A 72,089-nucleotide genomic window follows, 5' to 3' on the forward strand; every position below is an offset into this window, starting at 1 on the left:
AAAATGTTTGATGCAGGATTTTTCTGTCCCACCATATACAAAGACACACATGCTTCGATCCAAGCATGCGATGCTTGTCAAAGAGCCGGAAACATCTCAGCCAATAATGAGATGTCTTGAAAGGCATTCAAATTTGTGAAGTCTTTGATGTATGGGGAATAGATTTCATGGGTCCATTTCCTAACTCATTTGGAAATAAATACATTCTTGTAGCAGTCGACTATGTGTCTAAATGGGTAGAAGCACAAGCACTTCCCACTAACAATTCTCGAGTAGTTGTACGATTTCTGAAAAAGTTATTTTCACGATTCGGTACTCCAAAAGCCCTAATCAGTGATAGAGGTACTCACTTCTGTAATGCTTTAATGGACTAAGTCTTAGCCCGATATAGAGTTCACCACCGAATGGCAACACCATACCACCCTCAGACCAGTGGGCAAGTAGAGGTCTCGAATCGAGGAATTAAAAGGATCTTAGAAAGAACCAAAGGGATGAATCGCAAAAATTGGGCAGAAAAAGTTAGATGACGCTTTGTGGGCCCTTAGGACATCCTACAAAACCCTCATACGAACAACACCCTTCAAACTCGTTTGTATGAACTCAAACCGTTAGATTTAGTCATGAAACGACGAGCCGACATCGTTAAACCGTTCAAGTCACGATATCCAGGTGGAATCGGGTATAAACCGAACCTAAGATGAGCTTAGGGGTCGCCCTAGCTCAGATCTGGATCGAACGGGACGAAAAACGGTGAAAAACGGGTCAAATCTCGTTTTTCCGGTAAAGCCGCGGTTTTCCGGCGACGGCGCCGGAAAGGCGGCAGGTACGAGGAAGGTTATGTCAGAGAATGTTTCTGAAATTCTCTGACCTAACCCTAATTCGTTAACGGAGAGTTAACGAACTAGGGGTAATTCGTCTGATGATTCGTTAAAGGAATCCTAACGAACTAGGCTTGGTTCGTGTTCAAATTCGTTAAGGATAAGATAACAAACTAACTCCCAGTTCGCTATGACCATTCGTTAACAGAGATAACGAATTAGAAGGTCCAATTCATTAGATGGACTGATTCGTTATATGGACTGATTCGTCAAAGGACCAGTTTAATAAAATGACAGAATGGTCCCTGGACTAAGAAAAGAATGATTTAATTACAAAGTAGCCCTTGAACCTTATTAATTTATAGAAGATACATTAAAGGATTGAGAGGTTAACAATAAAATATTATCATGAAATCCTAATGGAAATTATGTTAAGACAGTTAACGAAAATAAAATTTTTCCAAGCTGACCTGACAGCTTAACCCCAGCCAGGTGCTCTGCCCCTATGACCCCGCTAGGGGCTGCCACCCCTAGAACTCCGCTTCCAGGGGCGCTGCCCACGGACCCCCGTTCGTTGGAGGTTATAAATAAACTAGAGACATGCTATGGGTAGCAATCGATAATTGTTATCCAGTTAGTCGTGCACAACTTAAGAAAGGAATAACCATAAACTGCGTGCGTAACCGCATTCATGTGAGTTTCTAGCCCCATTCCTAAGTGATAAGTGTATGCCTTATGTGATTTATGTGAAAGGTATGATTGATCGCTTATCAGTACGTGAACGATCTTCAGATATTGCGTGTATTGTCAAGTTATGATTATGGATATAATGTTGTGTATAATGGGTGAGTGATATATACTTATGTTATGATGAATGTAAGAGATAGCCTAGTAAAGAAGATAGGGGCTGAGCGCTAATCATACTCAAGGCAGAAAAAGGACCGGTCCCTTTATAATCTCAAGGCAAAAAAGGGACTGAGCCCTAATAATACTCAAGGCAGAATAAGGGACCGGACCCAAATAATATCCGAGGCATAAAAAGGGACCGGACCCTAATAATATCTGAGGCAAAATAGAATAATGTAAAGTAGAAATTTGAATAAAGTATGAAGGTAAGTATATATATATATATACTATGAATGAAATATGAGAATATGAAGTATGTAAGAAAGTATGTAGTAATGGTTGTATGGTATGTTGTACGATTAACTAGAACTCACTCAGCGTAGCTGACTTGTAGTATGCACGCAGGTGAGTGGAATGAAGCAGCTCGCTTGAGGGGAACACGTGTCAACGAATAAGAGACTGGCATCTGAAGACTCAAGACGTTTATTAAATTACGTTTTAAATTTTGAAAGACAATATGTTGTTAAGACAATGTTATGGAGTAATACGTAATGTTTATGAAAGTTTTTATGTTCCGCGTAATGTTTTAATAACTCTGATATTTAGAACTATGTTTATGAGTAAATCCAACGTCCAAAGTAGGGCACCAGTAACGGGGCCTTACAACCACGGTACCGCCACTACAGTCAGAAAAATGTTTGATGCAGGATTTTTCTGTCCCACCATATACAAAGACACATATGCTTCGATCCAAGCATGCGATGCTTGTCAAAGAGCCGGAAACATCTCAGCCAATAATGAGATGTCTTAGAAAGGCATTCAAATTTGTGAAGTCTTTGATGTATGGGGAATAGATTTCATGGGCCCATTTCCTAACTCATTTGAAAATAAATACATTCTTGTAGCAGTCGACTATGTGTCTAAATGGGTAGAAGCACAAGCTCTTCCCACTAACAATGCTCGAGTAGTTGTACGATTTCTGAAAAAGTTATTTTCACGATTCGGTACTCCAAAAGCCCTAATCAGTGACAGAGGTACTCACTTCTGTAGTGCTTTAATGGACTAAGTCTTAGCGCGATATAGAGTTCACCACCGAATGGCAACACCATACCACCCTCAGACCAGTGGGCAAGTAGAGGTCTCGAATCGAGGAATTAAAAGGATCTTAGAAAGAACCAAAGGGATGAATCGCAAAAATTGGGCAGAAAAAGTTAGATGACGCTTTGTGGGCCCTTAGGACAGCCTACAAAACCCTCATAGGAACAACACCCTTCAAACTCGTTTATGAGAAAGCATGTTATCTACCCGTAGAATTAAAACACAAAGCCTACTGGGCTCTCAAAGTAGTGAACTTAGATCTAATGTTCGCCGGTATAAACCGGGAAGATCAATTCACGAACTCGAAGAACTAAGAATATTGGCATATGAAAATTCCTGGTCTTACAAAGAAAATACTAAACGTCTGCACGACGCCCATTTAAAAGGAAACAAAAAGTTTCAAGTCGGCGATCGAGTAATGTTATACAACACACGTTTAAGTCTTTTCCCAAGAAAATTGAAATCACGATGGACGGGCCCATACATAGTAGAATCAGTCTTTGACTATGGGACAGTCGAGATTTCAAACTTTAGCGGCCAAAAAGTCAAGGTCAATGGATATCGATTAAAACCATATATCGATGGACCATTTGAAGAAGTCTTGGAGGTAGTAATCCTCCAACTCCCTAAATAGAATATAAGGAAACAAGGTCTGGCCAAGACCTCTACAAACTAGGCCTTGTAAATATTTGGTTTAAAAAATCCAAAACACAGGGGCGTGCTTAGGAAAGCATGGTGCCGTGCCACAATATGCGGGCTGGAATCTTCGCTGCAAAACTCTCTGTCAGACTGGTTCGTAGCAGAATTGTCAGAGTAAAAACACGGGCCATGCTTCCAAAGGCATGGGGCGGTGCTTAGGTATCTGGTTGGCTATAAAAGGCACCTCTTTCCAATGCATTCCTTGCACCAACCAAAACCAAAACACTCCTCTCTGAAAATTCAACATGCTTACTGAAATGAGTGAAGCAATTCCCGTTCCTCGACAACTGAGAAACGATGCACTCCATGTTTCCAAAATCGAGTTTCTCTTGAAACTTCAAGAACTCGTCAAGGAACTCACCGAAATGAATCTCCTTGCTGAGATGCGCCTCGTTCAACTCACCGAATCAGTGGAAAACATGAAAATAGAGCTTCGAAACGTCAATGAACAACTCCAGTTTCAAGTTCTCGGTTTCACGTACTTTCCACCACCAGGGCCATTCAGTGGAGCAGAACCTTTCGGAGAAATCTAGGAAACTTAATTTTCTGTTTTCATGTGTAAACAAGTGCATTACGCGCATTGTGCTAGGAATTTCGGGCTTAATCCGAATATTTTCATGTTTTTAGGAAAACCGGGCTTATCCCATATTTGTATTAGGACCTTTAATTTTAATGAAAAGTAATTTTTAGGATGACCAAACTCTTAAAATAACATGCTAAAATCATTCTAAAAATTTTGGCTCTCGCGTTTGGCTGAAAAATAAAAGAAAATCTCAGTAACAAAAAGCACGAGCCGTACTTCAAGAAACGCGAGGTCTTGGTCACCCTAGAATCTTCAGCATGATACGCGCTGACTCCGTACAATTCTCTGACTCAGAAACATTTATTCCCCTAGCAGCACAGTGCCGTGCTTATAAAAGCACGGGGCCGTGTTCGTCTTTCCAACCTCTATATAATGCATGCAAAAACTCACTATTCCATTCATACCAAACACAAAATTACTGAAATGGAAAGCAAGAAAGTTGAATGGAGACCAGTGAGGAAAGGCAAGCAACATGATTCTTCCTCAAACCTTGAGGAGGAGGTCATGAGGCTACAATGCATCATACGAGACCAAGTCGAAAGCAACATCCAAACTAAAGCTCGCGTAATCTAGCTAATCAACAAAGTCTAACTACTTCGGTTTGAAAACTTTCATGTTGTGGATGGCCACCATAAGAACGTGGCTTCCAAGCTCAAATTTCTCAAATGGGAGATCACAAAGCTCGACAAAAAGCTTTCCGAACTCTTGTAAGTTAAGCGAGCCCCACCACACATTTAAGACCTGTTCGTGAATGGTGGGTGTTAAAATCTCGACTTTGTTTTATCTTGAAGTTGCTCCTACTAGTGTTATGTCTTAAGGTCTAGGATTGTTGTTGTACTTTTCATTTTACTATGTTTAATTATGTTTTATGTGTTAATGAAATTTAAGACTTTTAATTATTATCTTAATCCTAACCTATAAAGAAAATCAGTTAAAAACGAACCAGTTCGTCAAATAAATAGTAAAACAAGAAGAAGTTGTCTGCATTATGCAGCACGGTACCGTGCTTCCAAAAGCATGGCGCCGTGTCTTTTGTTCCAGTGCAGTTACGAGTTTTTAACTAATAAACTAAATTTCTTCCAAACAACCAACCCTAAAACCAACTTCGTCCTTCAACGAAAACCGTCGACCACTACCGTATTCAACTAATTTTTACAGCAACTCTTCGATTTCAAGCCAAAGGTATGTTAATTTATCAAATGCATTGTTCAAATTCATCTTTCTAAGCCTAATTGACCCTAAAATATCACCAATTGATTAAATCGGTTCTAAACTCGAAAATTAGATGGGTTACTCGGTTAGGGTTAGGACAATGAGTTGTTTGATAGTTTCATTGTTGGAAGAAACCATTCGGGTTTGGATCTTGGGTTGAATATCTAACACACTAATAAACCCAAATGGTATAACCGTTTAGAAATGAGGGTGGTTCGAATTTGGATAAAGTCGAAATTAGGATTAAAACACTACCGTGCTATAAACAACACGACTCGTGGTCACCTTTTGGTCAGCCAGAAGTCAAATCCATAGGAACTGATGAAGCTGAGCACCACGGTACCGTGCTTTTAAAAGCACGCCACCGTGCTTTGCTCTCTGTTCCAGCACATTACAAATTTTTATTGATTTTTCGACTAATTTGGATACTAATTACAGATGGCCGAGTATGAGGATGATGTTCACGCTTTCCTAGTTTTTCCCGGGCGTGATGCAAGAAATAGACGGGCCAACGCAAGATTAAGCTACCTTAACCATCGATTTCCGAAAGTAAACGTTTACGCCTGCAGAAACACACTGAGGGAAGTTAACCAATGGAAACGATACAAAGTCCTTGTTCAAGGTCCATGGAGATGAGTTTTTGATCAGACAAGGGAGGCGGTAACTGAACTAACAAAGGAATTCTTGGATTCTTTCTCCTTAAAGACCAAGAAATTGGACATGTGGGATGAGGACGCCATTGAATTCAGGTGTGGGGGTGAATGGCACACAGCTTCTTTCTCCCAACTTGGTATAGATCTGGGAATTTACACAGCTGAAGAAACAGACGATGAAATCTGGTTCAGAGCAGGAACAACATTTGCAGATGAAGATGGTGATGATGATGAGGCAGAAGCTGGAAGCACACGGTTAAAGGCATGGGAACAATTGAGCTACGGGACACAAGATTATAATGCAAGCGTTTCGAAAAGCAAGGCACTATGTGATCCATTGATGAGATACATTCACCGCCTCCTCAGTCACACTGTCACAGCTAGAGGTCAAAGTGAAGGGGTTGTTAATCTAAAGGATCTTTGGACACTTTATTGCATGAAGAACAACATCCCGTGCAACATCATGTATTTCTTCTGCAAGTTGTTCACAACAAATGCAAACGCTAGAGGAAATACACCGATCTTTGGCAGCCCCTTGATCTACAACCTCTATGGAGCCTATGGTGTAGACAGAGAAGGTACCCGAAGCCCAGATTCGATTGCTCTCACTATTGATTATTGTATTAGCATGCAGATGGTTCAACGAATAGGTCAAAACCTGGATGTGTGGAGATTCTGTGACAAGTATAACCAGGTTTGGGACCCAGAAGACCCGTGACTTGTGTGAATATATATATAAAAATTTAAGTAATAGTTCCACACAAATAGGGTTTTAAAATAGGTTTTAACCTACAACTGAATCATACACGAAAGGAAAGCGTACCTATCGTTTGTAATAAAGTGTCGGTAAGAACCGTGTATCAATCCATGGACACGGCAACTTTCTAGTACTAAATCTTTGTAAATGACCAACCGAACAAATAAATCTTGATTTAAATATTTAACTAATTAAACTAGCATACAATGAAAACAAAGCAAGTAAAAATACAAGAAAAACAATCAATCCAATAAACTACCTAGACAAGATTCCACTCTACTAACATGACAAAATAGCAATGATATGGCAAAACATCATGAATCTAAACATAAATAATAGATTTCAATAAAGCAACCTAATACTAGCAAATAATTATCATGATGGGTTTTCAATCAAGAGATAACCATAGACTAACTTGTTTGTAAAAACAACAAAGTCTCATAATCAAAGGAAAGCTAGCATGAACAACATTCTAACCACCTAAGATTACACTAAAGTAGCCAAATTCATGAAATTAATATAAACTTATGAAACTTTAACTAGCAAGTCATCACCAAGTCAAGAATCATAACAACCCTCATCAATTTTCCAATATTAAGTATAGGGTTTCATAGTCATCAATAATTATATAACCAAGTTAATTTTTACTAGTCATTCCTAACTTAGTAATGTAAACAAAGATTTCATGAACATCCAAGGTTTACAAAAAAACATCTAGAACATAGTCTTCCAACATGAATGCCTAAACATTTGCAAAACTAACAAGGTTATGTAACATAACAAGCATGAACACCATCAATATCAACTTATAAATTCAACCATAATCTTGAAAGAAAACCACTTTACCAAAATCATGCATATAATATATCACATTAATAAGAGTTTCAACATTGTCTAGATAGCAAAGGTAATTAGCCCATAAAGCTTAATACAACAACAATCAAACTAGAAATAAGCTTACAAAACATGTTCAAGAACAAAGGAATGAAAACTAAGATCAAGCAAGGATTGAAGGATGGAATGATGAATCTTGTGTTGGTGGAAGCCTCCAAGTATCCCTAAAAATTGCTGCACTTGGTTGGGAGAGAATCCCCCAAGACTCCACACACCAAAATGAAGTGAAAATAAGTGTTTATAAGCTTCTGGTCAAAGTGCATGGTCAAGCACAAAAAGTGCATGGTCGTGCACTATTTTGGGTAAGTTAAACTTTAACTTTAGGATGCAAAGATTTGCAGGTTCCATAAACTTTCACTAGCTAGGGCACTTTCAAAGTTGATATGTCTTGTTTTAGGTATCGGATAGTGCACGGGCTCGTGCCCTCGGAAGTGCATGGTGGTGCACAAAAGGTGCATGATGATGCAGTTTCACTTTTGGCACGATAGCAGATGTGCACAGGTTCCAATAAAGGTGCACCATCATGCACATAAAGTGGATGATGGTGCAGTTTCACAACATGGTCACGCACTTTCCAAGCATGGTCATACACTTTCCAAGCATGTTCATGCACTTTGGCACGGTATCAGATGTGCACGGGTTCCGATAAAGGTGCACCATCATACCCATAAAGTGCATGATGGTGCAGTTGCTCAGCATGGCCATACACTTCCTTAGCGTGGTCATGCACCTGCTTATGCATGCTCATGCGCTTTCTTAGCATGGTCATGCCCTTTTGGCAGATTCTTGATTTTTGTCCGAAAAAGCACCATCTTTTCATCGTTTCGTTGTCGGGCGGGCGCCCGGACCTGCAAATTCATAAATAACTCAAATAAGTACTAAATACAACGAATTTGCATAGAGTTTTACCAAAACGAGAGGATAATTTAATGCTAAAAGGTGTAGACTTTGTGTTACATCAAACATCCCCACACTTGAAATTTGCTTGCCCTCAAGCAAATGAAACAAACTCCACAAAAACAAGAATAGCCCGCAAGCAATAATCATTCAAAGTTTTTAAAAGATTTACAAGCAAGCACTATTGATATTTCCAAACACGCGTATTAAAAATGAAGATATAGTCTAAAGAACATTACATTTGTTGTCATCACATTCCCACCTTGCAAACCTCCCAATGTTCACACATACACTCGGCTATATTTAGTGATCATACATGTAATATTGTATGTTAAGAACACTCGATGCCAAGACGATGACCAAACAAAGGATAGTCTTGTTTAAGGCTCAAATCTAACCAACACATACATAGCATAAAACACGAGTACTTGAGGGTTGTAATTTGGCTTAGGGTTAGGGTGAGGATTTTTTTGGGAAAAGTGGCTAAAACGCTAGAAAATCCGGAACTAAGCTAACTATAAATAAAAACTAACTAAACCAAGTGGTCTAAACGAACCGAGAGCTAACGAACCAAAAATTTCTCTTTGAAATCAAACTTCATCAATATAGGATGAACTAAATTTCTTATTCTTTTCTTGCAACATTTTTTTTTTCTTTCTTTTTTTTTTGTTTTTTTCAAGACTATACAAATGAATACAAACTAATAAAACACTTTGGGAGATAACATTGTGCTTCTAATATTCCCAAGTGATAAAATACATGAAAATGAAATGAAAACAATCTAACTTAGCCAAACCGGATTTCTAACCAAAAAATGGGTGAAAATAAAAGGCTTTATGGTTAAGTGGGCGATAAAAAATAGGGCGAAAAAGAAAACCACGTGAAAAGGCTAAACATGGGCTACTAGGGGAATAATGTGGGTAAGGAAATATAAGTGAAAAATGGCTCGTCATCGACCAAAGAGTTATCTCCACTTGTGAAAACATTAATTCTCAGCTTACGGTTACCAAATGCCATGTCAACAGTACCATTTCTACAATTAATGTTGGCATTTGCGGTAGCCAAAAATGGTCTACCAAGGATAACCGTAGGCTATTTAGTCCTCTCACCCAAAACATAATCGAGCACTAAAAAGTCAACTGGAAAGTAAAAGTCTTCCACCTTGACAATAACGTCAGTCAATATTCATCGGGGCAGTTTCGGTGTCTGGTTAGCCAAGACAACCGTGGTGGCAGCCGCACCATAAACTTCCCGGGAGAATACTGATGCTAGCTCCAAGATCTAGAAGCGCCCTAGTCATTTTAAAATCACCCACTTGAATGGGTATAATGGGCGTTCCCGGATCTTGTAGCTTGGGTGGAAGAGCACCCGAAAGAATTGCACTCACATTGTCGGTAAAATCAATCTGTTTAGGAATCTTATGACTCCTTTTCTGTGTGCACAATTCTTTTAAATACTTAGCATAGGAGGGAATTTGTTTTATGGCATCTAAAAGAAGGATGTTAATTTTGACTTGTTTAAACGTTTCCCACATTTCTTCTTGTTGCGGGCCTCGTTTTGATGTCATCTTCGCCTTTGATGGCGCCAACAAAGCATCGAGATATGGAACAGTTTTCACCTTTTCCTTATCCTTAGAGTTGTTAGTGTCATCCTTCGGAACCGATTTATTATTTTTAGTTTCACTTTTGTTAGGTTTATTTAATTCAATCGGTTCTGGCTCGTCATCACTGACGAAATTTTCATCAATCTCTTCCACCACCCCATCAACCAAAGGTGGTGGACCCCCAACCTTATTATCATACTTCTTACCATTACGTAAAATACTTACCTGATTGACGTGCTTTTTCGAACTTGAACTGTGATGATTCGAGTTGACTGTGGTGTCGCTCGGAAGTTGGCCCGCATTCTTTTGTAATTTCGCCATGTCTGAAGCGATCTGACCAATTTGCTTCATCATTGCCTCCGATGATTTATCCCGTAACTCAAACCGTTGCTTCGTCTCGGCCTTTTGAGCAGTCATGGCTTTCAGTGACGCATCCAACTTCGAATGTACTGACTCGTCCGAATTACCCGAGGACTGTTTCTGTTGATCCTGATTACCCGAAAAATTTTCACCCCGGTTACCGTCTCTGTTATACCCCCGATTCTAATTACTCGAGCCCTGCTGATAACCGCTCTGGCGGTAATTACCCTGCGATCTGTTCTGACTCGATCCCTGAAAGTTCGGGTTCAACTGAGAATACGCGTTCCCGAAACAAAAATCCGGGTGGTTCCTCAGGCCCGGGTGATATGTGTTCGAATTGAACCCTTGGTCTTTGGAATTCCCGTAAGCATAACTGACTTCCTCAGTATCATCCTCCTCGTCATCATAAAACTCGGGGCAATTTTCTGCTTTGTGCCCGAGTTCACCACAATCTTCACAAATCGGGAATTTTACTCCAACTTTCCCGACTTCTTTCTTCTTACCCTTTCTGTACCCAGCCCGTTCACGTTCTAACTCAGCAATTCTTTCAGACTCACTCGTGACTGACTTAACTGATCTGGATGAATTACCACGTCTTCGTCTTTCAGCTGCTGCTTCTGCCTTGGAATCTTCACACATGAACTCTAAAAATTCCCAATCATCTTCCTCAGGCTGATTCAACAACTGACCATTACACGAGGCCCTAAGATGCTTTCGGTTGTCGTATGACAAACCATCAACGAAACACTTTACCAGTTCCTACAGTTCGATTTGGTGATGTGGGCATTTTCTGATCATATCCTTATACCTGGTTCAAGCTTCATGGAATAACTCACCTGGTAACTATGAAAAGTGACGAATGTCTGAACGGACCTCGGTAGTCTTCGACTGTGAATAAAACTCGTTTAGGAAGACTTGTTGCATCTCGGCCCAGTTTCTGATACTATGTGTTGGTAACGAGTTAAACCACAGTTTCGCTTTGTCTTTTAACGAGAACTTGAATAACCGCAACTGGACTTCATCCTGATCGAACGTACCATCACCAATAGACCCGCAAATAGCCGAAACATCGATTAAGTGTGAATACGGGTCTTCCGAAGCCATCCCGTTGAAATGAGGAACGATGTTGATGTAAGATGGCCGAGACTTAAAAGTTTGTTGTCCCTGCACTCGTACATGTGGAACCAACGGGGATGCTCCGTCTGAGATAGCCGGTCTGAACCGACTGTTAACACCATGAGCCGGGGCTATGTAATTTCTCCTTTGCCCCCCCGGGGTTTCCTATACCGCCCCGGTTAACCGGAATACAACGAACTCTTTCAGGCCGTTCCGCCCGATTTACCCTTTCTCGATCCCTTCTGTTTCTGTCAACTGGTTTCGTCTTCGATTTACCGGCTCTTCCACTTCCTCTTCATACTAATATCACCCTCAATCTCTGGTTCATCAACCTCATTCTCGGGCTCAACCGCCCGATTCCTCCTAACCCATCGATCTACCTCATCATCAGCTGCCCGAAAACCTTCGTTTCCATTATTATCTTCACCTTCATCCTCATCTTCAGTCGGAACACTTGATCGAACATCATCAATATTTATCCGAACTCGGCGGTTGGGGTTATTGTTTGGAGCGGATGGTCCGGATTAGTCAAAGTTGAGGTTTAAGTTTCGGTTAAGGTTTCGGTTTTGATTTCGGGTTCTGGAAGCACGAGCTGAGTTTTTTTGGTTATTCTGGTTATTGAAGTTTGGTGGGTCGGGTATGTTGTCTGGGTGAAACATGTTGGTTTGTGGAAGTGGATCTTGGTTTTGGTTATTGTTCTGGTTCTGGTTTTCGTTTTAATTCTGGTTCTGATTCTGGTTTTGTTCTTCCATCTCTGAGTTTCTGTTTTGTACCCGGTTCTGCCGAGCTAACCTCTCAATTTCGGGCTCGTAAACTAACGAAGACTGTCGGCCCGAAGGGCGGGTGTGCATAAACCTGTAATCTGCACAACTAACACAACCCGCGTAAAATGAAAAAATACAAATTAAATAAAGTAAAATAAAATTTAAACTAAAAACTGAAAATTAAATTAAACACGAAAATCAAATAACACGAAAAACAAAAGGCGCACTAACTCCCCTGCAACGGCGCCATTTTGATGACCGGCGTTCGAGTCAATCAAAAACCAAATTATTCTAAATAGTTAGAGCAAGTAGGGTATCGTATCACAAGGAGTATGTGATCAATGCAATTCGTGTATAGATTTACTATTATGAAGTAACTGGTTTTTAGTGCTGATCACACAAGCAATAGTTTGAATTAAGAGAACTAAGCAACGAACAAGTAAACGAATATTAAGCAGTTAACAAAGCAAACCACACCCGGGAATTCAAGTAAGCAACCAAACAGTATCTCATGCAACCTAACAGATTTATTATTAACGATTAACTGAAAACTGATCAACCAGACAAAACCTTAGACGTCAACAATTACTTTACACACGGAACTGGTTATCAAACAGTCCTTTCCAGTGTGACTCAGTATAGGGTAATTTTACATTTTATCGTATACAATCTAACCAAACAGTTATATGACTAATTATCTAGCAACTGGTAACATATCGTTCAGACCAACGTAAACCTAAACCGACCGAACACACAGAAATACTAAACATCAATAATCATACACTAGTATTCAAAGTCACATGAGAAAAACTGCAAAGATTACAAACTATACATCCCGGGTGCGATTCTAGGAGATTAGCCGAGCCGTGACATCATCAAATCTTTAATACGGATGATATGGATCATGTGGAAGGTCTTGGCACAAGCTATAATGGTGGAAATCGCCCCTTGGAGCTGCTGGAATCGCCTACGGTTCGTCAAAACGGAGTTAGGGTTTCATATTGATGAAAAAGAAGTTATAAACTCAAAATCCCGTCTGCACACCCGTCGCGGTACGCGACGGGTCTTCTTATGGGTCGATCGCGTACCACGATTGACTAGAGTCAACATATATTTTATCACCCTTCGCGGTACGCGATGGGACTCTGGTACATTAGACTTCATTCTTTTCCTTGTTTTGCGTGCTGGACATCCCAGGTCTTCATTCCGTGTCACAACAGGTCCATACTGAGTACTTTAACGCCAATGACCTGAAATCCAATAAAACACGTATGAAGTATCGATAATTCTAGAATAAACAGTTAAAACTAAATAATAAACGAACTAAAACATATACAAATTAAACGACCATCAACATACGTAGCATAAAACACGAGTACTTGAGGGTTGTAATTTGGCTTAGGGTTAGGGTGAGGATTTTTTTTGGGAAAGTGGCTACAAGGCTAGAAAATCCGGAACTAAGCTAGCTATAAATAAAAACTAACTAAACCAAGTGGTCTAAATGAACCGAGAGCTAACGAACCAAAAATTGCTCTTTGAAATCAAACCTCATCAATATAGGATGAACTAAATTTCTTATTCTTTTCTTGCAACATTTTTTTTTCTTTCTTTTTTTTTTTTTTTTCAAGACTATACAAATGAATACAAACTAATAAAACACTTTGGGAGATAACATTGTGCTTTTAATATTCCCAAGTGATAAAATACATGGAAATGAAATGAAAACAAACTAACTTAGCTGAACCGGATTTCTAACCAAAAATGGGTAAAAATAAAAGGCTTTATGGCTAAGTGGGCAAAAAAGAAAACCACGGGAAAAGGCTAAACATGGGCTACTAGGGGAATAATGTGGGTAAGGAAATATAAGTGAAAAATGGCTAGACATGAATTTATCGTAAATTCCTCAAATGTTTTATACTGTATGTGTATATGGTTTGAAATGCATGCCAAAAACAAGTTCTACTTTGCAATAATCACCCGGCTCACTCAATTGCCCGCAAAAACATGAGCAAAAACAATTGACGAGGCTAACTCACGGAAACGGGCGGAATAGGTAAATTTTGCAAAGTAAGAATGTGAATCTTTTTGTTTGTCATGTTTAAAGGTATGTCATTTTAAAGATTTCCGGCTTGAATGTCTTAAGGATTTGTGCTTCAAGACAATGCAATTAAAGTTTGAATTAAAAATTGCTTATTGGTTATTATTTGTTACAAAATTTTATTTAGGAGTTTTTCAAAAAAATTTAATTTTAGACAAACAAACTTCAAATTCCCTCCCCACACTTGAATTGTACAATGCCCTCGTTGTACAACAAAAAAACTATAAAAGTAAGCGCAAAAGAGAGAACAGAATAACTCCCATGAAATCCAAAAATCTGCCAAAACAAAGACCCGGCAACGCGTGAAAGCATCCAAAACCAAAACATGCCACTGACATACTAACAAACACATTATAAACCCATCATATATAACAAAAGCTTCCAACAAACATCATACCAAAACCAACATAATCCAAACCATCAATATATAGTTTGCAATAAAACAAAGCACTTAAAAAACACACAAATGGGTTGCACCAACGAGGGAAAACGGTGCAACCCTACATACTACCATAACCAAAACACATGAAAATCCTAAACATGCTACATTTCGCAACAATCGATAGCTAGACTCACAACCCCTTATTAACGGGTGGCTCTTTGATATTGAAAATTGTTATACGACCCGTTTAGTTTGATGAGTTTACCAAGGGTTTGTAAGAAATTGATTGTAAACATAAGAAGTGTTTTAGAAAAAATAAATAAACGGGTCATGCCACCAGCACTTAAATTTACCAGTACCAAACCTGATACAATTTATGTAGTGAAGAAGGCAATCATCTCGGCATTTCTTTATACTTTTGATGTGTTCATATGACCATTGACACGCCTTGAACTGTGGTTGGTCAGACTTTCTCCATGCCCTCTCTCATGGTGTTTTTGATCTGGGTGGCGATCCACCATCATGTTCATCCAATGGTCGGACATTCTTTATTGCAAGGTAGTGAATCGGATGTCACCATAGTCATTGGTTTGTTGGTGAACCCACTCACTTGCAAATTTTCTTCTTGGTGCGGTTCTTTCTTGACTTCCACGATTGGTTTTCCAAATAATAATGCTTCTAATTCATTAAGATCATCGATTGGGTCAAAATCTTCTTCATTCACTTCCATGAGCGGTATACCTGACAATTCATCCCCAAACTCGTCTTCCCACGATGGAATAATACGAACCGGATGTGAGACTTTTGTGGTACTTTGTGGGCTTGAGAATTGCACTTTGTCCATTATGGTCTCCGGTTCTTGAGGTTGCTCCAACACAACAATGGATGAGGGTTGTGGTGCTTTACTTTCATCCTCATCATCCCAATATATATTGTCATTCGTGTAGCAAGGAAAACTCTCCCGTCGATGGTTTGCACAAAGTTCATTGATAACAATACTTTGGGCCTCTAATCTACGGAGTTGTCCCTTGGTTTCACGTGTATCGAGTATCGGTAGCGGTATCCCAATATCTTGCATGCCTTTTTCGAGCATCGCGTCCCAACATTTCATTCTTTGTGCAAAATCTCTAGAAATCCCGTGCTAAGATCGAGTTGGGAAGGTGGTATGTTGGGACCCTCAAATGGTTGTGAATAAGGGTAAGGTTCTTCATTAAAATCGTTGGAACACCTAGGTGAATAATAACAATCATGTGTGTGATGGGGTTCCGCACATATCTCGCACCAAACCTCCATGTGATAATTCCCATTATCATTATGGTATCCTTCACAATAATCTCCATAGTAGTGCTTCTCCATAGGTATCACTGCAAGGAACAATCAAACAAAACGGATCACGGGCACCAAATATACATGAAGAAAAATAAAGTAAAAAAATGAATAAAGTAAAAGATATAAAAATAAAAAATAACACATATACACAAAGTGGCTACGAAAATAAAAAAGGTAACTAAACAAGTAAAAGACACTAAAATTTGAATTAAAAATAAGATGAATAAAAAAGAAATAAAGTAAAATAAATTAGATCGAAAATATAAACAAGGCTTAATCGAATACTTGGATCGTTCTCAAAAAGTCACCGTATCCCTGGCAACGGCGCCAAAAACTTGACGTGTGTGAATATATATATATATAAATTTAAGTAAAAGTTCCACACAAATCGGGTTTTAAAATAGGTTTTCACCTACAACTAAATCACACACGAAAGGCAAGTGTACCTATCGTTTGTAATAAAGTGTCGGTAAGAAACGAGTATCAATCCATGGACACGGCAACTTTCTAATACTAAATATTTGTAAATGACCAACCGAACAAATAAATCTTGATTTAAATATTTAACAAATTAAACTAGCATACAATGAAAACAAAGCAAGTAAAAATACAAGAAAAACAATCAATCCAATAAACTACCTAGACAAGAATCCACTCTACTAACATGACAAAATAGCAATGATATGGCAAAACATCATGAATCTAAACATAAATACTAGATTTCAATAAAGCAACCTAATACTAGCAAATAATCATCATGATGGATTTTCAATCAAGAAATAACCATAGACTAACTTGTTTGTCAAAACAACAAAGTCTCATAATCAAAGGAAAGCTAGCATGAACAATATTCTAACCACCTAAGGTTACACTAAAGTAGCCAAATTCATGAAATTAATTTACACTTATGAAACTTTAACTAGCAAGTCATCACCAAATCAAGAATCATAACAACACTCATCAATTTTCCTATATTAAGTGTAGGGTTTCATACTCATCAATATTTATATAACCAAGTTAATTTTTACTAGTCATTCATAACTTAGTAATGTAAACAAAGATTTCATGAACATTCAAGGTTTACAAACAAACATCTAGAACATAGTCTTCCAACATGAATGCTTAAACATTTGCAAAACTAACAAGGTTATGTAACATAACAAGCATGAACACCATCAATATCAACTTATAAATTCTACCATATTCTTGAAAGAAAATCACTTTACCAAAATCATGCATAGATAATATATCACATTAATAAGAGTTTCAACGTTGTCTAGATAGCAAAAGTAATTAGCCCATAAGGCTTAATACAACTACAATCAAACTAGAAATAAGCTTACAAAACATGTTTAAGAACAAAGGAATGCAAACGAAGATCAAGCAAGGATTGAAGGATGGAATGATGAATCTTGTGTTGGTGGAAGCCTCCAGGATGTGCCCGAGAGGAGAGGATCACCGCCAAGACAGTACGGCCGCCGCACCTACCATCAGAGAGGAGGCCCATCTTCATCAAGAGCCGGCCCCAGTTCGTCACATGATAGCCGATACTCATTCGAGGGCCTGTACGGCCTAATTGATCAGTCTCAGAAACAACCACCACCTCGTTTGACAGAATCACAGAAGAGATGGCTGCCTCAGATGCACAACGAGCAACCGAATATGCAGAGACGAGGTGAGAGATAGATCGTTTGGGCTATCGAATGGACAAGCAATGGGGACCATTTGACCCGGACATGGGTAACTGATGAGCCGCGACACTGGTAGGTTGGGTACGGGCATGGGCATGGGCTGGTAGTAGTTTCATGACACTTTTATTATTATTATTATGTCTGTTTGAACAATTTACATTCCGTCGTTTACTTGTTTGTTTGTCTGTTTGTTTGGACACCTTTTATGGCCGTGGGTGCCAAGAAATTATTAATAAGTACTTATTTAGCCCGTTCAGGCAAGGGATGGATGATTCCATTCCCAAATTTTCAGAAAATTTTGCTTAGTTGTTTGCAGTTTTATATTCTACAGGTTCAAAACAGGAAAACGGACGATAAGCAGGGGACGCTCTGTCGAAATTTCGTTAGCCCGTAGGGAAGTACCTCTCCATTTTAACCCACCATACTTAATTAGAATTTTTATCTTTCAATGAATCTTTGCACATTGAGGACAATGTGAGATTCAAGTGTGGGGAGGGGAAATTACTTGACCAATTGCTTGTTCAAATAATTATAAAAATTCTCTAATCAACGAAATTTTTTGCAGCAAACAAAGATTATTTTTATAACAACGAAAAAGTCAAACTTAGTCTCAGCATGAATATACCGAACTAATGAGGGTGGGGGCTATTAGGCTCAGAGCCGAATGATCCACTATCTATAGAAGATCCCGGACCTTGTTATTTATAGATGAAATTTGGGCTCCCATCGCGGTACGCGATGGGTCCCTGAGCAGGCCTATCGCGTACCGCGATATAGGCCTGATGACGCAGAGGGTAGGTCTGCCACGTGTTGACACGTGACAGGCGCCGCTCCACGTGGCAACAGTGTTGCCACGTGGTGACACTTGGCAGCACATGGTGCCACCGTGTGCCACGTGGCACACGTGTCACACTTTGTCAGACTTCCCATCGCGGTACTCGTTGGGAGTCTCTTCTGATCCATCGCGTACCGCGATGGGTCAGAAAAACATATTTTACAACTTTGACCCTGGATTTTTTCATTTGGCAATTTTAGTCCCTAGACTTTGGAAAGTTGATACTTTGAACTCAAAATTTTCACGTTGTTACATCTTCCCCACCTTGAAACAAATCTCGTCCTCGAGATTGCTTTGCTCGAACAAGTGTGGGTATTTTCTTTTCATTTCCGATTCGAGTTCCCAAGTATATTCGGGCCCTCTACGCGAGTCCCATTTAACTTTCACAATTTTCAAAGTTCTTCTTTTTAACTTCTTTGTTTTCGAATCTTCAATTTGTATTGGTCTTTCAACAAATTTTAAGTTTTCGTTTATTTCAACATCTTTTAATGGCATAGCCAAAGATTCATCGGTTAAACACTTATATTCGAAACATGGAATACATCATGTATTCCTTGCATTTCCTCGGGCAATCGCAAACGGTATGCAACATTGCCTATTCGTTCGAGTACCTCAAAAGGTTCAACGAATCGAGGACTTAACTTTCCTTTCTTACCGAAGCGAACAACGCCTTTCCAAGGCAAAACTTTTAATAACACTTTATCACCAACATTAAATTCTAACGGCTTACGACGGATGTCGGCGTAACTCTTTTGACGATCACGTGTCGTCTTAAGTCAATCTCGGATTTGTAGAATCTTGTCGGTGGTTTCTTGGACTATTTCGGGTCTAGATAATTGGTTGTGTCCGGTTTCAGGCCAGTACACGGGCGTGCTACACTTTCGACAATATAACGCCTCGAATGGTGCGGCTTGAATACTTGTGTGATAGCTATTATTGTAAGAGAATTCCATTAGGGGTAAGTGGTCGTCCCAACTTCCACCTAAGTCGATCACACAAGCGCGGAGCATATCTTCCAACGTTTGAATTGTTCTTTCACTTTGCCCATCGGTTTGCGGATGATAAGCAGTGCTCAGGTTTAACTTCGTACCAAGAGCTTGTTGGAAGCTTTTCCAAAAGTGAGACGTAAAACGACTGTCTCGATCAGAAATGATAGATAGCGATACTCCATGCAAAGCAACGATGTTTTTATACATAAATACGCGCTAATCTATCCATTGAGTATGACTCATTAATGGGTATGAAGTGTGCGGATTTCGGCAAACGGTCCACAATTACCCATATTGCATTGTGTTGTCGAGTTGTCTTTGGGAGTTTGGTTATGAAATCCATGGTTATTAACTCCCACTTCCATACGGGAAGTTCGGGTTGCTGAAGTAATCCCGAAAGCTTTTGGTGTTCAGCCTTGACTTTTAAACAAGTTAAGCATTTCGCAACATGCGAAGCGACATCCCTTTTCATTCCATTCCACCAATAGTTCGCCTTTAGATTGTGGTACATCTTATCACTTCCGGGATACATCATGTATTTCGACTTATGAGCTTCGTTCAAAATTTTCTCACGCAACTCTCCTACGATTGGTACCCAAATCCTATTACCGAGTCTAAGGATACCATCGTCACCTTTGACTAACGAGTCAATGGTGCCATTACGTTTTTCATCGGAGATTTGGTTTTCATTGATCGCTTGAGTATGAGCGGATTTGATTTGTTCAAAGAGATCAATTTGGAGTTCTAGTCGCAATGCTCGAACTCTTTTGGGTTTCTCATGTTCCTTGCAACTCAAGGCATCGGCCACGACGTTGGCTTTTCCTTCATGGTAAACAATCTCACAATCGTAGTCGTTGAGCGTTTCCATCCATCGCCGTTGGCGCATGTTGAGCTCCTTTTGATCAAATATGTGTTTCAAGCTCTTATGATCAGTGTACACAGTAAATCTTACTCCATAGAGATAGTGCTTCCATATCTTAAGTGCAAAGATTATGGCGCCTAACTCTAGATCGTGAGTCGTATAGTTCTTCTCGTGTACTTTAAGTTGACGAGAGGTGTAGGCGATTACCTTCTTGCGTTGCATTAGTACGCATCCCAAACCCGAGTGAGACGCGTCACTAAATACCACAAAATCCTCAGTACCTTCTTGCAAAGCCAAGATAGGTGCTTGGGTAAGTTTTTGTTTGAGTATATCGAACGCCTCTTGTTGCTTCGTTCCCCATTCATACTTGATGTTCTTACGAGTTAAGGAAGTTAGAGGAACGGCGATACGAGAAAATTTTTCGATGAACCTACGGTAGTAGCCGGCCAAACCTAAGAAACTTCGGATTTTGGTTGGAGACTTTGGGACCTCCCACTTAGAGATAGCTTCAATCTTAGCGGGGTTCACTTGAATACCGTTAAAATTAATGACGTGACCAAGAAATTGCACCTCGTGCAACCAGAACTCGCATTTCGAGAACTTGGCGTACAACTTCTTGGTTCTAAGAATCTCAAGAAAAGTTCGGAGATGAATTTCATGATCGTCCTTAGACTTAGAATAAATGAGTATGTCGTCGATGAATACGATAACAAATTTATCCAAGTAAGGCTTGCAAATACGGTTCATCATATCCATGAATGCAGTTGGGGCATTAGTGAGTCCAAACGGCATGACCGTGAACTCATAATGTCCATACCTTGTTCGAAACGCGGTCTTAGGAATATCCTCGGATTGAACTTTGAGTTGGTGATAGCCGGAACGAAGATCGATTTTTGAAAAGAAGCTAGCACCTTAAAGTTGGTCAAAAAGGTCATCAATACGAGGGAGTGGATATCGGTTCTTGATTGTGACTTTGTTCAATGCACGATAATCGATACACATTCGCATGGAACCATCCTTCTTCTTGACGAATAGAATTGGCGCTCCCTAAGGCGACGAACTCGATCGAATGAAACCTTTTTCCAATAACTCATCAAGTTGTTTCTTTAACTCCTTCATCTCGGTTGGCGCTAAGAGATACGGAGCTTTGGTAATCAGAGCAATACCGGAAATAAGATCAATCCTAAACTCTACTTCACGATCGGGAGGGATTCCAGGAAGTTCATCAGGAAAGACGTCAGAAAAGTTAGAAACAATAGGGACGTCTTTGATTTCTTTTGGCTTTGATTCTTCAGTGACGTAGGCCATGAATGCGAGGCATCCTTGATTCAAACATTTGTTAGCCCTAATCATAGAAATTATGCTAACTTGGCCAGCGTCTTTGTCCCCTTCAATTCGAATCGTTCGTTTATCAGGGGCTTGAAGTTCAACAGTTTTGCTATTGAAAATGATATGAGCATGGTTAAAGGATAACCAATCCATACCAAGTACAATATCAAAACCAGCCAGGCTCATGGGTAATAAACAAATAGGCAGAATATAACCAACTAGAAGTATTTTTCCGTTTTCAAGGGCTTCGGAGATCTTAATGATTTCGCCACTAGCAGTCTCGACGCTTAGAGTTTTATCTAATTTTGTTAATGGTTCGTTTAATAGACTACAGAAACTATAATCTATAAAACTTAGATTGGCAGCCGATACAAACAAAACTCTAGCATAGGTGTCGTTGACTAGAAACGTACCGGTTATGGTTTCCGGCATGTCAGCAGCCTTCTTTGTGTCGAGTATGAAAACTCGAGCGTTTCCTTTCTTGTTCTGGCCACTTCCACTCGGGTGGCCACCAGCAGCGGGTTTGTTCTTTGGGCACTCAAACTTAAACGGCTCATTTCCTTGCAATTAAAGCAAGTCATCTTCTTTTTCCAACAGTTAGCAGCATTATGTCCCGTACGATTACAGGATTCACAGACTTTAGGAGACTGGGCGAAATTGCATCGGCCCTTGTGGTACCTCCTACACGTCTTGCATGGCGTAGATTTGTTTCGGTTTACGCCCTTGCTTCTGAAGTTGGAACTTCCTCCTGTCTTTCCTTGAGCAGCTGTTGGTGTCACCTTCTTGTCCTCTTCAATGTTGCGGACCATGTCGCCCATCAAGTAACCAGCCAACTCCATGCAGAGTCAGCGGTTTGAGGTAAGTGCGACCTCACCATGTCGCGGATTTCCCGCAGCAATCCCCATATGTATCTTGTGACTTTGCTGGACTCAGGGTTAACCAGATAGGGAACAAGGCGACAGTACTCAAGAAACTTGGTATTGTACTCTCGGAGGTTTGTCCCTACGACTTTATGATTGAGGAATTTTGTTTGGATCTGATCGGTCTCGTGCATAGGACAAAACTTTCCCATCACCATGGCCTTAAACTCATCCCATGACAGGCCATACATCACGTCTCTTCCCTTACTCATCAGTAACGCATTCCACCACTCATGCGCTTCCCCATTGAACATTAGGGTGGAATATTGAATCTTCTCCTCCTCAGAGCACTTGCTTGTTATAACGATGGTTTCCATTTCCTCGATCCATCTCAAGGTTGTGATGGCCCCTTTGTCATCATGGAACTCTTTCGGTCCATAGTATTTGAAATCCTTGAACGTACACCCACTAACTTTTAATTTCTTAAATTATCGTCTAATTCCACCGTCGGCGTTAGACTCGTGAACACTACCCTCCTCATGAGAGGGTTTCAGACGGGATTTCACGGATTTCGAAGGATGAACAGAAGGATTTACAGTTCGGGAATGTTTGGATTATCTAGATTGAGATCTAAACTCGGATTCTTCCCTAACGGGTTGCGTAATCATCTTTTGGATTTTATTCATGTATTTTCAGGAATTTCTTCCTCTCACTCGTTCTCTTTTTCGGGGCCTTTCCCCTTATCTTTTATCTCTTTCTCTCTACGAGCATTATTGTTGTTACTTTGTTCAGACATATTTCTCTTTTTCTTTTTCAAGTAAGTCTGAAAATTTAACAACATTTCTTTTATCAAACACACATTTTTTATTTATTATACATTTATATATATCCCAAGGATATATATATTTCATATTACACATACTTATATATATCTTTCCAATGATATATATATATATATAACTTGTCCTATCATTACATGAGAACGTTTCAAATGTTCTTTATTTATACACATAACATACAGGACACATAACCTCACATCATATTCCACCATCTTCAGTTCTTCAAGAACTTCTTCACAACCTTTGTTAGTTTGTTGCACTTACGAAGGAGTGTTTCTCCAACTTTCTTCTTTTTCTTCTCTTCCTCATCTACCTTCTTCCTCCAATCATCGGTTTCGTGCAGTGCACGATCCAGATGTTCTTCATACGTTTGTGGGACTACATTGGGGTATCCATACTGCGGAGGTGGGTCGCGGTAACCCAGAGTCACCATCTCATAGTGATTCCTCGGCTCTGGATACGGAACATAGTCCATGTCAGATGAAAGGTAGAGGTAGGTCTTGGCAGCTTCGTTCTGCTCTCGGATCTCGTCGGCTTGCTCTTGAATTGATGGAATTTCTCCTTGGAATGGTGGGAAGCTTGACGAAGCTTGATTCCTAAGTTTCTCAAGGTATTGGAGATACGGATCCACAGAACCATAGCTTGTGTTTTGGGAAGTGAGTGATCCTTCCATTGGGCTTGCCATTTTGTTGGGATTATCAGGATGCTCTTCTTCTGGTTCTTCTTCAGACTCTTCCTCGGGTTCTTCTTCTTCTTCGGGATCTTCCTCCTCTTATGGTTCCTCTTCCTCTTCCAGTTCCTCTTCTTTTGGTTCATCTTCCTCCATTGGTTGTGTGGTTTCATCATTTATTGGTGGCATCTGGAAAGTCTCAGAAGGTATCATTATTCTCATCTTGGGTCTACGGGACGGTCCCACCGTTGTTTGGTTGAGAATTAACTTCTTTGAAGGTGGAGCTTCCTGCATGCCATTCTTGTTGTTCAGAGAGATATTTCATCCATTCGGATAATGGTTGAGAATTTGGTAGGTATCCGGTTGGAAAATATTGTGGTATCTCTGAGGGTTGGTAAGTGGGGATCTCTGTTGGATGGTACGTCGGTATTTCGGAGGGATTATACCTCAGTATTGTTGATGGATGGTAGCTTGAGTGTCTTGGTGGCTCAATTCCTTGTTTCGGTGGACAATCAGGAACATCTATTGGGTAGTGCCTGCTTCCGGGGTAGTACACAGGTTTGGTCAAGTCGTGTTCCACATCTTGATTGAAGTAAGCTTCATAATACCCATCACTCATGTTGTCTTCGGGGTAAGGTTCGGCAATTCCAGCCTCCTTTGCCTTGAGCACAAAGTCTTCGATGTGAGCTTTAAAGGACATCTAATATTATGGGTGGTTTAGAATGTAGAGAGGGAAAGAAAGGTTACTAGCCTATCTTATCCTTATAATAAATAAACAATTATTTCCTATACTTGGATCGAAGCTTGGGTATTGTTTTATGATACCCAATTCGCTAAGATCGATGGCTCTGATACCAACCTGTCACACCCCCGTCTTAGGCCTAGAATCGTGACCCAATAGTTGGTACCAATATTGTAAATAAATCAGAGTTGCGTTAGTTTGCGGAAGACTTATAAAACTTCAAGGATCAAAACATAACTTTTATATATACATTCAAAGACGGGATTATAAAACACCCGTGTAGAGTTGTTAACAAAAGATTACTTGTTTATGTTTACAAACCACCATTTATGTTTATACAAAATAAAATCCGAGCCATCAGATATATAAGCACTTCGTCACTCTAAGTGCTAAACTTTTTCACCTACAAAATGTAAGAAAATACGTAAGCAACGAATGCTGGTGAACACGCTGATGCAAAATAACTTCTTTTACTTTATTAACCCTCGAGACTACGCCTGCCTCGGCCCAACGTGGCTTAGGAATAACAAAGTCAAATAACACATTATAAACTAGAGCCTCTACTCTAGGTCACCTCAGCAAACACCGCAGCGTTCGACTTAGTTAAGTACTCGTAAATATACACATAAGGTCGTACTCACTGCAGAAGAGCGTCCTACGACCAAGGGTGGTGCGATCATGCCCATACATCGCATAGTACCACCTATGTAAGGATCCAGACATACGTATACCACAGCCTGAGGGCTAGGTTCATACCCATAGTTATAAAGGTTTTAGGAACACATAGTTCCTTGTAAACAATTTCATATAACAAGTTTGACTCGTTTGAAAACAAGTTTAAAAGTTTGGGGCGTATTCACCTTATCTCTTTAGGATCGGCTTCACTCACTGTCCAAGGGTCTTTCCCTTCTTTATCTCGCACCTATAGTACGAGTATAAATATTTGTTAGTCGGATAAACGATCCGGCTTAAGACCTTTAGTCTTATCTCAATCCTCGATGAACCTTTAGTTCATTTTCTTTTACTTAAAAACCTTTAGTTTAAAAGTAAATTATAAACCTTTAGTTTATAATAAAAACCCGACGTTTCTTTTTCTCTAAGAAGCGTAATCTTTTTCTTTTATTATTTAAGAATACTCTTTATTCATTAAATAATATTTTCATAACAAAGAATATATACATATATACTTACACACATATATATGTAATCACAATATTCAATATTCATTCTTTTATTCATTTCTTTGTTATGTTTTCTTTTCTTTTATCGAGGTATCGAGTATAACCTCGACTTAAGGCTTAAGCCTTGAATATAATATTGATTATATTGTATTCATTGATACGCCTAACCTTAGTGGCGTATCGAAACTCTAGGGACTTGAGCAGCACTCCAACGCCGCTTGATCTCTTTGGTCGTCAAACGATAACGCCAAACTTCAACACATGATGGCACGCTTATCGAGACTCATCGCCATTTCAACAAACACCGTCTTGGTATGTGGGTGGAGGGTGGCACGAACTTCGAGGAAACGTTGATGCACAAACAAAGGATCAGGACACGTTTTACGAGGGATTATGGCATGCTTATCGAGGTGGATCCTATATACGATTGTCGGGATTTAGAGAGATGTTATAGAGAGAGAAGTAGGCTGAGTTTTGGTGTGACAAATGAAGATCCCGGACCTTGCTATTTATAGACGAAATTAGGGCTCCCATCGCGGTACGCGATGGGTCCCTGAGCAGGCCTATCGCGTACCGCGATATAGGCCTGATGACGCAGAGGGTAGGTCTTCCATGTGTCGACACGTGGCAGGCGCCGCTCCACGTGGCAACAAGTGGCGACACGTGATGGCAGCGTTGCCACATGGTGACACGTGGCAGAACATGGTGCCACCGTGTGCCACGTGGCACACGTGTCACACTATGTCAGACTTCCCATCGCGGTACGCGATGGGAGTCTCTTCTGATCCATCGCGTACCGCGATGGGTCAGAAAAACAGATTTTACAACTTTGACTCTGGAGTTTGGCATTTGGCAATTTTAGTCCCTAGACTTTGGAAAGTTGATACTTTGAACTCGAAATTTTCACGTTGTTACATAAAATTAATAAATTATTAGAATTGAAATGGTTTTTAAATCCAAAAATCGAATAAAGATTTGTTATAATGTATGATTTGGAAAGATAAGATATGTTTAGATAAAAGTGACAAAAACATCTTCTTTGATGAACTTAGTTATGATTGATTTGAAATATTTTGATTAGGTTACAAAGTAGGGTTTTAATAGAATAAAGTTGGAAATTTTGAGTATGATGAACATGATTGAATCGAGAACACACATGGCGTAGGTGATTAGGGTTTCCACCGTTGTAGCAAATACGGGTATCAGATGTGAAGTGTTGAGCAAACGACATAGCATGAGTTGTAGAAATAGACGGCATAGACTGTTGTGGATCGTCTTGTGGTACGTGGCAAGTATTAAAAAATTAACCGAATGATTATATTGGGTACAAACCAATATGAGGGTTGAATTGAATAGCGATGGCAAGTGAAACATATCGAGTGAATTTTGACGTAAAGTTTCTTGTTTTAGACGCTATAATTTTGTTAAGATTGATGGTTAATTTGATTAACAGCGTATAGTTGATATTTCGACTTGCATTTGTTATTGTTGTTGTTATGAGAATAAGTAAGGGTGAATGAATCAAGATTACCAACAATTAGTTTAATGAACAAGATAGAATTGATTGTGTTTATGTTTTGGAAATTGAGTTTGTACTTTAGAGATCGCATGAGCTATCTCCTTGACTAATTATGTGGCCATGAAGAGGTTATAGAAAATAAATGATTGATGTTGTTCGATGTTTGAGAAAACATTCTATGATTAACAAGGATGTGATTTAATGAGAAGATTGGGTAGTTGTGTAGATTTCATATGAGTTATTGTGTAAAACGAAACTTAAATGTGTTATGCTGATGTTTATTCATAACTTAAGGATAAGTTAGAATCCAAATTGAAAATCAATGAGCTAATTTGATGTGTGAATAAATTTTATCAAAGTTTGACATGTTTTAACAAATTACAAATTTGAGATCGAATATTTGAATATGTTTAATAGCTTATGTATATGATGTCGTGAGTAGTAGATTGTGCTATATTATTTAAATTAATTGAGGTATTGATATTATAATAATGTGATAAGATGAATAGGTGAAAACCGATTTCAATGAGTGTAAAATGTTTTGGTTAGCGCGTGATTACCGATTCTTGATGAATGAAGGGTTTATATCCGATCAGCAGAACAAAAAATGTTTTGAGTGTATATATAATCGAATCAATAGATATTGATTCCAAAAGTGATTTAATAAGTAAATAATTGAGTAACTGAATAATATAATAATAGAATAATTAAACCAAATCATGAATCGTTTCGTATAAAATCAAATAAACAACTAACAAATGTTCTTCGATGTGTTGGGTTTTCCAGGATCTTTCCATGGCATTTTGTTTCCCCAACTTATTAGCATACCAAAAAAAAAACAAATGTGCGAGTTGGCCTCCCATGAGCATTACATGGCAATTTGAATGGCCCAACTTAATTAACGAATCAACGAATCAATTGAGTTTTTCGGCCCATGAGCGTTACATGGTGATTGGACCGACCAAACTAAATAACGAATAAACGAACTCAAGCATAAGTAGGTGAAACATCTCGGGTATCACCACGGATGATGATGTTCCAACAAAACATCACAAATATAACAAATTGTGCAAATGTGCAGTTAGCGTGTCCATGGCGTCCCATGGGTTTTACACCCTACTAGACGTTTTAAAATCAATAAAACACAATAATATGTGTAACCGTTTAGCCGATTACGTTAAACGCTTAAAGTGTCCGTCTCATGACAATTTTCACTATGGCGGGGAATCTTGTCACACTCCCTAGTTTTAAGTTAAAATGAGCAAAAACAAAGTTAGGAAATTAGCAAGGAAATTTTCGACAATAAAAGGCGATCTAATAAAATTCAATAGAAATATTTTAAGATTGAGGTATAGTCTCGAAGTTATAAAAATATTTTGAGAATGAGACATAGTCTCGGAGTAATAAAATATTTTGAGAGTGAAGCATAGCTTCGGAGTTGTGTGTGCATGACAATAAAATAAATAATTAACTAAGCAGTTAAATAAGTACCTAACCTAGCAAGTAATTACATAAGCTGTAAAAAATCAAACAGAACACATCAGGTAAACAATAAGCACGTATGGTGTTCCTAAGTATGTTACTAAGGCACAACTAACGACCTATCTTAAATCTTCGGCTCTGATACCAATCTGTCACACCCCAACCTACGGCGGAATGTCGAGGCGTGGACTGATTGTCACAGCTCTCAAGGTACTATCATGCAAGATTAATAAATGACAATATTTATTTAGTTTATTTAAATGAAATAATTACGGTTAAGTACATCAAATATAAAGAAACTACAACAATGATTAATTAAGTTTGTATCCTATAAGGCATCTCTACGTGATCTCCATCTTGCTAAACAACCAAGTTGATAACCTGCAAATGCGTATAAAATATATTTTTGTTAACAACACATATTGAGCGAGTAAAACACCAGTTTAAGACACAACAGTAATAATATATAATAAATAAAGAAAGATGCAAATTGTTCCTGTGAGATGAACAATTAAACCAAAGCACATATACAAACAATCAACCATAAAAAAAGGGCTAAACCGTTGCCATGCGAATGGGCATTGGTTACCAAAAATGAGGTGTCGGTGAAAACATTGTCAAAACACCAGCAATTGCATGTATCCCAACCGTAGTATCACTACCCCAAATCCTGTAGCAAAGTCAGCAATATGAACATCATATTTGATGACCACCCACAAAATTTCCAACAGAAACACCATATTAGTTATCAAAAATGCTTCAAGATCACCGTAACAGAGTTTTTCATGATTTTCGTAACGGTGCTTGCAGGAATCTTGTCTGCACAGGTACTGCTTGTTTTACTTTATTATTTTTCATTGCATTTGGAATTATTTTGTTAACTTGACTCTCTTGTCATTATTTTCTCGGATTTGTTCACTACGGGTATTGATATTTTGTTAACTTGAATCTCTTGTCATTATTTTTTCAACTTTTGTTAACTTGAATCTCTTGTCATTATTTATATTACATTATAATACGTATAGACAACTTTTCATATTCCAATATCCTCTCTCTTGAGACGCCGTAAAAGTAAATGCCAATAAAGGTCTCCGGCATAATACTACGTTCTCCGGCAGGAAAGAAGATAAAAGCAAGGCGTCCATCTCCGGCTGCAATTAATATGCAATCAATTGATTTGAACGGTTTTTTTCAGATTTGTTCACTAGGGGTATTGATATTCAAGCAGTAAACGTTGTTATCAATTTTGACTTTCTGAAAACATATGAAACATATCTGCATAGGGTATGGTTGGAATATTATTTCATTGTTTGGTTACTATATTTAAATCTTAAGAAAATATCAAATGATTCATAATGCAGGTTGGTCGATCAGGGAGGTTTGGACACCTTGGTTTAAAGATCGTTTTAATCTTTACGTATACTGTTCCTTTATACTTGCAAGAGTTTATGATTTAAATTTTTAACTCTCTTTTATTAAATTCACTTGCTTTTATTTTATTCACTTGCTTTTATCTTCTTTCCTCGGGTATAGGATTGAACAAGAACTTGGAACCGAGATAAAGGCGAGCCGGGCCCTTGGGTAAGGCGAGCCGGGCGGTAATTTTTAGGGGCCATTTTTTTAGATATATGTTAAATTTTTTATTCTTTTTTATAAAAAAAATAAAAATATGTATGAATCTTAACCATTTCAAATATAATTTTTTTGTCCATAATTTATTTCAGATATTGGCCTCAAACTTAATTGAAACATTAAAACATTTTCACATTAATCGTCGTCTAAGAAAAATAGCTTATATATTTTGTTACTCGTTAGGGTCTCTACGTGCCTTTTTATTTCAGCTCGGTCAAGGTATTTAAATGCTTGGAGACGGACCTGAAAATTGTATACCGAATACCGTACCAATTTCCTTGGTTTGGTACGATTGAAAATACCGAAATCAAACGGTACCAATACTAAAAACATGAAAAAATGAATACTGGTACTGGTTGTGTTAAGTTGGTACTGTTTCGGTACCATACAAGTATGGTAACAATATTCGGTAATTAATGCTCATAACGTATGTATATATAAGTTATATAGTATACAGTACGTTATATAAACTAATCAATATATATTAAAATTTATATCATAATTTCTAAATATATTGTCCAAGTCCGACTTTTAGATTAGTTATATATTTTGCCAGAACCAATAAAAATCCGATGTGTTTTGAGTTGGGTATACTCAACGGACATTTTTTTAAAACCCGATAAAAAAACCCAAAACCCGATGGGTAATTACCCGATAAAAACCCGACGGGTTTGGGACGGGTTTGGGATGAGCTTTACTAATCGGGTATGGGCGATCCAACTAAAGATTTTGATTCCAGTGGGGACAGCTATGATCATGGTAGCCGACAAAGGTCGAACTTTCTTACTTCTTTATTGAAAGCGAAAGATAAAACAAACCAAGTTATGGGGATAAAACTGAGATTATATTCGTAAGTTGATTATAATAGGTTCATAGTTATTGATTTACTTTTTTTGTTGTTTTTATTTACAGGTGGCAGTGGCATGGATCCAGTCTTGTTGAAGGCTTTTGGAATAACATAATTATGTTGGGATGGGAATTGGTTTCTTAATTTAAGATGTTGGATTTTTTTTCGGTTCTTAAACAAAGTCAACACTGAAAGTGATATGATGCTTTGTGTTTTGAGGTGTTTTTAGGTAAACCACTTCAAGACTAATGTTTCTTTCTTTGTTTTATGTTTATGTTTGACAATGTCCCCGTGCTTCGCTGGGTCTTTTAAGATTGTTTAGTATGTGTTAACAGCTATGTTAAGTTGCTTTGAAGTTTCCTTGATGCTTAGAGAACTGATTTTGGAGTTTGAATAACAGTTGCAGCTCCTTTTAAAGATATAATATAAAAGTATGCCTGGTAAATTGTCTGCGGTAATGGGTCAGAGCGGGTTCGTTTTATAAAAGTCATATGGTTTGGTTAGAAATTATAACGTATTTAGACCAAAGTGGGTGGTTTTGTGTAAAAAAAGGTAAAAAACCTCTGCCACCACGAGCGTCATCTTCACTGTAATCGATTACACTGAAACTGTTGATGTTGTCACCTGTTGATTGTTGTCGACACACCACCATTGTTGTCCACAAATCATTGCCTCTACTACAGGCACTAGCGCCAACACCACTCTCATTGCCTTTACTACGACCAACTCTTTTGCCACCTTCATTGCTGTTCTTCGTCATTAGCCGCCAGCGATACTTTTTAAAACTTACATTATAAAATTATTAAATAGTATAAGGCAATGTATATTACATGTAGAAATACAATGGTAATCTTTTAGCAATCAACTATATTTTTATCTTTGATTTGCTCTTAGCAGTAAACCTCCGTTCTGCTAATCTATTTCCAATCGCTAAACACACTTTAAATTGGGGCCTGAACCAACTATACCCTCTTAGAACTTACATTAAATACGAGAGTTGAGGGTGTAACGACAGAGAGAAGCCTAAATGATCAGTTTTAATAAATGTCAATCAATCAATCAATCATGCCCAGTAAAATCCCACCGACAGCAAAGCTATAAGTAGGGTCTGGGGAGGGTGGGATGTAGGCACACCGTACCTCCATCCAAAGGAATGAAGAGGTGGCCTCCAGAGAGACCCTCGGCTCTAGGTACATGTGTATGAAGCAAAATAAAGGAAATCAAAGTTTAACAGTTATATACAAACTACTACTAATTATAATAATATTAATAATAAGATCACAGTTTAACAGCTATATAAAAGCTAATAATAATTATAATAATAATAATAATATATGTAAGGGAAATACCATTATGGTATGCGACCTAAATAAGTTAAGTCTAAGCCCTAAGGTATTCAATTCTCTCTAAAAATCCTTAACTTTAATTCTACTTCTCCACGAATTCCTATCCTCAACCATGTCCTCGGAGAGGTTTAGGTCTATCAAATCATGCCTAATCCTCTCATCCCAAGTCAATTTCGGTCGTCCTCTACCCCTCCTCCCCTCTATAGTAATGTTTTCTACGGATCTAACAGGATTCGTCGTCTGTCTTCTCTTTACATGTCCAAACCATCTCAATCTCCACTCTCTTATCTTGTCTGCTATGTTCGCCACCCCTAATCTCTCGCGAAACACAACGTTTCTTATTCAGTCGAGCCTTGTGTGCCCACACATCCAACGTAGCATTCTCATTTCTGCTACCTCCATCTTCCGCACTTGTGCCTTCTTGATGGCCCAACACTCTGTTCCATATAGCATTGCAGGTCTAACTGCCACCCTATAGAATTTTCCCTTTAGTTTAGTCGGGAAACTCTTGTCGCACAATATACCTGTGGCTGCTTTCCATCTACACCATCCTACCTGAACTCGGTGGGTGACATCACTGTCTAATTCCCCATCGCTCTGTACAAATGATCCTAACTACTTGAACTTCGTTACCTGCGTGACCACCTGCCCTTCAATTGTGATCTGTGCGTCTTCATTGTCGTTTATCCCACCAAAATCACAGTGGAGGTACTCCGTCTTAGATCGGCTAATCTTTAAACCTTTTGTCTCTAAGGTTGTTCGCCACTCCTCAAGCCTCATGTTTAGATCTTGTTTTTTCTCAGCAAGTAACACAATATCGTCTGCGAACATCATGCACCACGGGAGAGTCCCCTGAATCGACTTTGACAACTCATCCAAGACTACTGCAAAAAGAAACGGGCTCAACGCTGACCCCTGGTGAAGACCTACCTCTACAGGAAAGAAATCAGTATCCCCCACTGGCGCACGGACACTTGTTTCACTCCCGGTATACATATCCATAATTATCTCTATGTATTTCCTGGGCACTCTTCTACCCTCCAAGCACTCCCAGAGCACCTGTCGTGGCACACTGTCGTAGGCATTTTCTAGGTCAATAAACACCATGTGTAGATCACGCTTCTTCTCCCTATACTTTTCCATTAATCTTCTTAGAAGGTGTATTGCCTCTGTGGTGGAACGCCCCGGCATGAAGCCAAATTGGTTGACCGTAACCTGAGTTTCTCGTCTAAGTCTACCCTCAATCACTCTTTCCCATAGCTTCATAGTATGACTTAGTAGTTTGATTCCTCGGTAGTTACCACAACATTGGGCGTCTCCTTTGTTCTTATAGATAGGAACTACAACGCTGCTCCTCCACTGGTCTGGCATCTTACTTGATTTGAGAATACTATTGAACAGAGTAGTTAACCACATGACTCCTTCCTCCCCCAGACACTTCCACACCTCGATGGGTATGTTGTCTGGGCCAACCGCCTTAGACCTTCCCATCCTCCTAAGTGCATCCTTCACCTCTTCTCGTGTGATCCGTCGGCAGTAGCAGTTATTCGATTGTTGTCGTTGAAAGTTTGTGTTGTCATGTTCTTCTTGGAAAGCTCTCCCATTGTTAAAAAGATTGTGGAAGTAGGTTTGCCATCTTAGCTTGATGTCCTGCTCCTTGACCAGTACATGCCCATCTGTATCCTTTATGAACTTCACCGGTCCTAGATCTTGCCTTCTACGCTCCCTGGCTTTGGCAATCTTAAACATAGCATGTTCCCCCTCTTTTGTTTCTAGACCTTCATACATCCGTTTAAAGGCCTCCTTCTTTGCTTCCGCCACTGCCTTCTTCGCCTCTATCTTGGCCGTTTTGTAGTTATCCCTCAATTCCACTCGCTCCTCCTCATTCGTGCACCTCATTAGCTCCCTAAAACATCCTTGTTTGTCCCTTATCTTGTCTTGCACTGCGTCATTCCTCCACCAAGACTCCTTATGCCCACTTGTCTTTCCTGTTGTGACCCCGAGAGTCTCCTTTGCTACTTGGATGATCTTTGTCTCCATAGCTTCCCATATATGAGTTGAGTCCCCATTTAGTCGAGCCCGCGTATGCAGCATGAGTTTATCCTTAAACAGTAGGAGATTTTCGTCCTTCAAATTTCCCCATCGAATTCTCGGTGTACCTTTCTTCTCTCGAACAGTCAGCTTATTTCTGAAGGCTATATCTGTCACTAGTAGTCGATGTTGAGTCACAACTGCCTTCCCAGGTATGACTTTGCAGTCCTTCCACCAACGTCGGTCTCCTTGCCTCATCAAAAGGTAGTCAATTTGCGTGTCGCGTCCACCACTGCTAAAGGTGATTAAATGAGAATCTTGTTTCCTAAAATAAGAATTTATAATACCTAGGTCATGTGCCACCGCAAACTCTAGAAGATCTGTTCCGGTCTCATTCCTATCACCAAAACCGAAACCCCCATGTACGGCTTGAAAACCATCGTTAGCCTTACCAATGTGTCCATTAAAATCACCTCCTATGCAAATCCTCTCCCCCCTAGGTATGCCCCCTACCACTGCGTCTAGGCAATCCCAAAATTCTCTCTTTTCCTGATCCCCTAGGCCTACATGGGGCGCGTAGGCGGAGACTACTGCCACTACTTCCTCTCCTAGTACTAATTTCAACACCATAATCCTGTCATTATGTCTTATCACCTCCACCACACTAGTGTGTATTTCCTTAGCCACTAGAAACCCCACTCCATTCCTAGCTCCATCAGACCCCGAGTACCACAACTTATACCCATTACACTCAGCCCCTCTATGTCCTTTCCACTTAGTCTCCTGGAGACATGCTATCTGAACCCTACGTCTTTTAAGCACATCTACCAATTCTAGCAACTTACCATTTAATGTTCCTACATTCCAAGAAGCCAAACGCAATATACGCTCCCTATCTTTACTCTTTCCTACACCCCTCGTTTCAGGACATGGTCTCAAGTAATAGTCATGGTTCCTACGCTCTATGGTTGCAACTAAACACACAAACACAAGCAATAGAACACCAAATCAATAATAATAATAATAGTAACAAAAACTAATAATAATAATAATAATAATAATAATAATAATAATAATAATAATAATAATAATAATAATAATAATAGTGTGTAGCAATAACAATAATAGTCAAGAGATCTTAAAATGAAAATAAACTCCAAAGATCCGGATCACGTATGTTCTAATGATAATAATAATAATAATACTAATAATAATAATAATAGTGAGAAAGGAACGAGTATACCGTGAAGATGATGAAGGTAGATATAGCTCAACGGCAGCCAGGTTACAAGAAACCCTCGTTTATCAAAACCGGGAGAACACCGAGATATAACGAATCGAGCTAGACAACACAACAAGGTGAACCAACAATTCCGGCGACTTTTACGGCGGCCGTGGATGGTGACGCAGCGGCAGCAGCGGCAGGAGGCGGCGCGACAGCAGATCCGGCAAGCTGTGAGATCGGCGGACAGGAGTGGCAGCACACACCAGTGGTAGCAGCAAACAGATGAAAAAGCTTAAAGTGGGTCTAACAGTCACACTAACCCTAAAAATAAACCATTCAACACTGGAGATCCGAAATTAGTGCCGATTCAACACTGTTTCTCCGGTGGCCGGAGACCTTTAATAAATGTCTTGGTGTTTATTTTTTGGTGTAACATAAAACCAGTTTTTGGTTATACAGATTATGTTATTTAACCTGCTTCTGATATGCATATTGCATCATTTAACCAAATGAGCCATATAACAAAGCCTTTATTAATTCAAGTTTGCATCATTAGATTTATGACTAAATGGTGTTTTTTTATTGATAATTTTTATATAACATTTGATAGGATGTAAATACTCTTTGTGCAGTTTGCTTGAAGAAACAATAAATGTACATCATTTAATATAGTAAACCAGATAAACGTACACCATTTTATGTGTCGTAACGAACAGATGAACTACAGACATGCGTTCCGCAGCAACACGCGGGCTCTCAAACAAGTAATGTTTAGATGAATATGTATTTCAAATCTTTAACGAAAATTATTTATACGAACGAGTGATAAAGATATACCTAACTTGTTTATTAATAAATTACCATTTCACTTAAAGAAAAACAATACATGCATATTATACTTATGAATTATTATATATATACACACCAAAAAATCCATAACGAGATTATTAAATAAGAACCGCAAACTTAGTGATGCTGGTTTAACAAAATAGGGTTTATTTAATATTTAATATTATTCAAAATTAAATAATAACCATTAAAATAATCAAAACAACTTGTCAAAATAAAAAAAAAACCAAAAAACGCGTCCAGGGGGCTCGAACCCGCACCCCTTGCAGGTTCACTGGTTAATACAAACAACGCAACCAACTGCGCTGGCATGTCTTATGGTTTAAGATTCAGGATAATAAAATACATACAGTAGTCCAGAAACACCCCTAAATCCTATGAACCCTAATTCATGAATCGTTCAATCCGTGTACATTAGTTTAATTAACATTAAGGATTTTGTTCACTGATAAAAAACGAACACAATGAGATGTTTAATTATCTGATACGATGAGGGATGTATGGTGAACGGGAAGATGCGACTGACGGCAAAAAACGATTAAGAACGGTTATATATAGGTTGATTTAACTGAATTAAAGTTAGGGTTATTGCAGGCGATGGGTTGGGGATTGTTTCTGCACAATTAATTGTATTATGTTAACGATATTATGTATATTGACGAGTAATTTAGGTCGGCCTAATATAAGTAATAATACGAATCTCTTTTTGATCTATTTAACATAATTAACGTGGTCGGCAAGCCGAATTAGGCAAGAGTAGCATATACATGATTTGATTTCCAAGTTTGTTGCGAGAATTGAGGTCCAAGTTAAAGTATTTTGTCTACGGGTTCGTTACACGGGTTGGATAAGTGGGTTTGGGTTTCCGGGTCCAGGTTACAGATTATATGGGTTATAAATATGAAATTTACCCTCTAGTCCTTGTAGATTGAGGATGGAAATATTTTAAGGTAAAGGTGTTAGTTTGGGTTAAAAATGCCAAAATGTGAAAGTTATATAATATGTAAATAATTAAACAATAATATAATAATTAGTTAACTCAAATTTTTTTTTATTTAATAAAATAACCCGAACATAAAAAACGGGCCGAGTAATGGTTAATAACATAATATTTAAAAAAACTCAAGTTAATTGAAGACGTGGTTTATAAATTAATAATAAAATTAGAAATAGAATAGGTTTTAAGATTTAAGAAAAACTCAAATAATAAGATAATGAAAGTAAAAAGGTAATATTGTGTGAATTCTGGTGAGGGATCAACATCAACTTCACTCGCCGTCTGTTGTTGCAGTAGCAGTGGCAATGGAAGAATTGCTTAACGATGAAGATATCTCAACTCGTCCTTCCAAATTTCTAAACGTCGTTGCCCTAGGAAATACAGTAACTTCATATTATTACTAGGACCTCTCCATTAGGTTAGGTTAGGTTAATGTAATTAGGAGCTATTAATCATTGATTTAAAGCATGGTAGCTAGTTTCTTATCATGTGCTACCAATGGGTTCAAAGTGCAGGTAAATCAGCAGCTTTCAACACTTTGATTCGACATCCTGTTTTGGTATGTTTTTTCTTTCTTTTTTTCACTATTTGTTTATAATTAGCAACTTTATTAAGATATCAACAAGTTCAAAATGTATCAATCATCTGCACATTGTCTTAACTCCAACAGCCTACAGGTGAAGCTGGTGCAACTCGTGCCCCAATATGTATCGACTTGCAAAGGGACGATAATCTAACCACCAAATCTATTCTACTGCAGATTGATACTAAATCTCAACCTGTGTCTGCAAGTGAGTCCTCATGTCATACTTATGGTCTATGCAGTTAATGCGATCGGATATCTGTCAAGGACCGATATTTGAGATATGGGATTTTTAATATCATGCATAATCATACATCTATATTCTACGCTATACATTATACATAAGTGATGGGCAAATTAAGACGGTAGATTTTAAGAGTTTTACAATTTTTTAAACACATGGTAACCTTAATGAAGGGTAAAGTGATCATCGTAACATTAAATCTCACGCGTCTTTCATATTTCTCCAAAATAGTTACAATCTTTCCCCCTCAACTTTTGTAAACTTAAAGAATAGTACAACTTTGGCCCTTTCATTTACCCATCTATTCCTTTTTATTTCACTTTTAACCCAACTTCCCTACATGATTTTAAACGGTCATTACTTTTTCGTACGTTAATATTAATCTAAAAAAATTCACCATAAAAACCAAACCATTACCAACTGTTAGATTCCGATTTGGTTTGTACTCGATAATAAATTAAGTTTACAATAAGAATCATTAATCTACCCATACCATAAACGGTTTCATGGTTTCAAACGGAATATTGAAGTCCCATAAATCCATTACATGATTACCAAGCTTTGTGTTTCCCACCGCATTGCGCATGCACTTGTCTAGGATACAATACAAAAATATGCTGCAATTAGGGTTTGGAGCGATTTAGGGTTGACGACAATTGACATCGATTGTAGTTTGGACCGATTTGTTTGCGCCGATCGTTTTTTTTTGTGAGTTCTGACTTTGGAGTGATATAGGGTTTGAGTCAACAATTTTTATGGTGGAATGGATTTCGGGCATTAAAACAACTAAAGTGGGCCTCACATACATTAACCAATTAGCGGTGATATGACCGATATTGAAAACACAAAATATCGGCGTTATATCGGTAAATATCGCTGATATTATCGGGACCGATATTATGACCGGGATATGGGACCGATATTACACCTTAAGACCGATAAGCGATATATCGGTGATATATTACCGTATCAGCCGAGTTTACTGCATAGGTTATGATCATTAACATACATAGACATATATACCAGTAATATTATATTCAAAATGTGAGTTTCATTGGAATGCCCTTTTCGTCCAACCCCAGATGCTCTTCGTCACTCGCTACAGGACAGGCTTAGTAAAATATCAAGCAAAAGTCGTGATGAAATATATTTAAAGCTTAAAACAAGTATAGGTGAGTTTGGATATGTTTAGATCCTGGAAGAAGCTTTCATTTGAAGAATTGGTTCCCTAACTTAAGCATATGGTTAACAGCTCCTCCTTTGAAACTAATTGACCTGCCTGGAGTTGACAAGGGAAATCTTTATGGCTCTTTGGTGAGTAACTGCGGAAATGTTGTTCTGGTTACATCATTTGTCTAATACCTTACATGATTCTCCTTTATAGCTTACATGATATTATACTTGCAGAGTGAGTATGCTCAGCACCTAGTTGGGTCTTCAGGATAACAAGCAAGGTTGCATACAAGACCGTGTTAAAAGGTAACTTCTTAGTTGCAACATGTTTGTGTTCATGTTGATTACATATAGTGTAATCATGTTGTTATGCAGACCTAACGTTTTCCTGGTTATACAGCTCACATTGCTGTTGTGTTAAAGGCCGAAAGTGTTGTAGACAAGGCCGAGTGGTTAAACAAAATAAGAGCTGTAATGGGTATCAAAGGGGATGAAGTCAAATTGAAGCCAGATGGTCCACCCATTCGACATACACATTCAGACGGTTCTCTTGTGAGTTTACTGACTTTTGTTATTGTCATACCGTGACTTATAGTAAAACTGCATCCAAGTGTGAGTTTCATTGGAATGCCCTTAACATCTTTTAGTTTGTTTCTTTAATTATTCAGTGTGGGATAATTAGTTAGAGTTCTGTTTGGGGTTTATTAATCTATTTATCTTTGTCTAATGGGTCAAGATAATCATAGGTTACTTAGGTTATGCGTTTGTTAGGATTAGAGTCATAACAGGTTTGGGTTTTGAAGTCTTTATAATGGGTCCATGTTTGTAAGGGTTAACTATTATTTTTCACGTTTTTAATTAATAACAAAAGGAGGTCGATTGATTTTGATCAATCCTTCTTGTGCGTGTGTTTAATCGATCCATCTGGGCTAGTTTTTACATGGAATAAAAATGACCTGTTTCCCGTACAGAAGTCACCTTGCCACCTCTAATCTAAGTGGTTGTGATGCAGTTTCGGAAGCGATCAATGGCTCGAGACACTTTATGATAATCAAAGACGATAATTGAACCAAAGGTTCCAAGAACAAAGTTCTTATTAATTCATAATAAATCAAAAAACTCAATAACAAAGACACCCTAGCACCCTATTTATACTAAAAGAAAAGGAGATAAAAATGGAAACGAGATAAACGTAAAATAATAAAAGATAAACTAATAATAAAAAAGATTCTCCGATGCTCCTGCATCATACTCCCAGTCTTCGAATAAAAACTCGTCCTCGAGTTTTGTCTTCGGACCAAAGCCGCCTGGGTCGAAAGGAGCATCAACACGATTCATATCCATTATAACCATGACCCGCCCAAACCGTTTAACTTCACAGGTCGTCTTACTTGTTATCTGACCCACATCTAAATTTATACCACCTGGATCTATTGGGTTCCCGGGTTTCTTAACCTCCTTCTCCCCGTGTTCGAAAAAGACTCGTCCTCGAGTCTTGAGAACGTTGAAAAGATCAATGACACCCCAAAATAAATATTGAATCCATGTTCAATAGCGTTGTCGCACGAACGACTTGTTGGTATAGGTCGAATAGCCTTAGAAAGCTCCTTTGAAACATAACCATTTTCCAGATTCTTTAATGGCCCATCATCCTCTACTTGTGGCACCTTTAAATTCAGCCTATCCATCTCAACATCATTTAAACCAGACCATTTTAAGTTTAGCGTTTGCATATTTGTTGATGACCCACCATCTTTAAAATTCAAGTCTGCCACTATATTGATTAACTGTACACCCTCACACGATTTTATTAGAGAAATATCCTCATGCACACGTGACAATTGAGTATTAATTCCACCTTTTATTTTGGAAGCACAAACTCCAACATTATCTGCATTTAAATTATGAACTTTAGTTACACAATCACAATTCCAATATTCTTCCAAAATTATCAATAAAGATTTTAAACGTCCCTTATATATCGGTTTAGAAATTTGACTTACCAAATCAGATTGGCAAGAATCCTGATCAACAAAAGTAGGAATTGTATCACTACCATCTACGACCATATCACGATCCATAGCCACTTTATACTCTTCTTCATCACCGTAGTTATCAAACACGGGCGGAGACGCATAGATAAAACCAGCGACAAAAGGTTGCTCCTCCTCCCCTCCAGCTTCATCGAATAACCTCAGTTCTTCATCGAACTTCGGCCCGTCTTCTTCCGATAAAAACTTTGGACCATCTTTCGAGACACACTCGTAATAGATCGGTTTGTCGAACCGAGGTGGGTGATAGTAAAACGGATGCTGCTCTCCGTCGCCACCTTCGTCCCAGACGACGGTGCTCGACTCGGTTTTCGCCTTGCGCATCTCCCGTTGTAACTCGAGATCACGAACTCGTTTTCGGAGTCTTTCAATCACTTTAAGATCGCGGACTCGTTGTCGGAGTCGTTTGATCTTCATAAGATCTCGGGGTCGGAACAAACTCCATCGCTGCCTCGGTCGGCGAATCTGCGAACAGGATGCCGATCTTCTCCACGAGCACATGAATAGAAACCCCTCTGTTCGTTGCCTCTGTCGGCGATTCTACGAGCAAAAAAGTATTCATCTTCATGCCGAGCCATTTGAGAACCAAAAGCTCTGATACCAACTGATGCAGTTTCGAAAGCGATCAATGGCTCGAGACACTTTATGATAATCAAAGACGATAATTGAACCAAAGGTTCCAAGAACAAAGTTCTTATTAATTCATAATCAATCAAAAAACTCAATAACAAAGACACCCTAGCACCCTATTTATACTAAAAGAAAAGGAGATAAACATGGAAACGAGATAAACGTAAAATGATAAAAGATAAACTAATAATAAAAAAGATTCTCCGATGCTCCTGCATCATAAAGGAGGTTAAGAAACCCGGGAACCCAATAGATCCAGGTGGTATAAATTTAGATGCGGGTCAGATAACAAGTAAGACGACCTGTGAAGTTAAACGGTTTGGGCGGGTCATGGTTATAATGGATATGAATCGTGTTGATGCTCCTTTCGACCCAGGCGGCTTTGGTTAGAAGACAAAACTCGAGGACGAGTTTTTTTTCGAAGACTGGGAGTATGATGCAGGAGCATCGGAGAATCTTTTTTATTATTAGTTTATCTTTTATTATTTTACGTTTATCTCGTTTCCATGTTTATCTCCTTTTCTTTTAGTATAAATAGGGTGCTAGGGTGTCTTTGTTATTGAGTTTTTTGATTGATTATGAATTAATAAGAACTTTTTTCTTGAAACCTTTGGTTCAATTATCGTCTTTGATTATCATAAAGTGTCTCGAGCCATTGATCGCTTCCGAAACTGCATCAGGTTGAGTTTCCGGTTATAACAGCAAACTATCCTCTTTTATCACACACACACGCATGCATGCGAACAAGTGATATGCAATAACATGTCATGCGCACTTTTATATTGTTATTAAGTTGTGTCGTAGGTGTTGGTCTTAGCTGGTTGGTTGAAAATGTTAGGATACAATAGTCAGAAAAAGAGTAGATCCGGAGGAAGAACTTCGTTTGATGGCCCAAGAAGTGTGCGGTTACGTGGAAGCGGTTCTCAACAGCCTTGCAGCCAATGTCCCAAAGGTGTTTTAAAGTTTCATGTATCCTTAAACCCCTTGTATATGTTTATGTTTTTCATATTTATTCTTTCTGATTTTGCAGGCAGTTGTTCTTTGCCAAGTAGAAAAGGCTAAAGAAGATATGCTCAACAAACTCTACAGTTCTGTAAGGTTAGCTGCTATATCTCACTCTACCTGTTTTGTTGAAATTGACCCGTTTAGAAGGATATGGATCGAATCAACCCGTTTATAAACATAGTCTAGATTTGTTGCTTGCTTACTTTTTATTGTTTTGGTCAACAGTTCCCAAAGTACAGAAAGGATAGAGGAGCTGCTTCAAGAGGATGGAAATGTTAAAAGAAGAAGAGAGAAAATAGAGAAGCAATCCTCTCTTCTCTCCAAACTCACCAGACAACTCAGCATTCATGATAATCGAGCAGCTGCTGCTACAGGCATGTCGAATTATAGTCCGACAGGTAATAATTGTGTATGTGTTGTTCGTGTTCGTTTGTTAAGAAAATAAAGTGTTTGTGTTGGTTTATGTTGGTTCGTTAGTAGTATAAACAAACGGTTCCCGAACGTAAACGAACAAGCATAATAAAATATAGATATAAGAACATAACTGAGTAAACACAAATTGAAAGTAAATGTGAACATCAATCTGTTGGGCTAAATAACTATCAAAACTAGACTAAATTGTAATAAGCCTAATATTTTAAACGAACAAACTTCAACAAACGTGAACTACTAAACGTAAAGGAAAGGGTATAAACAAATTGTTTTGGGCATGTTCGTTTGTTGATTAAATAAGCGAACTTTTCACCAAACGGCTGACTAAACGTTCGGGTTTTTTTTTTGTTGACCAGCTAGAGATAAAACATTAAAGGTTAATATATTATTTATCATCATGGCATTAACAGAAAGTCCAAGAAGTGGTGGAGGTGACTGGAGATCTGCTTTTGATTCTGCTGCCAATGGCCCTACAAGTCTTGACTCTAGATTTGGATTCAACGGTCGCAGGAGCAGTGAACCTTCTTAAAACGACGATGGCCGCGGTCCAGATCAAACTCCACAGGACTAAGCGGTTGGCGCCAACACCGCCAGGTTCAGGTTCCAGGTTTTAGATGATAGTTAAGGGGGCCAACCGATTTTATGCATTCTTGTTGGGATGCTGGCATCCTGATCTACTTACTATTAAATGATGTTATGGCATGTTTTGTACAAGACATTTATCGTAGATAAGGCACATTGGTTTGGTGGTCTGCTGGTGTTTTCGAAAAGTTAGTTATTTTTCTAAAAGAGTTTAAGTGCTATTTTAGTACCTGTGGTTTATCTAATTACGTAACTTTAGTACCGATTTTGAATTTATTGCAAATAGCTATCTCACTATTTTAAAACTTGCAACTTTAGTACTTTTTTCTAACCCCCGTTTATTTTGACTTTTAAGTCAGGGGTGTTTTGGTAATTTCGTTATTTTCTATATTTTCTTTTTCTTTTAAGCCTCCACTTTAAATTCCTTCCTAACACCAAAATCATTATTAAAATTTCCCATCAACTGCAGGCACCACATTATCAACAATCTACTCATGTTCATCCCTTCAAATTTCCCAAATTTACCACACTACAAATCCTCTTACGTAACCACAACAAAATGTTGATCAGTTCTTCATGTAAGTAATATAAAACATGATAAATATTAAACCTATGAACCTGATACAACATGAAGAGTAGTAACCACAGCAGGGTATGATGTAGTCGACATGCTTGTCATCTTGATCGAGTTTCCCTTTAGGATGTATAGTTAAGGATGGTTAGGGTTCTTGAGAGGAACCCGGTTTAGAAGAGAGAGAAGACACATGATTTTCTTATGTTTGTGAGATTAGGTTACGATGTTAATTTATTCTCTCTATATATACACCCAAGGGGAAACCCTTTATTAGCTATTAAGAGTAATATGGCCCATCAACAATTACCAGGCTAATATATAATAAGGTATAATTAATTATTTGATCTATTATTATATAAATGATAATGATGGCCATATAAATAAATATATAAAATATATTTATTCTTACACAAAACCCCATCATAATCTCCGTTTTTCCAATCCTCATCTCGCCGTAGATCAACCGGCACCAGAATATTTTTCTTCTTCTTGTAAAATACCTTACAAAGTATCTCCAGCAACATATCATTTATCCTCTGGTAAGCCAAGAAAAAGTTTGTAATCTGATTTCAGCTTCGATAATATGAGGATTTTGGAGATGGTTATGCCTAAAAATTTTATTTTTTATTTGTCGGCAAAGTTAAAGGTTAGATTTTGGGAGTTGGGTTTTGGCCGGTCGTCGATTGTGAGGCAACTCCGACAGATTCCGGCGAGGTGTGTAAAGAGTGAGGAAAGGTTATTCTTTTAGGGCTTTGGTGAAATTAATCTTTATTTAGGATTTTCTTGAGGGTTAAAACTTAAAAGAAGGTAGATGGAATTATCAACGTCGTCAGATTTTAGGGATTTTTAATCAAAGATTTTAAGAATTGATGATCGTGAGAAGGCGTTACAGATTTTAGGGTTATAAAAGGAATTAAAAGGGGGAAGGATTTTAAAAGAAAATTTAAAAATAAAGAAAAATAACGAAATTATAAAAGCACCCCTGACATAACAGACAAAATAAACGGGGGTTAGAAAAAAGTACTAAAATTGCAAGTTTTTTAATAGTGAGGTAGCTATTTGCAATAAATTCAAAATCGGTACTGAAGTCGCGTAATTAGACAAACCACATGTACTAAAATGGCACTTAACTCTTTTCTAAACTTATGGAGCTAACAGTCTAGCCATAATAACCAATCGACTATGAACAGGTGTCAGTCATAAGAAATCTTAAATGTAACTTTTGTGATGGTTATAGCAAAATTGACAAATATCAATCGTAATGTTTGTTTATATTATATAGTTGATAATGAAGCACATGAATATGATTGGGTTGGGTAAGTAGCATAACAAACAATATGCAATATGATCTAGCCACAATGCGTGGAGATCATAAAGCTAAAGCTCTATGATCTAGTCATAATAATCAACTATGCACAAGTTGTCTAATAGAATTGATGAATAAATCACAAATCAATCGTAATGTGTTTATATAGTTGATTGGGTAAGTAACGTCTGTATTATCACATCCAAGTATAGGAGAACTATTAATAACCATATGAAGGGAGCATAACAAACAAAATGTATTACGAGCAAGCTCGATGTGTTATGAATAAACGGTGGAGAGAAAGATATTAGTAGGGGTGTCCACAATACGCGACCCGCCCCGAACCCGAATTAGCAAATTCGGGTCGGGTTAAATAGGATCAAAAAGTATTAATCGGGTTAACCCGAATTGTTAATAGGGCCGGTTTCGGGTTTATTTTTGAAAAAAAGTCGGGTTTCGGGTTAACCCGAATAACCTGATTAGTGGTGACCCTTAACTTTAAATACAATGATTAAAAGGCAAAATAAGCACTATAAAGACAATAATGTAAGCTTTATAGAGGAATTGATTATTTTGTTTGTTCATGAACCGTTCAGCGAAAATTTCTTTTATGTTGTGTTCTTTAAATTAAATGAACGAACATGAACACATGTTTCACTCGTTCATCTATGTTTGTGAACGTTCGTTTATGATCTTTCATTTAAGTTTGTTTATGTTCATTCATGTTCGTTTACATATTATTAGAAAATCATTAAATACTATTTGCATTTAGTAATTATACCACTCTAATATGTTTAAGGCCCAGTTGCGATGCGCGCATATAATGTATATATGTGTGGGCCCTCTGGTGGGCAAAAGTGAAGTTGCACTAACTTTGACGTTATTTTACTAATTTCGTGAAAATAACGTTAAAAGTGGCGGAAGGTTAATCAGGCATCATGTGGTGGCGTTGATGGTCGAAATACTTGACGCAAAACTACTATCGAGCCGGGGGTCTCACTGGGAGCAGCATCTCTATTCCTACGAGGTAGAAATAAGGTTGTCCACATCTTACCCTCTTTAAACCCTACCATAACTTTGCTATTGGTGGGATTTACTGAATACGATGATGATGATAACCCTAATATGTTTTATATTTGTTTTTTTGTGTTTATTTAAATGGGTTCATTTATGTTAGTTAATGTATGTACATATATGTTCCTTCATGTTTATTTATCTTTGTTTAATTATGTTCGTGAACTCTTCGTTTAGATTTTAAATAAGCGAACATAAACGAACAAGAACATGTTTAGTTTTTAACTAACAAACATAAACACAAATATTTGTTCGATTAAGTGTTTGTGTTCGTTAAAATGTAAATGAAAGAATACAGACAGGTCTTTGTTCATGTGCGTTCGGTTCGTTTACAAGTCTATATGTAATTATAAGACAATTACTTGTAAAAGAAGTTGACAATTATGAGAAATTTTGCAACCTAAAAGTTATAAACACAAAAAACAACTTAAAATTATAAAGTAACATGGATAACCCGACTAACCTGACAAACCCGAAACCCGAATAACCCGAACCTTAATAGGGTCGGGTTGCGGGTTATATATTTTTTAAGGAAAAACCGACTAACCCGACCCGATTAACCCGAAACCCGATCGGGTTGACCCGATGAACACCCCTAAGTGGTAGTTTTCACAACTTGACTTAAGTCAAGTAATCCCCATAAAATATAAGAGAAAATTTAGCAAAATGTTATGCATTCAGAAATGAATCTATGTTGTTGTTGAGTCAATGATTTGACCAAAATGAAGTATATGGAAGATTGGAATCTTCTCAACCTCCTCAGAATTCGCTAAGTATGGATCCGGGCACACGTTAGACCTCCGAGCGAGCTTTTACTTAGCCGGGTATGATATTTTGTCTATCGGGCAAGGTTATATTCAAGTAGTCTTCTTTAGTGGATATCCGAGCAGGGTTTGCAAATTAGTGCATTGCCGGGCAAGGTTCACTAGTTTATGTAAATTCGGGTAAGGTTCACTTTATCAAGCAAGTCTGTTCTTCATAGCCAAGTAAAGTTCACTCCCGAGTAAGCTTTTGGCTAACCAAGTCCATGAAGCCAAGTGATTGGAAGACCGAGCAAGGTATTCATTAATAATAGTGGTCCGAACAAGCTTGATGATTTAATGTAATATCCTTAAGAAATATCGGGTAAGGTTCAACTCAAGAAAGGAACAGTACTGCCGAGTACACTTTGCTAATAAGTTATTTTATAGAAAGGAGTTGAATGGACCGTTGAAGAACAAGGTTGCTCTTAAGGGTTTGTCGGGAAAGTCTGGCAAAGTCAAGAAGACTGAAGTCTACTCGGTGAGTATTTTACTTGGTAAAATACTCTTCAAGTAAAATCTACCTGGAAACTGATCCCGAGCACACTTCTATGTTACCAAGTTGTGAAGGATGGCAAAGTACATAGCCTACTCGGAGAATGAAGATTGATGCAAAGCCTACCCAGAAGACTTGTTTTACACTTAGAATATTTTGTGATTATGTAATTTGAATATGTATTAATGTTTGGGGTTTCTAGAAGGAATGACAGCTGTCCTAGGTTGGCAGGCCTATAAATAGAATGTTTTAGGGCACGCCGCCTATGGATCAGCTACGGATTTGAGCCTTTACACTTTTCGGATAAGAAATAATATTTTTCTTGAAAGTGACGGCGGTCCTAGGATTTGTACGGAAAAAAACCCTCCTTCAAGAAACCCTAAATCGATTATCCAGTTTGTATGATTGATATTATATAAATGGAAATCTTTTGAGTGAATCTTGTTTGTGTTGGTTACCTTTTAATACTGATTAAGCAACCGTATGTTTGTTATTGATTCCGCCTTTAACAAACGGTTATCTTTCTAAATATAGCAACCCGTCATTAACTCCCTTGTCGACACATCTATTTGTGTGAGTTATGACATGATTAAGTAAGATCCAGCTGAAATCGGGGACATGACAAGTGGTATCAGAGCTTGTTGCTGCTATTTTGGAAAGATCGTTGCTGATTGACGATTTGAAGAAGAATGACGTAAGCAGACCACTGTTACATTGGAAAGTGACGTCAGCAGCTCTGTTCTTCATTTTTCTTCCAGATCTACAATCATTTGGTGTTTTCTTTTCCTTATTCTATTTAAAGTTTTAATTTTTATATATAAATCTTGTTCTAATCGCATCAGAAAACTCAGATCTGAACAACCAGTTTTCAGATTTGATTATTTTTTTTAACTCTGTTCTTACAAAGAAATTACTTTTGATTTCATAAAATGTTTGGTTACGAGGAACAAGAAGTGTCTACTAACAAGATTCCTAGACTGTATGGCCAGGAAAATTTCACAAAATGGAACGTCTTGTTTGAAGCAGCCGTGTGCTATAATGATGTTGATATGTGGAACTCAATCCGAAATGGTCCACAAGGCAATGTTGAAGAAGGTGCAAATCCAGCAACCGTTGCTGCTGTGAGGGAAAGAATGAGAAAAGTTGATGACAAGGCTTTAGCTATGTTGAAGTTAGGTCTATCTTGGAAAATACTTACTAAGGTGCACATCATGCCACTGCCAAGGAAATGTATGATGCGATACTTGAAATGTTTGAGGGAAATGTTGAGCTCAAAAATATCAAGAAGCAGAGATTGAAGCAACATCTAGAAAGATTTAAGTATAAAGAAGGAGAAAGGAAGAAGTCTATTCTGGAGAGGTTCTTATCACAACAACAACTATAATCCCAACTTCAACAACTTCCAACCTCAAATGAACAATCATGATCAAGGAGTGCCTCAGAATCAAGGTTTTCAAAGAAACAACAACCAAAATCTTCAAAATATTCCAAACAACACTATTCCAGCCAACCAAAACGAGATCAGAAATCAAGGAAATGTTGCTGTAACAACACAGCATGAAGGTAACTTTGATTGGAGTAATCATGAAGAAGATATTGCAGATGATATCAAAAGGGCAAATGTGGCATTCATGGCCATAATTGAGAAAGAAACTGGATCATCATCTCAGGAACAGTCCACTCCTCTGAATGACATATGGTACATGGATAATGGTTGTTCTAGGCACATGACTTGTGACAAGAGATCTCTTGTCAATTATGAAGAAAAGTTTGAAGGTCCTGTAGCATTTGGTAGTGATGAAAATGGTGGAAAGATTGTTGGAAAAGGAATCTTAACAAATGGAAAAGTTTCATTTGAAAATGTGTTTCATGTTGAAGGTCTTCAGTACAATCTACTGAGTATATCACAAATGTGTGATAAGGGATACAAAGTCAGTTTTGATGATTCACACTGTTTCATTCTAAAACCTGAGTTTGTGATTCCACCTGAAATGATTATGATGATGGCACCAAGAAATGACAACTTGTATGAATTGAACATGAAAGAAGCTGTTTCAAGAGGTGGTGCATGTTTTGTTTCCAAAGCCACTGAAAATGAATCAAAACTGTGGCATAGGAAACTGTGTCATGTGAACTTAAAGAACATAAATAGACTTGTCAAAGGTGAGCATGTTATAGGCTTACCTACAAGAGAGTTCAAATTGGAAGATCATTGTAATTCATGCCAAAAGGGAAAACAACACAAATCTACTCATAAGCCAAAGCTCATCAACTCAATTGATCAAGTACTTGAATTACTTCACATGGATCTCTTTGGTCCTGTGAGTGTGCCAAGTATAGGGAAGAAAAGATATTGTCTTGTGATCATTGATGACTATTCAAGATATACTTGGGTTTATTTTCTAAGTACCAAGGATGAGACTGCAGAGTTGATTAAAGGTTGTGTAACAATGATTGAGAATAAATTGAATAAGAAAGTTAAAATGATGAGAAGTGACAATGGTACTGAGTTCAAGAATGGAGTTATGCAAGAATTTTGTACAGAAAAGGGTATACTTCAACAATTCTTAGCTCCTAGAACTCCTGAACAAAATGGTGTTGCAGAAAGAAGAAATAGAACCTTGATTGAAGCTGCAAGAACCGTGTTGGCAGATGCTAATTTACCTGTAACTTTTTGGGCTGAAGCCATAAATACAGCCTGCTATGTTCAGAACAGGGTACTTGTCAACAAAAGGCATAACAAGACTCCTTATGAAATATTTCACAACAAAAAGCCTTATATAAAGTTTTTCAAGCCCTTTGGATGCAAGTGTTTTCTTCTGAACACTAGAGATTATTTGAACAAGTTTCAAACAAATCTTTAGATTGTTTCTTTGTTGGATATTCTACACACTCAAAAGCTTACAGAGTATATGTGAAAGACCACTTGAGTTTTATAGAATCATCTGACATCATCTTTAATGAGAATCAATTCAATACAGTTGATGGTGCAGCATGGTTGTTTGATCATAAGAAGTTGATAAGGTCCTTCAAGATTTATCCTGAAGACTTTGATGAATATTTTTACAAGACCAATGTAATTGAAGAGAAAAAGTAGAAAACATTGGACTTGGAAGAATTATGGAAGAAGGTTGCTAGAAAAGAAAAGGAATATACTTTTGTGATAAACTCCTCAAGTGATTTGATTGAACAAGATCAAGATGACAATCACAATCCTGAAAATGATCATACTGTGAACAATCATGACAATCAAGATGTACAGAATGATCAAGTTCAGAATGAGGGAGACAAAAGCAACCAAACAAGTGAAGAAGCAGCTGCATCTACTGCAAGATTTCAAGATCTATTTCAAAGACTGAATTTAGAAAACAATGGTGCATCTACCTCAGGACAACATAATGATGAAGTACCAGAATTTCATGATGCAGAAACTGATTTGATCATTGAAGAACCAGATCTAAATGAAACAAATCTTGGCACAAATTTGTCAACAGATATGATTGTATAAACTCCTTATGTGGAAAATAATCATCCTTCTGAAAACATCATTGGAGATTTGCATGAAAGAGTTACAAGAAGTCATTCTGAAATTGCAAACATATGTCTTTACTCCTGCTTTCTATCCCAAATAGAGCCAAAGAACATTGCTCAAGCACTAAAAGACAATAGTTGGGTGGAAGCAATGCAAGAGGAACTGGCACAGTTCAGAGACCTACATGTGTGGGATCTTGTTGATAGGCCAAGAGACAGATATGCAATAGGAACCAAATGGGTTTTTAGAAACAAAAGGGATGAAAGGGGTTTGGTGATTAAGAACAAAGCTACACTTGTGGCACTGGGATGTCTTCAAGAAGAAGGAATAGACTTTGAGGAAGTCTTTGCACCTGTTGCAAGACTTGAAGCTATCAGGATCTTTCTTGCATATGCTGCCTCAAAGAACATTAAAGTGTTCCAGCTTGATGTTAAGTCTGCATTTCTAAATGGAAAGATTGATGAAGAGGTGTATGTAGCTCAACCTCCAGGTTTTGAGGATCCAATGTATCCAAACAGGGTGTATAAGTTAAACAAAGCCCTTTATGGATTGCATCAGGCTCCCAGAGCATGGTATGATGAGCTTTCAAATCATCTACTTGAAAATGGTTTTAAAAGAGGAGCCATTGACAAGACACTCTTCTACAAAAGAAAGGGATCAGACTTGTTTCTGTTACAAGTGTATGTGGATCACATCATCTTTGGATCTACACATGAACAAATGTGCATGGAGTTTGAAGGGGTAATGAAGTCCAAATACAGCATGAGATCTATGGGAGAATGAACTTCTTTTTTGGATTACAAGTTCAACAGAAAGCTAAAGGGATCTTCATTCACCAAAATAAATATGTGCAAGACATCTTGAACAAGTTCAACTGTCATGAATACAAAACAACTTCAACTCCAATGGACACCAAAAAAAAGATGATTGCAGATGAAAAGGGTGAGCCTGTGGATGAATATGAATATAGAGCCAAAATTGGATCTCTGATGTATCTGACTGCAACAAGACCAGATATCATGTTTGCTGTATGTGTGTGTGCAAGATTCCAGTCAAGTCCTAAAGAGTCCCACATGAATGCTGTTAAAAGAATATTCAGATATTTGAAGGGAAGACCAAACTTAGGGATTTGGTATCCAAAGAACCAATCTTTTGATGTAATTGCATATACAGACAGTGATTATGATGGCTGTAACATGAGCAGAAAGTCAACCTCATGAGGATGTCAGTTTTTAGGTGAAAGGCTAGTGTCATGGTGATGCAAAAAGCAGACTACTGTCTCAATCTCTACTGCAGAAGCTGAATATGTTGCTGCATCTGCCTGCTGTGCAAAAGTTCTATGGATTCAAAATCAGATGTTGGACTATGGTTTGAATTTTCTGAACACCCCTATTCTTATTGACAATACTGCTGCATATTTTACTGTTAAGAATCCAGTTCAACATTCGAAGACTAAGCACATTGAAATCAGACATCACTTTATCAGGGATTGCAGTGAAAAAAGTTTTATTGAAATGCAAAGAGTTGATACAAGTGACAATTTGGCTGACCTGTTCACCAAACCACTTGATAGAACTAGGTTCAACTTTCTTCTGAAAGCTCTGGGAATGATCAACTCTGATGAAATCTGATTAAGGATGTGTGCCTAGTTGTGTACCTCTATGTGCTAACTGATTATTTTGATAGAGGTCTCACAAATTGAATGTTGTGTGAATATGTTTGAGTATGATATTGATTATGTTACTTGTATATGTTGATTGATATGTGCTTTAACTGATTATAAGTGCAAAGTTTTGATATGATTGATATGTTTGCCTGTTTATCAGTTGATGTGCATTTGTGATGTTAGGATAAGTGTTTTTGTTTTGAACTGCTTGTTAGTGTGCTTATCTGACATCACTGCTAAATGGCTTGATTATGTGTATTATCTGATCATTTGATGCTATTAATATAGGCTAGACCTTGAATGTTAGTATTCTCTGCTTGTCTTGATGATGTTATGTTTGATTAAGATTTGATTATGTTACAACTGTTTGTGTCAAAATGAGTTTTATGTCAAAATTAAATGATAAAATGAATCTACTAATGAATTTTGCATAAACACTTTATTTTGGTCAAAACATGAGCAAGTTGATTAATGGTGTAGAGATATGATAAGATTATTCAGTTCAAGATTTAAAAGAAGCTTAAAAGAAGGATTTTTAAAGAAAAGTCTCAAGTAGTTGTTTTTGCTGAAAATTATGTCATTTGCCCAGTTGGAAGGACATGCACTTGTGTATGTTTGGTCCTTGAATCTCTATAGATTCAAAGGATAGCCATTGACCTGAAAACTGAATGCATTTGGGGCAATTATGACTTGTTTCTTATTCCTTCACTTAAAACTATGTCAATAGCTCTGACTTTGAAAGGACATATATTCACATGTATGTTTGGTCCTGTTGACCACTTTTGGTCAAACAGGATAGCTATTTATCTGCCAACGAAGAGATATTGGGGTGATTGAATATTAAACTGTGTTTTAATGGGAAATGATAGTACATTGACTACTTAGCCAATCATATGGATTTAATAGGCTAAAAGGACCTTAGTATAGTCATTAACATGTATGGTTGTTTTCTCATGATGATGTAAAATCTAAGGTGATATAAACATAATGAATATGCTAATCTTTATGTGGAGATACATAGTTGTCTTTGCATGTCTCAAGATAAATCTCTCCAAATGATAGGCAGAAAAGTGATTACCCAGTCATACACAAGCCTGTTGTTATTTGGTCAACCAAAAATGAAACATCTTTAAATATGACAAAGAACATGTGTTAAAAAAATTTGAGAAAAATATTAAAAACAAGGGGAAGAATGAATAAATCAACAAAAAGTTGATAAGTGTTTTAAATATTTTATCAAACAAGAGGGTTACAACTAAGAACTACAAAGATGTTGACAAAATCAGTCTCATCTTGAATGAAAGGCTTGTTATTTAACTGTAAGTCCAACGTTCAACCTCTATATATGTTTGAAAAACTAAAATACAAAAAGATTCAATAAGTTCTGTGATACAAAAAAAATAATTTTTGACCAAATACAGGAGGTTGGAGTCAAATTGGGGTGATCTGGGGAAAGCCAAATAAGCTTTGAGAAAGATATGAGGCATCATAGCACAGTGTTGACCATTAATGCATTATGCTTAAATTGAACCTTAATCATATCACCAAAGAAATGAAATTCATGCTAAGTTTATACATGTTGTTAACCTATCTATGTTGTCATAATAATGCTGAGAATGAAGTATTGAGAAAGCTACTTAGTCAATATGATCCCATTCTTGAGATCTTTTCAGTAAATGGAACAAATTGTTTTGAAGAGAAATACAACTGAAATTTGATCTCTAAATGCACCATTTGCTCTTAAACTATGATCTGTAATGAAAAATATATTTTGACAAGTGGTTTAAGTCAAAAAGTGTTGCATTTTGCCTAATAGGTTGAATATGTTAGTTCGGGTAAGGTTTTATGTTTTTATAACCATTCCAGGCACAAAACAGTTGAATATGTTTGAATATGTTAGTTCGGGTAAGGTTTGATGCTTTATGACCTTTCCGGGCAAGCTTAGTCATTTTTTACTAACTTTATGATTTTCGGGCATGCTTTGAAGTGTTTACACTTTCTGGGTAGAGTACACTGTTGTACTCATTTCCCGAGCAAGCTTGAAGTATTGAAACGATTATGTGTTATAGCTAGCTTTTAACGAGAAATTCTTGTTTCGGGCAAGCTTTGCATTCTATATGTTGATTGTTAGTTCAAGCAAACTTTGTGAACTTAGGATTAGTACACTGAGTAAGCTTTGTGATTTGTGTGAATATGTTGTTATGAAAGGTATGTTAACCTTTCCGGGCACACTTAGATATTATTATTTAAGTTTGTCATTTTCGGGTATGGTTTGATATGTTGATGTTTCTTGAGTAATCTAAACTGTTTAGTTTAGTTCTCGGGCATACCAGATGATTAAATATGTGTATCCTAGCAAGCTTAGTGCTAACATAGGATATTCGGGCAAGCTTTGTGAAATTTTAGACTATAGCACACTTAAATGTTTATGTGTTTTTAATTTCATTCCTAGCATGCTCTGTGATATTTGTGTTTATGATTTCTTTGAAATTACAAGTGTTTTCGGGCAAACCTTGTTTTCCGGGCACACTTTATATTCCGGGTACACTTTTGTTCCCTCAATATACTTGGTAACTTCAAAACTTGACTTTCCGAGTACACTGTCTGCTAAAAGTCCTTTTCCGGGCACACTCTGTACTATAGGAAGGTTATTCGGGTATACTTTGCATAAGAAGGTTGTTCGGGCACTTTAAAACATTGTGAAGGTTTCTCGGGCACACTATGCTTCCAAGTATACTTGATTGAATATGTTTTTCATATGCTTGATCGTATATGTTTTTAGTATGATTGATTGATTATGATCCTTATTCCATTAGGGTTTATGCTAGATTGAGTTATTTAATTTGAATTTAAGAAATTTATACGGGTGTCTTAATTGATTCCTAGCAAGGATGCTTATTTGATATTGCATACTTGATTATTTTCCTTGTGATTAATTTCTCAAGAAATCAGGTATTTCAGGTTACCTTCCTTTATTTTACTTAAATTTATTTCAAGAATTACTTTAACTTTAAATGCTTTCCATTTCTGGACATATTCCAAAGCAAACATTCCTTAAGTAGATAAGGAACTTATGAGCTAAAAGACAAAAAACTTTTTAAGCTTCTCACTTTACCTAGCATATAAAAGAACGAGATAGAATCAAATGAGCTTTATCTACAACTTTTCTACCAAAATGTGCAGAGATGTACTTTACATTTGTCTTCACTCTCATTAAAAGGAGACCTTCATATGTTTCTCAAAATTGAAAATTCACATTTCATGAGAAACTCACATTTCTGTTTTGTGCAGATTTCAATATCATTCAAGACAACGATTTGAATCGAAATATTCTTTATGCCTTAATCTTCATTTGTATCTTAATTACACTTACTTAGAAATCTAACTGACAATTGTGTGTTCATTCCTTAAACAGAGAATCAGCAATGGATCCAACTCCAAGTAATTCCAATTCCTACAAACTTCATCTTTCTGAAAAACTGAAAAAGGCTCTACAAAGAGTTCAAACCCTAATGTCTGAGGTTGAGAAGACCTCAGCTGCCCCAAAACAGGGGGAGAAATCACTGAATCAGGGGGAGAATTCGTTAAAGCTTCTTTCTATTAATTAAGAAAACAGTTCAGATGAATAAACTGACAATGTTCCAGAAGATGAAAAGAAAGATCTTGAGGAAAGAAAGAAATTAAAAGGGAAAGAATGTAACACCCCGTAACCGCAGCGGAAACGTAAACGGGATGCAACAGACACCTCTGATATCAACCACATTGTTTATAAAGAAAACTGAATACATTAATATACTTCAAATTACATTATCTCATAATTCATTACCGTCTAGGTGATACACACATCATACAACACGATACATAATTCTATGTAATATAATGTATCCTAACATCCCACACGCAAATCTTACACACATCAAGCACTTAGCACGTAAGCAATCACTTCATCTTAATTGTACCTGAAAAGCATGTGAGAAAACGGGTCAACTACGAATAGTTGGTGAGTTTCACAATTCGAGTAAACCATGATAAATCAATATCAAAATATAATATTATCGATGTAATTATGCTGAGCCCACAAATGAAACCTCTGTTAACCTAGTACTGTACCCGTTCCGGGGGCAATGTTAACCCAGAAACACTTCTAGGGACATCTGGGGACACTGTTAACCCAGTACAGTACCCATTCCGGGGGCAATGTTAACCCAGAAACACTTCTAGAGACATCTGGGGACACTGTTAACCCAGTACAGTACCCATTCCGGGGGCAATGTTAACCCAGCAACACTTCTAGGGACATCTGGGGACACTGTTAACCCAGTACTGTACCCATTCCGGGGGCAATGTTAACCCAGAAACACTTCTAGGGACATCTGGGGACACTGTTAACCCAGTACTGTACCCATTCCGTACGATTCCCGTACAATCAAATATTTATAAATACACGCAAATCCATGCGTTCAGTATGTACTTAAACATTTCAATAGTAACATGCTTTCCGCCCCGGGAAAATATTTAAAAACAATTCAGAAAAAGGGGCTCGTGAAACTCACCTTAGCACATGCAAGCAGGTAACAACAGTTATTATCAGTTAACACGTCCAATCTGTAATATGATCCCTATGATCGTTACTATACAATTACTATTAATATAACTTTAACCGTGTTAACCGGTACATCTGGGGACACTGTTAACCCAGTACTGTACCCATTCCGGGGGCAATGTTAACCCAGAAACACTTCTCCGGACTCAGATTGTGATATCGTTTAGAGTTCAGTAGTCAAAATTCTATTAGTTTGTTTTCCCCGTTTAGCGTGCCTAGCACGGTTATCCGTTTTTACGTTTCAAAAATGAGTTTGGTCACACACGACCCGAAAATAGTCGTTGACTGATAATTTAATTAAAGTTGTGAAATTAGAGCTCGGTTTAGACGCCCCGATTGGCCGCGGGACCCGTTTCCGTCTTTAGTGCACCGGAAACTGTTAAATCGGTTAAAATTACTCAAATCATCCGAATTATTTTCGGATGATTTACATTTAACTCAGTTATATGAAAATAGTTCAGTTTTAGGGTTTTTATACACCAGTCAGCTCGCTTAGGCGAACTTTACCGGTTTACGCGTTTTAAACTTTAAAAGTTTATTTTTGCACAAATAATTATCCGTTTAATCTCGGATCTTGAAATTTTGCACAAATAATTTTTTGACAGTGGGAATTTTATAAAAATATTTCCAGAATTAATTTTTATATTTAAGATTTATTTATCTATTTTTAAACACCATTTAAACACTAAATATGTCGTAAATACCAAACGACCTTAGAAAAATCCCAAATTTTTCCTGGATGACCCCTACCATCTCCATAGTCCCCTGTAATTTTTCCAGAACCAAAATCTCTTTTTACATGCCATTTTCACTAAAACCGAGCTAGACAATCGTAGAACTCGTTTAACCGAAAAGCCTGCTTAGACTTCTCCAACTGACCTAAAATTTTTTGTGTGACTTTTACATGTTATAAAAAGCTTATCTGGAATATTCCAGAATTTTTCATGATATTTAACTATTTTTCACCATTTTTAGCCAAAACCGAGCATTAAATTCACCAAATATTCATCCTTTGTCCAAAAATTACTAAAAATTCACAGAACTCTTATTTTCATGTATTTAACACCTCTGTAAAATTTCATGACCTAACTCTAAACCGTTCACAATCTGTCCAAAAATCCATAACCGAACATAAACCGAATATACCTTTTGTTTTCCGCCACTACAAGCTACAAACTCGTCTTTCCGCCTTATCTACCACTAAATACAGAACCTACAACCAACATACCACAATACCAAGCAAGTTACACTCACAATCAAGCCTCTTACACTATAGTTTCGGTTATTGTTTCAAAACTAAAGTTTAAACCGTAAAAATTCGTTTTTGGTTCGTTTAACTCCTTTCTTGGACCAAGATCCCTTGTATAACTCGTATACATCACTTGATCATGCAAGAATCGGTTTTCATCTTTGAAACCTCATTTTCTTGCAAACTAACTCAAGAAACGAAGATGAAAACGTAAATAACTCGATCTTTACCTCGGTTTTCTTGCTAAAAATCTCGGTTTTTAGTTCATGAAGGTGGAGAGGGTTGAAGAACATGGATTGGTTGCTTAAAAAAAATAACAAGAGAATGGGGTTTAACCCCTTGGGTCCGATCGGTGTTAAGGGTGAGGTGGGGTGGGACCCACCTCTCCATTCCTAGCCACATGTTTGGATTCTCGCAATCCGGATAATGTTTTGGATAATCTGGTTCATTTCGTTTTTCGGTTGAATGTTTAACTCGGCTTAAAACGAGGCTAAAACGTTCGTTTTCGGCTTAAAAATGAAATTTATTTAAAACCGATTTAAAAACTTTAAAAACTTAAACCATGACATTTATTAACTTAAAACATCATATTATTAATTATTGCGCATCTTTTTCGGCTTGATCGATCATCTCTTGCTCGGTTTGGTATTGAAGGTTTCGTTTAATGTACCGACGTATCATTAAATCGAAATTCTTTATCTGTGCCGTACTTTACTTACCCGAAGCATTAATGCTTCGTAAAATCACTAAATATTATAGATATCGTCTATAATTAAACCCTCGATTCGTTCGGGTTTCAATAATTATCGATCGATTAATCGCATATTCAATACGATGAATTATATATTCACGTACAATCAATACAGTGAACCATGTATTCTCGTATAATTACTATGGTAATTCATGTACCCGACATTAAATATGACGTAACTATTGTCTACCGGTTAGGGTATACCTGGTTTCGTCGGAATCGTTACAAAGAAATTGCTCTAGAAGAAGATAAAATTCAGACTTTCCTTCAAGAGAATATAGATGAATCTGAATTAGAAGCCGAAAGACTCTATGTGCAAAGAATGACAGAAATTTATAACAGAGAACTTCTAAATCAAATGCTGACTGACAAAGACTTTGAAGAACAAGAAAGTCTGATGAAGCTATTTGAAGACAATAAGAAATTAAGGGATGAATCAAACTATGAAGATCAGAAGGAAGTTCCACAAGAATTGATTGAAAATTGCATAAATGATGAGGAAATTCCAAATGGTGTGCTAGTATCTCTGCTCAAGCTGATTAAACAGGAAGAACCAGAGATAGAGGTAAAAGAGAAACTAGACACTGTTATTGATAAAATTTCAAAAACGTTGAACGAAGAGACTGTTCAAGACAAAATGAAAGATGAATTGGAAGAAGAAATGAACACTCAAAAGTTATTGAGAAACTATGGTGGTAAACCAAAATCTTTAGTGAAGAATGGAATTCCTTTTAACCTGGTAAAAGTCATGACAAGAAAAGAGATCTTGAGCAACTTCAAGAAAATGAAAGAACAACAGTTAAACAAGAAGAAGAGAGCTGCTCAGTCTCTAGTGGGTAAGAGCAAAGGAATATCCAAAAAGATGGCTGATCTATCAAAGATGACAATGAAGGGGAAATCCAAAGTAAAGGAATTCTGCAAAAAGACAACATCATTGGTCTCAAAACAGAACAGCACAAAGAAAAGGAAGATGTCTTTAACTACTCAAGAAAAACCAAAGCAGATGCACTTGAAGATGGATAAACCCTTTGTCAAGGCTGCAGTAAAAACCAAAAATCCTTCAGTCAACCACAATGTTATGCCAAGTTGAGTATTCTATGACTCCAGGACTGCACATCTGAATGTTATGATGGAAAATGGAGAGATTGTGAAGATCTTCTCTAAAAATGACTTCAGAAAATTCAATCTATGGCAATTGACTGTGATTGCAGCACTACATCTCTCTGATTATAAAGAAAGGCAAAGGACTGCAAGTGCTAAGCAATCAGAACTGTTAAGATTCTTGAGTGAGCAAGAAAAATTGAACTTTCCATGCCTAAACAAGCATCTCTGGCTAAAATGAAGCCAAGATTCATAGAATAGGCTTTGTGATGTAATGTCTTCGAACAGCTTTTGATTATGTAATCTGTTTATGTTATTTGAATATGTACTTTGATTTTGATTTGATGTGTATTTTGACTAAGTGTAAGTAACCATAGAAATGTTTTAGGTTAGCAGAGGTGTTCCAATCTATGGGGGAGATTGTTGAGTCAACGATTTGACCAAAATGAAGTATATGGAAGATTGGAATCTTCTCAACCTCCTCAGAATTCTCTAAGTATGGATCCGGGCACACCTTAGACCTCCGAGCAAGCTTTTACTTAGCCGGGTACGATATTTTGTCTATCTGGCAAGGTTATCTTCAAGTAGTCTTCTTTAGTGGATATCCGAGCAGGGTTTGCAAATTAGTGCATTGCCGGGCAAGGTTTACTAGTTTATGTAAATCCGGGCAAGGTTCACTTTATCAAGTAAGTCTGTTCTTCATAGCCAAGTAAAGTTCACTCCCGAGTAAGCTTTTGGTTAACCAAGTCCATGAAGCCAAGTGATTGGAAGACCGGGCAAGGTATTCATTAATAGTAGTGGTCCGAACAAGCTTGATGATTTAATGTAGTATCCTTAAGAAATATCGGGCAAGGTTCAACTCAAGCAAGGAATAGTACTGTCGAGTACACTTTGCTAATAAGTTATTTTATAGCAAGGAGTTGAATGGACCATTGAAGAACAAGGTTGCTCGTAAGGGTTTGTCGGGCAAAGTCTGGCAAAGTCAAGAAGACTGAAGTCTACCTGGTGAGTATTTTACTTGGTAAAATACTCTTCAAGTAAAGTCTACCCGGAAACTGATCCCGAGCACACTTCTATGTTACCAAGTTGTGAAGGATGGCAGAGTACATAGCCTACTCGGAGAATGAAGATTGATGCAAAGCCTACCCGGAAGACTTGTTTTACACTTAGAATATTTTGTGATTATGTAATTTGAATATGTATTAATGTTTGGGGTTTCTAGAAGGAATGACAGTTGTCCTAGGTTGGCAGGCCTATAAATAGAATGTTTTAGGGCACGCCGCCTACGGATCAGCTACGGATTTGAGCCTTTACACTTTTCGGATAAGAAAGAATATTTTTCTTGAATGTGACGGCCGTCCTAGGATTCGTACGGAAAAAAAACCCTCCTTCAAGAAACCCTAAATCGATTATCCAGTTTGTATGATTGATATTATATAAATGGAAATCTTTTGAGTGAATCTTGTTTGTGTTAGTTACCTTTTAATACTGATTAAGCAACCGTATGTTTGTTATTGATTCCGCTTTTAACAAACGGTTATCTTTCTAAATATAGCAACCCGTCATTAACTCTCTTGTCGACACATATATTTGTGTGAGTTATGACATGATTAAGTAAGATCCAGCTAAAATCAGGGACATGACAATTGTGTTTAATGGAGGGATCAACTACCACCCACATTACACATAGCAACTCACACTTGGCCCAAAACTATATAAAAATGTCTATATTTATAATGGGTCATTGTATAATTTAAGTCATGCCCCTTAGATGCATGAAGGTTATATATATATAACTTTTCATGATTCGGTCTTAGTCTATTAGATAAAGTTTGCTCTAGGTATATCTAATCTAACTATCTATATAATTGCCTACCATGAAATCCTACGTGTCACTCTCAGGTTGTTCCCCCCCATTCTCTAGAGCCACCAGATTGCTTGATTTTTAAATGAAGACTTCTCATGAATTTAACCCGAATTCATGGGTATGGGTCTCACCAAACCCGGATAACACTTAAACGGGTTATAATATCTAATTTATTAGTGAAATAACCCCTTAATAATCAAAGATTTCCACGGGTTATTGGTCTTACCAAACCCTAATAGCCCTCAAATAGATTATAAGATCTCATTTATTGGTAAACACTTTCATCATCAAACCCTAATTTAATTTCTCTCATTTACATGTTCTCCGTTGATGGTCTATCATCTCCATCGCCGGTTAACATCCGATACTACACACCATCGTCAACTACATCAACACCTCCTTTTCCATTAGACAAATATTTGTGTTCATTTTTGTTCATTTAAAAAAAATCAACATGCTCGTGTTCGTTTATTTTGTTCGTTAAAAATCTAAGAAACCTACACATCTTAATTGAAAAACCCCAAACACTAAAAAATATAATAACAAACTAATATATATGTATTAAATTAAAATAAAATTACATTAAAAAATAAAATATATTATCATAGAATAGCAAAACGATTAAAAACAAAAACTTAAATAAACTCACGTAACACGGGAGGATCAAACTTGTGGCCAATAAATAAAAATCTCACTGGAATGTTGTTCAAAATTTGAAATTGGATCATTCACAAGCATTTCTTACATTTTATCTGTATTTATTAAATTAAATGCTTTAACCATAAATATAAATTACTAGTTTTTATCCCTGTATTACGGGGGTTGTTTTATATTGATTGTTCTAATATTTATTTATTTTTTGAATTTATATTTTTTTTATTGTATGAAAGTTAATAATATACTTATGGTTTGAAATTGTTTCACAAATAAATGAGATATTATAACCCAGTTTAAAAACTATATGGTTTTGATGAGACCCAAAACCCGTCTGTTTTTTCTTTTTACTATAAAATTGGTTTTTTAAATTATAAATAATATTTATGAAAGATAATCATATACTTATGGTTTGATGAGACCCAAGACCCGTTTATTTTTTTTACTATAAAATTGGTTTTGTTATTTAAATAATATATATATATATATATATTAAAATAAATAATATATTAATTTTTAGTATATCCTATTTTATAAGATTTTTACATCAATAATTTGATGAGAATAATTTTTTATTTAATGAGGTGTTATAACCCGTTTAAGGAATATATGGGTTTGTTAAGACACATAACATTGAATTCGGGTCAAATGCATGAGAAGTCTCCATTTAAAATCAAGCAAATCTTGTGACTCCAAGGATTTTTATGTTTTCGTTTATATATATTATAGATATAATAAATATATAATATAAGTTGTCTTTTCTTTATAAGGAGTGCAACTCCATATAAATACTATGTGTGGCAACTATTATAAACTTTCGAAGAAAGAGGATTGAAAACAAGGATAATCTCTGTGGTTAAAAAAAATTATATGATAAAACGAAGATGATGGGTATCCCAAAAGATTAAAAAATAAATGATTTTGTTAGATAAAAGATTTTGGAAGATGAGAATCGGACCTTGATGACGATCATGTTCTTGCTTATAAACAAATTAATCTTTTTACTTATTATTCAGTCATTGCTAGACTGATTCCTTAATGCATGGCTTTGGATAATTGGATCATGGAGTTTCATGTACTTCGGCTTCTTAATTTATACAATATATATACAAGTTACAACTACAACTATAATAACTAACATCATCTAGGTAAATCTATAACAAGTATTAACTACTCAGTTATCATCGACGACCGTAAAAGCGAATCCAAGATATTGAACTTCGGATTTATTGATCAGAACCCACGAGAATAGCACTTCGAAGTTCGTATACCATTTCTGCTTTAGCAGATATCACGCATGTTTTTGTTTTACAAAAGAATTTTTATCCATGGCTGTATAGATAGATATAAATAAAATGTCCCTTTGGAATTTATAAAGTTTTAAGTATTATATAATTCGTTAAGTTGATAATATTATATTATGATTCAAAAAAATGTTGATTTGGAGATGGACCCCGTGCCTCTCGCATGCCAAGCGAGCGCTTGAGCTACATCCCCGTTGCTCTTATTTTGTCTTACATATTTATATTTTAATTAGTGCAATGCTATCAAAATTACAATATTTTTGTCAATATTCAAATGGTTTCAAATTTTCAATCATTATTGTTTCATTTCAATCTCAATACAATTAGATACATGCAACTTACTTCACGATCCAGAAAACCATAACAAAATCCAACTGTTAAACTCATCCATCAATAACACTTGAACGGGAAATCGACCGGAGGTTGTTCTTTTGAAACTATACGTGTGATGGATTTACACTACCAACTAAACGAATAGAAGCTTGGTTTGAGCTCGACTTATTAAGCCATGAAAGCTTGAGCTCATTTACCGGCGGCCATAATCATTAAGCTATGAATGAATTCCAGGTTAACTTCAAAGGGTGGGTCCCATCCGAACGTGTTACCCAACCCATCTACTAAACCAAACCATACCATGCAAAAGTAAGAGCAGATTTTAAAAAATAAGCAACTTTAAACTAAAGTCAACAAATATTTGGAATTGTGACATTGATTAATATCTATAACCATTACTATTTACAATTCACTATATATCTACACATGTACCAGGCATCAAGTCCATTTGACCTTGTAACTTGTTATTTGCTATTGCCATAAATCTCCAAACTTCTTACCTAAATTATCCCATCTTTAAACGGGCCAGACTCTGCAATGAGTTGTGTAACGAGTTTCACCTGGCATAATCGCACAACAGAAAACGCTTAAATATAAGTATGTAACTCTACTACATTTTGATTCAGACTCGAGTGTCGTTATGATTCAGTTCAATACAAACGAGCCAAGTGGGTGGGTGGAAAGTGTGCTCGAATACTCAAATGCACTGGACGTCCTAAATCACATTGTTTTATAAAGCTAGATTATTAAATGTTATTTATATAATCAAGTTTTCTGTAACAATTTTTAACATGTCACTTATGTATAAAACTCCAAAACTGGATAAAAACAAGCCTCTGTGAGTCAGCTCAACCAACCCGGCCCGTTTTGCCACCACCAAGTTTCTTTTAAGAAGATAACTAGGGGTGTAAATATTAGCAATAACAATAATATCCCTCCAAAGAAATCATTCAAAATCCACAATCTGTAACTTATGATCCTATTTTTAAATAGTTTTGAATAGGTTTATTCAGTCTTTAATGTAGCTGATTAGTAGCTTGTAACTGATTTCATTTTCTTGTATTTATACCCTTCTATTGTTAATATCAAAATTATCTTTGGTTGATCTTTTCATAGTAAACGGGCCAAGCCGCTAACGGGTACTCAAAATCGGCTCGTTAAAAGCTCAAATTGAGCCAAGCTTAAACGAGCTTGAGCCCAAAAATAAATTTGTTTGAAAAAGGGCCCGAGCCTGAGCTTCACTTAGCGAGCTCGAGCTGGCTCACGAGCCCGCTATATTAATGGTTCTAATTTAATATATAAAACTTATATACTAATTAAATTTATATACCAATTTATGACAAAAAATAACTAAATAATATATATTATGTTATGCATAAAGATAATAATTAGAATAATAAAAAATTAATTAAAAATGTATATAAATTAATTAATATATAATACAAGATCCGACCCTGGGCTCAGCTTTTTATAGAAATAGAGCTCAAAACGACACAAGGTCGAGCTCTCGTAAGTTAAACGAGCCAAGCTTGAGCCTAATCGAGCTCCAACACAGTTCGTTTACACCAATGAAATAACAATGTTACCTGATCTGTTTCTTGGGACAAGAAGTTGCCGATGACTTGCCTAAAACCTTCATCTAGAAGATAATGACAGCTGTACGTGGTAACGGGCAGATAACCCCGTTGTATTTTGTGTTCACCTTGGGCTCCCGCCTCTACTTTGTTAAGATTCAGCTCGATAGCAGCTTCTATCGCCTGTAATATCAATAAAAAATGGGATAAACCACTTCATATTCTAAACCAACTTAGATTATGGTAATAAAGATCATTAATTTCATGAAATGACCAATATACCCTTGTTTATTAAAAAGTAACAAATAAAACCAACCTAATTAAACAATATAGTATTATTATTTTACTTAAAATCTCAAAAATTATTTTGTATGGCTAAAGGCAAACCTGATAGTAGCATGCTTCAAAATGCAAACTTGGATAATAAACGCGTGGTAGGCATCCCCACAACCGCCCATATATTGTATCTCCTCCAATAAGATTAAGAGCTCCAGCAACCAGCTCATCTCCTTCCTCAGCAACAATCAGCATTACATTATCCCCCATTTTCGATCCCATAATATGAAAAAAATCTTTTGTTAGATAAGCCGTACCCCACCTATACACGAGAACATCAACACACTATAAATTAATCAACATGAAGGGGGCCAACTTTAAAATTTAGAAAGAATTTCATCATATTATTTTGCACAACTTAACACATAGATATTAACAAAATAACCTTTATCCTTTCTTTAGAAAAAATGGGTGATAAAAGAAATCAAATATTCAACTTAATGCTAAACGGTGAAACTTAATATTACTCTTTTGGGAATGGGTGTAAACAAGGCAAGTCCGATCGTGAACTAATAGAGATCGGCTCGTTAAAAGCTAGAATCGAGCTGAGCATAACAATAACAAGCGTGACCCTTACATTAAGCTTGTTTAATAAACGAGCCCAAGCTCAATCCGGCTTGAGAGCCTAAACGAGCCCAAGCTCAATCCGGCTTGTGAGCCTAAACGAGCATGTTATTTATATAACTTTTTATTTAATATTACAAATACGTATATTTGTAAAATAGTAACTATTGTATACAAAATTATGGCAAAAAAAAAACTAAATAATATATAATACATCAAATATTAAATATTATAATTAAAAATATACAAAACAACCTAAATGTATTTGAATAAATTAAAAAATGTTAGGCTCGGGTCGTTTACACCCCTACTTTTGGGGATGAATAATGGTTTTAATGATTACGAACACAATGGACGAAGAGTGAGTCATATGCACTGAACTTGTTGTCTGTAGTGTTCCTGTAGAATGTATAAAACGTATCCCAGTGCTTGGCCTATCAGTGTGAAGATATATATAGTAAGATCAAGATTCTTGTATGTGAATCATAATATAGATTAAGCATTTATAAAAAATTAGAGGTAACGTCACACCTTAATTTCATAACCTCGCAGCCTTTTCATTTTCAAGTTTTGTGCAGGTATCTGCATGAAGATGAAATTTAAACTAACCTCAATTAAGGGTGGTACTCGTGTGCTCAAATTTAGGCATGTAGAACTTTCATTTGAAGTTGTATAACATAACACACTATTGAACAGATGTACCTTTTTGCGTTCTTGTCGAATGTTTTTTCTTTTACTTTGCTTCATGTCCATCAAGAAATCATCAAAACTGTTGATGCGAAGAAACTTTAGTAGAAAACAATAATACCATTCCCCAAAACAAAAATAAAAAACTGATAGAATTAGCAATTAGAACCATCCAACTAATAAGTAATATTTAAAATACTAATATTTAATGCATCATTGCTCACTTTCTGTAGTTGCGGTTTTTCCAGTGATACTGCATACCAGTCCTCTGCAGAAACCCTTTATCTTTCAATGCATGCCATTCATTTTCAGAGGCAAATGTTATGTGCAATGATGAAACCTGAAACTGTTAAAAATAGAGACATAAATTAAAAAATGGGAACATTTAATGGCAAGTTTTTTTCAAAAAATTCCAAGTTTGAAGATAATACCTTAATGGCCAAATCCTTCATAGCAGATACTAAAATGTCAAACACTTGATCTTTGTACGAGGTGTTCCTCAGTAAGATCCTTGGACCAGGTACTGGAGTAAAAGGCACACAAGATTGTAACTTTGGATAATACCTTGAACCATAACGGTAGTAAGCATCAGCCCATGAATGGTCAAAAACATATTCACCATATGAATGACTGCAGTTGGAGAAAAGAAACAAATATGTGATAAATGAAAGAAAACAAGTATCCCAAGTGTTCCACTAAAATCACTCAGTGTTGAGAAATTTGGTTACTGTTATCTAAAGTTACCCTTAATGAAAATATATGAAGTTTATAAATGTTGAAGGACCTTTTAAGATAGAGTGGGATGACGCCTAGGATATTATTATCTTCATCTTGTGCAACTATGTGCCTTGGAAGCCATCCTGTTTCCTGAAAAAACCCGCAAGTAATCATGTATAAGCTGATGCAAATTTGAGTGAAAATAATAATAATATTTCTAACCTTTATTGCAGAAGCTGATTCCTCTAAACTTGAAAGAAACCCGTGGGAAAGAAAGGGATTGAATTGTTGTGGGCCGGTAGCATCGAGACAGCAGGCATCCCAGCCACTAGACGGCACATCCAAAATTGAAGAGACTACAGAAACCGATACTGCTTTAACTTTTGCAGTGTCTGCTGACTCTTCCTTAGCATTGATCTTGGTTAATGTGAAGTTGTGTATAGAGAGATGTGTTTCGGGAGGATTTACGGCCTTCTTAGATTCCCAGAACAATGCCTTGATTCTAGGTGTGTGTTTGGTAATATGATAGTCCTTTTTACATGAAAACCCTCCTCCCTGTAAGATTATTATTAAGGCATTTCATAGAAAAAGTGAGTAACTGAATCGTGTAATGATTATTACTGTTGTTGTTAATACTAGAGTTAATTTCATAGATTTGAATTGGGTGTATATTTTCTCCAGTCTAAATACAACAAAATCTTGAAAATCCATATCCAACATGTTCAGTTCAATTACATAATAAACTAAATAATGGAAGTGATAACTTACAAAATCAGCAAGAGGAGAAGGACGAAGAACAGCCATGACCATTGTCAATGTCATAGCAATCAAACGGATTACTTTATTTTATTTGATTTTTAAACCAACCAACCTCACTGCTCGTAGTTGTGTGGGCTATCTTTCGACACGCCCCAATTCCAACCGTAACTCCCCACTTTCTCTTTTTTATTTCTACTCTTAATGTTCTTTCAAAGTGGTGTTTATTCCTAAAGAAAAAAAAAACCGGGAAAGTTAAAAAAAAAAAAAGAAAAGGAAAATGGTGTATCCGATGCTGCCTGCAGCGGATTAGGAAGAAAATCAAGTAGGGTCCGCCATTGGTAATGGTGGATCAATCATCGGGAGCTAATCTATCTTTCGCAAAATTATCTATGGGAATGTAGTCTTTATCCATTTCTCTACCAACAACATTATGTTCGGGAAAATGGGTAAGTCTCTGACTTTGTTGTTGAGGCAAAGGAGGGAGTGATTCGTCGTCCTCCGATTCATATTCAGAAACAGATGGTTCACTCTCTGATGTGTCTTCAACTTCTTCAGCAAGAGAGTCTTAAAAACAATTATTACCTCTTACAACATTTTATCCAGTATAAAAATATTTAAAAAGGATGTAAAAAAGGAAGTATAAAAACCTTCATCGTGGTTTTCAATGATTGAGGAACTACCATGCTCAAGTTGTTGCAAGTATGGAACTACCGTCGTCCACGCCACATGAATTTTACAGGTGTAACCATGAACAAGGGAAGCTAGTTGGTAATTTGGTATATTAAATACATATCACTTTCTTGGTGAATATGTGCGGTATAAGAACCTCCATTGAAGTCGTAGTAGAGTGTTAACTCTAGACAACAACATTAACGGTCAATTTGAACACATCTACATATGTTGTCAACCAACTCAGAATAATTGATCTGTTGAGAAACTAAGAACGTAGTGCTACGAGTTCCCGGAGCACCCATAACAACCCCTTGTGTGTATGACACTTCACCCCCATAATATAACTGCACTACAAAGGTGTTGAATGGCAAAGAAGAAGATATTTGATGCATGAATGAAGAAGTTGAAAGAGGAAGTTGAAGGAGGAAGTTGAATTACAAAGTGGTTGAAGTAGGGTTTATAATTGAATGAGGTGGTATCTTGTATGGATTGTGGTATTTATAAGTGATTACTAAAATTTATAAAATGACTTAGTACATATTATTATTACTAGCAAATGTGCCCGCGCGATGCCGCAGGTTCCTGCAGGTTATATTCTTGTATTGGTTTGTAGCGTGTGGCGTGGTCTGTAATGGGTTATCAGTGTGAGGGCGCTGCCGCATGTGCATATGGTTTGTTGGATATTGTTTTTGTGGGGTGTTTGTGTGTGTGTGTGTGGGGGGGGGGGTATTAAAA

At 37.1% G+C, this 72,089-nt stretch overlaps 1 protein-coding gene, 1 long non-coding RNA gene and 1 pseudogene across 3 annotated transcripts; 2 read left to right on the forward strand and 1 right to left on the reverse strand.

Moving 5' to 3' along the window:
- The first annotated feature begins 29,857 nt into the window (after window positions 1-29,857).
- LOC143540858 (uncharacterized) lies at window positions 29,858-30,501 on the forward strand. The gene is made up of 3 exons (XR_013136659.1): window positions 29,858-29,935; window positions 30,304-30,392; window positions 30,470-30,501. It is a non-coding gene; the product is annotated as an uncharacterized LOC143540858 (long non-coding RNA).
- A 7,839-nt stretch (window positions 30,502-38,340) lies between these two features.
- On the forward strand, window positions 38,341-44,724 carry LOC143540867 (dynamin-2A-like; annotated as a pseudogene). Its single transcript, XR_013136661.1, has 11 exons — window positions 38,341-38,417; window positions 38,543-38,594; window positions 38,706-38,826; window positions 39,945-40,034; window positions 40,115-40,176; window positions 40,270-40,341; window positions 40,436-40,587; window positions 43,555-43,668; window positions 43,747-43,814; window positions 43,947-44,119; window positions 44,564-44,724. The product of XR_013136661.1 is annotated as a dynamin-2A-like (transcript).
- A 21,702-nt stretch (window positions 44,725-66,426) lies between these two features.
- On the reverse strand, window positions 66,427-70,825 carry LOC143540859 (uncharacterized). The gene is made up of 11 exons (XM_077033824.1): window positions 70,692-70,825; window positions 70,146-70,478; window positions 69,991-70,073; window positions 69,638-69,836; window positions 69,431-69,552; window positions 69,222-69,288; window positions 69,051-69,101; window positions 68,901-68,953; window positions 68,007-68,217; window positions 67,632-67,802; window positions 66,427-66,605 (listed from the first exon to the last, which is right to left on the reverse strand). Exons 1-11 carry the CDS (start codon window positions 70,743-70,745, stop codon window positions 66,546-66,548), a joined length of 1,404 nt encoding a protein of 467 aa, XP_076889939.1. The 5' UTR covers window positions 70,746-70,825; the 3' UTR covers window positions 66,427-66,545.
- Window positions 70,826-72,089: the final 1,264 nt, after the last annotated feature.

This window comes from Bidens hawaiensis, unplaced genomic scaffold, assembly GCF_021521415.1.
Source record: "Bidens hawaiensis isolate Kalapana, Puna unplaced genomic scaffold, B.hawaiensis_p1.1 tig00012379_1, whole genome shotgun sequence".
NCBI classification, from domain to species: Eukaryota; Viridiplantae; Streptophyta; class Magnoliopsida; order Asterales; family Asteraceae; genus Bidens; species Bidens hawaiensis.

Bases quoted from the DNA above. Each gene is read 5' to 3' on its own strand.
- LOC143540859 (XM_077033824.1), bottom strand. From the start codon at position 70,745: ATGACATTGACAATGGTCATGGCTGTTCTTCGTCCTTCTCCTCTTGCT. The intron at 70,479-70,691 runs GTAAGTTATCAC...ATAATCTTACAG, and splicing joins CTTCTCCTCTTGCTGATTTT to GGAGGAGGGTTTTCATGTAA. The intron at 68,954-69,050 runs GTGTGACGTTAC...TCACACTGATAG, and splicing joins TGCGAGGTTATGAAATTAAG to GCCAAGCACTGGGATACGTT.